The 72,089-nt window shown below is 49.1% G+C and overlaps 1 long non-coding RNA gene across 1 annotated transcript; it reads right to left on the bottom strand.

The window, feature by feature from the left end:
* Positions 1 to 44,992: 44,992 nt before the first annotated feature.
* On the bottom strand, positions 44,993 to 60,983 carry LOC141580232 (uncharacterized). Its single transcript, XR_012512382.1, has 3 exons — positions 60,878 to 60,983; positions 52,069 to 52,321; positions 44,993 to 47,644 (listed from the first exon to the last, which is right to left on the bottom strand). It is a non-coding gene; the product is annotated as an uncharacterized LOC141580232 (long non-coding RNA).
* Between the last annotated feature and the right edge of the window lie 11,106 nt (positions 60,984 to 72,089).

Raw genomic sequence — 72,089 nt, 5'->3', positions numbered from 1 at the left:
GAGCTCAGAGGAGCCATCCCAGGAAGGAGATTGATGCCACTGTCCCATAATCCCTTCTTCCTTCCCCCAGAGGTAAGAGATGTGGGTGCAACCTTGAGTTACGGAGTGACAGGCTGAGCAGTCCCCATCTGGTGCTGACAGGGAAACTGAGACCCAGAGAGAGAAAAGGAATTATTCAGATCATAGAGTGGCAAAATCAAAACTAAAATCTAGATTTTCTAATCTCAGATTTCTCCCAGGTCTTGAGCTATTTGGTTGACTCAGGTGGGAAACAGGATAGAGAGACCCTTGGGGGGAAAAAAAATGTTTTTCTCTTTCATTTGAATTCAGCCTTGTTGGACAAGGTTTTTCAAAAGATGCCTCTGGATAAGATGGTCTCAGCAAGGTGTTCAAAAATACGCTCATCTGCGAGTTGGGAATTTCTGAGGGCTTGGAGAGTTGGGGGAGATATTTCACCAATTTGCCCTCACCCTCCAACACAGCCACACATACCCACACATGGACACACACTTTCTGGCTAAGTTGGCAGGTGTGTCTGCTCTCATAGAACTTGAATTTCACCTTTGGGCATTGCTGTTGAACTTGGCTAGATAAACTTACTCAATTATACCTCAGGCTTCCACAAGATGAGCCATGGGAAATACCGGGTTTGGGGTCAGAAGACATGACCAGTTGGTTCAGCTCTGCCATATTCTTAGCTGGGTGAAGTCATTTCCTCTTCTCCAAGCTTCTTTTTTCTATCTGTAAAATGGGAATAATAATACTGATACTTTTTCATAGGCTAGAGATATAAAGAATGCATGATATTGCTGTAGAAATAAAAATAACAATTACTATGATTATTTAATGGTAGTCACATTAAATTACTATTGAATTATCAGGAGCATTTATTGAATGCTTTCCGTATGCCAACATTGAACTAAGCATCTTACATGCTTTGCCACATTTAATTCTCACAACAACATTATGAGGTACACAATATAAATCTCTTTGTTTTGCAAATATGGAAAATAAGTAACTTGCCCAAGGTCACAAAGCTAGAAAATGGTGGATTGAAGAATGAACCCACGTTATCCAACTCCAAAGTTTGTACTTAAAACCTCTGCAGTCAGAGAGATTACAGTAGAATCCTGATCTGGCAGGAGGGAGTTGCTTTCCTGTTCCACACCCATCTCCCAATCCACCTCACTCAGAAAAGCTAAATCCCGGGATGCCTGTGGGTCTTCATCTTTCACCTCCTTGAATATCCAAAGGAGGCTTCAATGAGTCAAGTGCTCTGCAGATACTATCCCAAGACAAGCTCAACAGCAAGAGGTCTGCAACCTCAGCCAACTTAACCTCTCACCTAGAGACTCAATTATCCTAAATAAAAAGTTGTGACAACTCTCCTGATTTGTCACTGAGTTTGGATGTTGCTGGGGGAACTGGAGAGAAGAATTTAACAAATAGAGTTGAATAATTATTCATTGAGTTCCTACCATGCCAGGCATTATTCTAGACACTAGAAATACACATATATTCCACAGCCTGCTGAGTATTACTCCCTGGATGTTCCTTCCTTAGTGTGTCCAAAACTGAATTCAATGACCCACCCCCCATCACCTTAGCCAGAATTCTGGGAATTATTAGGCTCTGCCTACCTCTCACACCACCCAGCACACATCTACGGAGTCCCTACTAATTCCCAAGTGGCCAATCACCAGGCCCTGGTCATTGTGAGCCACCACTTTCACCATCTTTAGATATTACATTCTACAAGCCATGGGGAATTCAGGCTTTAGGAAGACTGTCTTGGCAACCAAAATCATTCCAGGAGATCCATGAAATAATAAACATTGTAATCCAAATGCATCGGTCTTGACTGGCCCCTGAACACCAAGGCAGTCTCATTACTCTGAGAACTTGGAGCCTCCAGCTGACTGGTAACAGGAAATCCAGTCTTTCAGAGAATTGTCTTCAACTCTACTTCCTTGCACCTCTCCTACAAGCATATCTCTGAGAATCTCAAGGGCTGCCACTGTGTTTCCACAAACCAGTCCTTGACTCCCTTCATCCCGGTGAAAACCAACTAAACACCACAGCCTTGGGACTCAAGAGCCACTCTGGGTGGCTCAAGCAGAACTGGAACTCAGCTTTGCTGTCCTAAAGAGAGAACCATCTCTCTGTTAGGCTAAGCTAGAGAGGTCCCACCTGGGGTTTCAATATTCAATGATAAAGCTCTTTAATTCTTACATACAGCCCTTTCCTCCCAGGAAGCAGCTGCCAGGAAGAGATCTAAGCAGGGCTTGTCCTAGATCCACTGGCCTTAGAGAGGACAATGAGTGCTCAGACAAACATCTGTGCATGCACTAAGGCAAAGTTCTGAACAAATTGATCTGAAACAGACAAAGAGAACTCTTGTCCTATTGATTCTGTGCACTATAAAATATCCTGAGTCTATCAACTTCTCACTCCATCTCTACAACAAACATCGTACAAGTCCAAATCACCAACATCTTGTGTCTGTACTACAGTAACTGCCCCTAACTTCCTAAATCCATTCCAACCCTTCCAATCCACTCTCCACACAGCCACCAGGGTGATCTTTTTAAAATGCAAATCTGACCATGTGCCACCCTTGCCTAAAACCCTTCAATGAATTCCGTTGCACTTAAAACAAAATTTAAAATTTTATTGTCTTACTGTGTTCTCTCAAAAGCATAGTTCTGGCCATGTATTTACATCAGCTTGGTGCAGGAGATAGTTTCCAAGAGTCACAAGTAAAGTGGGGAATGGGGAAAGTTCACAGGGAGGGTAGAAAAGTTCTAGACGTATCCCTTATTGTCCCCATTGTGTAAGAGCAAATATGGCTCCTCTCTCTGTATACTGGTCTACTGATACGAAGAACCCAAGAGAACTTGGTGGGAATCTTTGTTGTAGGTTCAATGGAATTCTTACTATTTCCCCTAGTGAAAATGCCTCATCCCTTGGGACCAATACTTCTAATCCCACAGAGCCTTAAGATTCTAGGATAAGAAGCACAAGTTCCCCCAAGTTGATCCCTGGAAATGATGGTGAAAGGGCACAATCCCACTCTCACCCCTTGATCCCCAGATCCATATATTCTGGCCATTGTAACACAACACTACTCAATGGCTGTTAGTGTAACATATGCACTGTATCCTGGAAAATAGAATTCTAGCCTTACGGGCGCCATTCCTCAACCCGCCACATTAACTGAGTTTTTAAGGGATGATTACAACCTTCTATCAAGCCAGCAGCTTCCAAGTGATTTGGTATATAATAGGACCAGTGCATCCCAAAGTCATTTGTCCATTGTCATACCTCCTTTGCTGTAAAGCATGGAGTCTTGATCTAAGAAGATGCTGTGTAGAATCCCATGTCACTAATCACTCCATAAGCCCCTGGCTAGTGGTGCTGGCATAGGCACCATGGGCAAGGAAGACAAACCCACGTCCAGAGTTTGTCAGTCTCAGTAAGGACAAATTGCTGCTTCTTCGAGAGGCAGTTGCCACCAAATGGGTGGTCATTCATAGAGTCAGTACCGTGCTGAGGGTTTGATGTTGGGCCCTGCTGTTGACAAGTCATGCCTTTAGCAGCTGCACTGGCTAGATCTGCCTCGGTGAGAGGAAGCCCATGTTGCTGAGCCTATGCAGAGCCTCTATCCCTACCACCACACGTGGGACTGCTGAGGACAGAGGTTGGCTGCTACTCAATGGACAATTCTTGTCTTCTATCGGTTTGATGCCTTTTCTATGCTGGATGCTTTCTGGTGAGCATTAGTATCAGACACAAAAATACTAAAATTTTGTGTCCATTCCTATAGGGTCATCCATGTCCCTTAGCCCCAGACTCCTTAGCTCTAATTATTTCATCTTGCTTCTTCCAGGTCCCTGACCAATTAACCAAGCAATTCACCATTGCCCAAAACTTTAGGTTTATACCCACCTCAGACTACTCCTTTCTCCATAAAAAGTTAATGACCTAACTGTACTGCCTAAAGATCTCCTCTCAACACTGTCCTTCAGGGTCACCAATATATTGAACTGATCCATGTTTAAATCAACCCAGGATTTTTCCTCCTCCATTAGCTTGTCGTGGGAATCTCCTGACAAGGGGATATAATATGAGCTGAGAGGAAGGTGCTGGTTCAACAAAGATAGACGACATGGGAGAATCCCATGTCACTAATCACTCCATAAGCCCCTGGGTAGTGGTGCTGGCATAGGCATCATGGGCAGGGAAGACAAACCCACGTCCAGAGTTTTGTCAGTCTCAGTAAGAACAAATTGCTCCTTCTTCCAGAGGCAGATGCCACCAAATGCGTGGTCATTCTCCGTAGACATTCTCCGTAAGTGCACTTACTTGAGCCTTGGAACCTGTTCAGATCTGACTCAAATGTACGATTTCCTTTATACAATGGATTGCTAATGTGTCTAGCCAACCTTGTGACTCAGATATGATAATACCTAGCTCATGATGGGCAGCTCTGGCCATATATTCACTTAATGGTCCATGGTCAGGTGCTCAGCTTCTGCCAGGGCCCAGTGACACTCCAGGAGCTGATTTTCTAAGTGCTGAGTAGTTCTCTACTGAAGAAGGCGTAGCCTTGCTCTGTAACTAAGGATTTCCCCTGTGAGTCTCCTAATAAAGCTCGTCAGACTACAGATACCTCTAACACTATTGGTTTACCAGGTCATATGTCACAAGAAATAAGGAAATTTACACTATAGCCCAGGTTTCCTGCTGAGTCCTCTTTTGACCTAAGACTCATTCAAAACTGGAAGCCTCCTGGGCCACTTAATAAATGGATTAGAACACTATTCCAAAGTATAAGTATCCACTACCTCAAAACTCCAAATAGGCCTACCAAAGACTATGCCTCTTTCTTTGTGGTAGGAGAGTCAAGGAGCAATACCTCTAAATGCTTGATCAATGCTTGAAGCCCTGAATCTTTGTAGGTTTTATGTCCTCTTGACATGTATGTCTCTTACTAGGGCATCCAAGTACTTGCCACTTCCTGTTCTTTGGATTTGTTGAGAATGATGCCATCAGTATAGCGGACCAGCATGTTTTTGGAACATCAAGACAATCAAAGTCCTTTTAGATGATATTGTGACAAAGAGCAAGAAAATCAACATAGCCTTGAGGCAAGACAGTGAATATATATTACTGTCCTTCCCATGTGAATACAAACTGCTTCTAATCCTTTTTTCTGATGTGAATTGAAAAGATCAAATACCGTGTATCAAATGCTGGAGGCTATGTTGATCTGTTCTAGTAAAGATACCATATCCAGCATGGCAATCAGAGTTACCCCTTGTTTTGGTGGTCCACTGGTCATTATCCCTAACCAATCTGGATTTTTAGGGTCCCTACCAATAAATTGAATGGGAATGTGGTAGGGAAAACCAGCCCCTAAATTATTTAATTCTTTGGTGGCAATACTAATTTCTACAATGCCACCTAAGATATGGAATTGCTTTGGATTTAATATCTTGACCAAAGAGTTAAAGAACATTTTTAAAGACCTCAACTTGGGCTTCAGAACCAATATGAAGGTTCTGCCAACTGCTAAGTATATCCATTCTAATTACATATTCAGAAACCAGGAAAATGAACAAAGCATCAGCATGGGCATCCACTGGACCCATTGTAAGACAGAGTTAAACCAGGGTTCCCTTATCACCTGCCCTCAATATGCCCAATTCTAATATGGGGGCAATTGTGGCATTTGCATTCCCAGCTGACTCAATATCCAACAGCTGTCAAAAAATCTTATTGTTCCCCCTTTCCCTAATGTACAAGTACCCTGATAAATAGCTATAAGTCTCTTTGGAGAAGGACTGGGGAGATGTGGATTGTAAATACTGGAAGTGGCTTTGTCCTTCCTCAAGGGGACTTGGCCTCCTCTGCAATCAATGGACTGTGGGTCTGAAGAGGGACTCAGATCTGGAAAATGGCTAAAGATTCATTATTTTTAATTAGGGAAGCTGCCATAGGCCTTGATCTTTTTTGCTTGGTCTTTTTTTGATTATATAAGGCAAGCAATACCTTGTTGGCTGCTCTCATGTCCAGTTCCTAGGAACATGGTCTGTTAGCTATCAGCACAGATCCTTTGGATGAAGACCTCTAGCTGCCACTTGACTCAATTGCTTGATGTGGCAAACAAGTTAACCTTTTTGCTGGCACCTGGCCTCTGCCATTCCAAAATTCCATCATTCCCATTGTCATCGAGGAGCCCAGTTCCAGTCCAGCATCTCTTACCATCAACTCTGTCTGCAGAAGATAGCCATTACTGAGCTCAATAATATTGTATATCCCTAACTAGTGCATTTCTTATTGCTTTAGTGAGGGATGTATCCTCTGGACTTTCCCAGAAAACAGAGTCAGTGGATATCATAGTCTCATATCACATGTCTAAGTCTCCTGATTCCTTCTCAGTACTCTCCCAGCAATTCCACCACCCCTCCATCTAATTAACTGCAGATCCAAGCTTCATGGAGACACCTGGGCAGCACCTTAGCACTGACTCCAAGTGTCCTTGCCAGACATTAAATCCTGAATCCTAGGAGAGGATTCCTAGATCAATAAACACTCCCTGATCTGCACTTACATTCGACCCCCAACCCCACCCCAGTCTGAAACCTCCAGGAGCCACTTCTGCATGGATCCCCCTGGTTCCTCCTGGTACATGTTGGCAGCTCATTCAGCAATTTTGGTGAATGAGCTATTTCCTCCTGGAGCGGGGTCTGTATTTCCCTGCTCAAGCTATGCTGAGAACTGAACCCAGTTAGTTTTTCTGCTTCTAGGTGACTTTGAGACTCTCTCCATTAAGAATGGGAGAGTCACAAAATGGAAGGTGGCTGGGTCCCTGATTGCCACTTGGAAGAAAGCCACCACTTGTCAGAACATCTATTTTTGGAGACAAGAAATAAACTTTTATTCTGTTGAGATACCGAGATGTTAAGGGTTTATCTGTTACAGCAGCTGGACTTTCCTTAACTAATATAATGCTCTAGTTACCTCCAGGGCGCAGAATCCAGGACAAATGAAACCAAGGCTCCAGAAAGAGAAGGAAAATGTCCCCTCCAGCTAAAGTCTACTTCACACCTCCTCATTTTCTGCTCTAGGATTCATTTCCCCCCAGGATGACTGAAACTGGAAATGTTAGTCCCTTCTAAGAGAAGTCCTTCCCCCTACCCACATAGGCGCCATCAAACCCTAAAGCCTTCAAAAACAATAATCGGCATTAGCACATTTCCTGAAGTCTGAGGTTTTCTGCCTTAATTCTACATATGGGTCCTCGCCAGCACCACAGGTTGAGTTATCTAGGTTAACTGTGTTCAGCCCAGTTTCTTCCCGCTGACCACAGCCCAAACATTTCAAAAAGTCTCACCCCGGGAGAGAGATCCAAGATGGCTGATCACTAGCAGCTCAGGATTGTAGCTCCCAGTGAAAGCGCAAAGAAGGAGAGGACGCCACACCTTCACATTAATTCTTGTTGCGCACTCACCAGGAGATTCCCAGCGGAGGAGCCCCACGGGTCACCAGCGCGACTCTTGTGACCGGCGAGGCGGTTTTGCCGGCGCCTCGGAGCGTTGGTTCTTGGTGCAGAGTCAGAAAAGCACCATCAATCTTAACGCCGCTGATTTAGTCGGCACAGTGGGTTGCTCAGATTTCGGCGCTGAGAATCAATAAGTTGGACGTCCACTCAGAAACCCAATTACAAAGACGGTAATTATAAAGACCACATGGATAAATCTACAACGAAGGGAAGAAAACAGCCAAAAAAGGCTGAGAATACCCAAGATCAGAACGCCTCTCCCTCAGCAGGGAATCACAGTTCCTCATCAGCAACGAAACAAGGCTTGATGGAGAACGAGTGTGTTCCAATTACAGAAGCAGGCTTCAAAATGTGGATAATGAGAAACTTCTGTGAATTAAAAGAACTTGTTCTAACACAATCCAGAGAAACTAAGAACTTTGAAAAAAGGTTTGACGAAATGTTAACAAGAATACACAATTTAGAGAGGAATGTAAGTGAATTGATGGAGTTGAAAAACACAATACGAGAACTACGTGAAGTATGCACAAGTTTTAACAGCCGAATTGATCAAGTAGAAGAAAGGATATCAGAGGTCAAAGATCAACTCAGTGAAATAAAACAAGAAGACAAGATTAGAGAAAAAAGGATAAAAAGGAACGAGCAAAGTCTCCAAGAAATATGGGACTATGTGAAAAGACCTAATCTACGCTTGATAGGTGTACCTGAATGTGACGAAGAGAGTGAATCCAAGCTGGAAAATATGCTTCAGGATATTATTCAGGAAAATTTCCCCAACCTAGTAAGGCAAGATAATATTCAACTCCAGGTAATACAGAGAACACCACAAAGATATTCCTCAAGAAGAGCAACTCCAAGGCACATAATCGTCAGATTTACCCGGGTTGAAATGAAGGAGAAAATACTAAGGGCAGCCAAAGAGAAAGGTCAGGTTACCCACAAAGGGAAGCCTATCAGACTTGCAGCAGATCTCTCAGCAGAAGCCCTACAAGCCAGAAGAGAGTGGGGACCAATATTCAACATCCTTAAAGAAAAGAACTTTCAACCCAGAATTTCACATCCAGCCAAGCTAAGCTTCATAAGTGAAGGAAAAGTAAAGTTTTTTGTGAACAAGCAAGCACTCAGAGATTTCATCACCACCAGGCCTACTTTACAAGAGCTTCTGAAAGAACCACTACACATAGAAAGAAATAAACAGTATCAGCCTTTCTAAAAAATACCAAAAAGAGCATCAATATAATGAAGAATTTACATCAACTAATGGACAAAATAGCCAGCTAATATTAAATGGCAGTATTAAACTCACATATATCATTGTTAATTCTAAATTTAAATTGACTAAATACCCCAATCCAAAGACAGACAGACAATTTAGATAAAAAACTAAAACCCATCAGTATGCTGCATCCAGACCCATCTCACATTCAAGGATACACAAAGACTCAAAACAAGGGATGGAGAAAGATTTACCAACCAAACAGAGAGCTAAAATAAATAAACAAAAAGCAGAAGTTACAATTTTTGCCTCTGATAAAATAGTTGTTAAAGCAACAAAGATCAGAAGAAGCAAAGAAGGACATTATATAATGATAAAAGGATCAATGCAACAACAAGAAGAGCTAAAGATCCTAAATATATACGCACCCAATACAGGAATACCCAGACATACAAGACTTATAAAGAGACTTAGACTCCCACACAGTAATAGTCGGAGACTTCAACATTAATATTAGACAGATCAATGAGACAGAAAATTAACAACGATATCCAGGACTTGAACTCAGATCTGGAACAAGTAAACGTAATTAACATTTATAGAACTCTCCACTTTAAATATACAAAATATACACTCTTATCAGTACCACATCATATCAACTTAGAAGTTTAAATGAAATGTTGGTTGGCTCCTTGTTTGTTATTCTCTTCCCTCATTTTATTTTATGTCTCCATTATTAAGGACAATTATAGGGATACCCATATTTAGACTGCATTCTAGCCCGGGCAATAAAGCAATACCCCCATTCTCTCTCCCTCTTCCTCTGTCTCTTTCTTCCTCTTCTTTATTCTTTTTATTATTCTTTTTTCTTTCTCAAAAAAAAAAAAAAGTCTCACCCCTGCTGACCTTATTTACAAAAATGATTTTTGAATCAAAGAGAGGAAAAAGAAGAGAAAGACGGAAAGGAGAAAAAAAGAGGAAGAGAGGTAGGAGAACTGTTTGTAGAAGATGCTACTTTGCTATTTCTACCCTGCAAATCATCCACACTGGATACCTTAGGAGGCATTTGCTTTGTCAGATTTCCAGGCCAGGAAGTAGTAGGGTCTCTGAGAAGGGACTCTACACCTTGCATTTGGAGAGCAGATTCTGGACCTGACTCTGCCACTTGCTGGCCCTGAGTCTTGTCTACTGGAGATAATTCCTACTTCCCAGGCCACAGAAGCTAGAGGTGAGAATAAGAGTAAATAATAGCCCAAAACAGAAGGAAATGGATATTCCGCCACTGCTTTCGGTGCCACAGCCACTATCACTGCCACTGAACCACTATGGTACCATCCGATCATTCGTGCAGCAAACATGCATGGCATGTGCCAGGAATACAAGAATAACAAGGGAGTCATGGCCCCTGCTCTCCTAGAGCTTACATTCTAGTGGGAGAAACAAGTGTTCATCAGATAATCAAACAAATTAGTATGTAATTACAAACTGACATAAATATTCTGAAGGGAAGCAACACATTCTATGAGAGCAAATAAAGAGTAAGCTGGCTTAAATGCTTCTCCAAGGACGTAACATTTGATCCGACATCTGAAGCATGCGTAGGAGTTAACCAAGCAAAAAGGAGAGGGTGAGGGAAGAACATTCTGAGCAGATGGTAAAACAGGTGCCAAGGCTCTGCGATGGGGTAGAGGGACAGGAATGTGTCGGTGAAAGTAAAAGGCCAAAGGGGAGACTGCTGTGAAATGAGCCTGGAGCTCATTTCACATGAAGCAAGGCTGAATCCTGTGGTCTTAAGAACACATTAAAAGTGTCGATCTTCTTGGTAAGCGCAATGGGAGGTCTGGTGAAGAGATTTAGACAGGGGAAGGAATGTGACCAGATTGGTGTTTGGAAAGGATCACCGTGGCTGTGATATGGACAATGAATTGGAGAGAACAGAAATAGAAGCAAAAAGACAGTTAGGAGCCCTTCACAGTAATCCAGGAAAGAGATGATGGAGGCTTAGACCGTGGGTGTAAAATCAACAGGACGTGGGGGATGGGTGGATAATGGGCCGAGAGCAGCTGCTGCTGACATCTTGTGCCCTCTGTGTCTCATAAAATTTGCAAGGTTCCTTTGGTTTCGAACAATGGAATCTCATCTTACACAGAGGTTAGATTTTGAAGTCTGTGCCTAAGACAAGAATTGTATATAGTCTAAAGTACCCTCGAAAAACTCAAACCACTCATAAAGTACAGTATACATGGGTTTGTTTATACAGCCATGAACAGAAATTTTTAGGCACACTAAAGTTAGAGAGCCACTGAACTAGAATAAAGCAAGCAACAGAAGGAAAGCCCATATGCAAATGTCTGGGCATTCAAATCACTCTGCCTTTAAGACAACTATTCAAATCCCTCGCAATGAATGAGGGGATTTGGGGGAGGGGGAGGGGAAGGGAAGAGACGTACGTGTAGGAGGCAGGGGTAGGAATCTTTTTAATGGTCCCACTTTCCTGAATATTCATTCCATTCAATGTTACTATGAAGACTTTACAACTCTAACACACATTAGTACATTAGTTGGGCTGCTAATATAGTGTTGGATTCCTACCCCAGTATCTACTACAGCTTCTACCCTGAAGGTGAGTTCTTTCCCCAGAGCCCTGCCTCTATCCCACACCAGATATACCTACATGCTAAGATGAGCTCGAGATGAGCCAGGCCCTTGGATCACACAGGATAGGCTATGGCATGCTACCGTAACAAACAACCCCTTCATCTTAACAGCTTCAAACAGCAAATACGATTTCTCACTCATGCCCCTTGTGCATCATGGGTTGGTTGGTGTCTGCTCCATGTATCCTCACTCGAGATGGAGCAGACACCATCTCGAACACTGCCAGTCTCTAAGGCAGAGAGAAAAAGCTCTGAAGGGTTTCACGCAGCAATTAAATCCCCGTACATGGCACAAGTCACTTCCATTCACAACTCATTGGCCAGAATTAATCACTAGGCTTCACCCAACCACAAGAGGGCCAAGAAGTGCAACCCTTCCATGTGTTCAGCAGGTGCATCGCCAGAAATATTTGACAGACAACACTAATGACTTCCACATGCTCTAGATGTACAATGACAAGAGAGAGAAGAGACAAGCTCTAATTATTAAATCTGCGTTTGGTTCTGGGGCCCTGGATAACCATGTGGCTGAATAAATGGGCCCCACTCATGCCCCAGGGGCAGAGTCTGTGCCCAGAAATAGGCTCCAGACAGCATTTGGATTGATATCTTGGAAATTAAAGTGATGTCCCACAGAGGCAGCTGACAGCCTGTGGCTTGGCTTCACTACCTCTTTACCCCCTGCCCAGGTTCTACAGGGACCAAACACAGAATGAGGAGTATTCAGGCTGGAGCTCACTCTGTCACCAGAAATCTCTGACAGCTCCTGGAAGTGCTTGGGCTAGGGACAATACTACATAGATGAATCCCCTGCCCTCACGGAGCTCCCAGTGACATGCTGTTACATGCTGTGGTAGTTTCCAGCAGTCTTTAACTACTCCCTCTCATCCCTAGACACAAATGACGCTCCTCCCGTCAGCAGGTGGAGCTTATTTCCCCTCCCCTTGAATTTGGCAAGCCTGTTACTTGCCTTGACCAAGAGAGTGTGACAGAAGTGAGGTTCTAAAGCTTATAAGCCTGGACCCTTAGAGAAGTGGCCACTTCCACTCTCTCCCTCATGGAGCCCAGCCACCATAGCATAAGGAAGCCCAAGCTAGACCAGGGAATGAGTAAAGGCCATGTGGACAGACGTCCTGGAGGATGAGCAGCCATCCTGGACATTCTGGCTACAGTGGGGCTCCCAGATGAGGGCAGACACATGAGTGACCTAAGCTACAGTGGGTGGTGCAGAACTGCCCGGCTGAGGCCAGTCAACCCATAAAATCATGAAAAAAAAAAAAAGGCTCATTATTTTAAATAACTACATTTAGGGATGGTTTGTTACACGGCTACAGATAACTGAAAAATACAAAATAGCAAATATATACGCATGGTTCTGAGAAAGCCCAGAGAAAAAAAATCTAAGAATGCTTTAAAGGATGTTTTCTACACCACATTTTCTCACTCATAAGTGGGAGATGAGCAACGAGAACACATGAACATGAAGGGGAACATCACACACTGGGGCCTGTCAGGGGATGGGGGACTAGGGGAGGGATAGCATTAGGAGAAATATCTAATGTAGATGATGGGGTGATGGGTGCAGCAAACCACCATGGCACATGTATACCTATGTATACAAACCTGCACATTCTGCACATGTACCCCAGAACTTAAAGTATAATAAAATAAATAAATAACTGAACTAAAAATAGAACGTGTTTTCTCTGGAAATAGACTTTGAAATACCACTGCATGAGGTTCATTGCAGCCGGAGGGGTGCTCTGGAGAGATCTGCCTGTCAAGAAGGAGGAAGCTAGGATTGGCCCAGTAATATGGTTGTAACTTAGACCTCAGCTATAAGAAGCTCTAAAAGCAGGAAGGAAATTCAAGGTTGTCCCAAACTGAGGGAAAGGAGGCAGATACTTGAATCCTTCTTAGCCAGCATTAGTTGTGGGCTGGTCCCCAGTGGGGGCATAACCCTAACGAAGGCAGCTGTCTGGCTGCAGGCGGTCCCCAGGGAGGGAAATGGCTGAGAGTCCTCTGCAGCCTATTATGCCCTCAGCAGCCCAGGAGAGAGGCACCATCCCTGAAGAGGAGAGATGGAGGAGAACACAGGTCTCTGCAGGAGGAGCCCCAGTGACCCTGGAACTGAGATATGAAGGTGCCCAGTGAAGCAAGGAAGGGGAGAGAGTTTCCAGGCGTGGAAGCTGCAAACGCAAAGCACCAACACAGCAACAGTCACGGCAAGTACATAGAAAACGGAGTAAGAGATGACGCAGCACTGAGCCAAGAAATGGGGGCTTTGTCCCGAGGCCATAAGGCGCCCCCGACGAGTTCTAAGCAAGGCCGAGATGTGGTGAGATATCTGTTTGGAAAGATCCCTGTAACAGCAACGTGGAGATCAGAGGTGGCAAGCCTGTCAATGACGCAAGAGAGAAATGCAGTTAAACTCCCGGCTCCTGCTGGTATTCACTGGCTGCGTCCCACAGCGACTTCTTCCCTCAGCAGCCAGGTTATGGTGCAGCTTAACCCAGGTTATTGGTCTGGTTACTGGAAGGGGAGGGGGGAGACCACGCTGGGGCAGGAATTGAGGGAGGCTGCATGACACAGGGCATCTTGTAAGGTAGAGGCCCTTGCATCATCCTCAAGCCCGGGTGTATTAGGGTTCTCTAGAGGGACAGAACTAATAGGAGACAGACAGATAGATAGATAGATAGATAGATAGATAGATAGATAGATAGATAGGAGACTTTTTAAAGTATTAACTTACATGATCACAAGGTCCCACAATAGACTGACCTCATGCTGAGCAGCAAGAAGAAACAGTCCAAGTCCCAAAACTGAACTCGGAGTCCAATGTTCTAGGGCAGGAAGCATCCAGCATGGGAGAAAGATGTAGGCTGGGAGGCTGGGCCAGTCTTTCCTTTTCATGTTTTCTGCCTGCTTTCTATTCACTGGCAGCTGATTAGATGGTGCCCACCCAATTAAGGGAGGTTCTGTGTTTCCCCGCCCACTGACTCAAATGTTCATCTCCTTTGGCAACACTCACAGATACACCCAGGATCATTACCTTCTATCCTTCAATCAAGTTGACACTCAGTATTGACCATCACAAGTCCACCCCTTGTCAACTAGAACCCATGCACATCTCCTGAGACCATACACAATCTTCAAATAATGATAAGTATAAAGTCATAATTACGCCTAGCATAATACAACTACCCTTCATACAACCAGAAACACACCAGTCCCCAAATACTATTACATAAAGTTAACAATACTTAAATGCTGATATGAAGTCAATAAATCTTATGTCACATGATAAAGGAAAAAGGAAATAAAATGAAGATATTTTCTTAGCACAAGCGTATTCGTGCACAAACATGTTTTAACAAAAGAAGGAGGAAATATTCATGACAATTGTAGTCCTCATTTCTGCAGCTGGTCATGTGGTCGTAGCTGGTATTGAGGACTCCCTTCTTCTACTACCCATTCTGTATTCCCTTTGCCTTCAGCAAGCAACTCAGCAGGTCGTGTTTGCTTTTTCCTGGTAGTGTGATCCAAACCTTCATTCCTGAAGGGTGTAGGCCGTTTGTAGTCCTGCCTGGATTGGGCTGCTATAATTTCCCGTTGACCTTAATCACAGGGCATGGTAATACTAAGATGCAGTAATAGATCTCCTGTATTCCACGTATGCTCTTCCTTACCTCTGCTGTGGAGTAGTAAACTGATTTCATCTTGATAGTCTGGATCAGTCACCCCAGCCAACACTGTAATTCCCCTCTGAGCCTGTTGACTTCAAGGTAGGAGTGTCCAGGGGGCAATCTTAACTTCCAGTTTAATGGGATCGTTGTGTCTCCTGGTGGCAGTGTTCCTCCCTCTGGAACTAGGACCGCTAAGCCAGCAGAACATAATGTCACAGAACAGGAAGCAAAAATCTTGCTAGTGGATCACTAGGGGTGATGCTGAGTGGTGCCACTTCCACTTCACCCCTTGATTCCTGGACCCATGAATCCTGGCTATGGGAGAAACAGTACCATATATTGGACACTGATTCAGAGCATACATGGCCTTCTGGAGGACTTTGCCACACCCTGCAAAGTATTGTCACCTAGTTGGCATTGTAATTGTGACTCCAAAAGGCCATTCCACCGTTCTGTCGATCCAGATGCTTCAGGATGATGAGGAACACGGTAAGACCAGTGAATGCCATGAGCATGAGCCCACTGCCACACTTCTTTAGCTGTGATGTGAGTGCCTTGGTCAGAGGCAATGCTGTATGGAAATCCATCATGGTGGATGAGGCATTCCATGAGTCCATGGATGGTAGTCTTGACAAAAGCATTGCGTGCAGGATAGGCAAACCTATATCTGGAGTGTCTATGCCAGTGAGGACAAACCTCTGCCCTTTCCGTGATGGAATAGGTCCCATATAATCAACCTGCCATCAGGTAACTGGCTGATCACCCCAAGGAGTGGTGCCACATCGAGGGCTCAATGTTGGTTTCTGCTGCTGGCAAATTGGGCACTCAGCCATGGCTGTAGCCAGGTCAGCCTTGGTGAGTGGATGTCCATATTGATGAGCCCACGAGAACCTCCTTCCCTGCCACCATGGCCACTTTGTTCATGGGCCCATTGGGTGATGACAGGGGTGGCTGGGCAAAGAGGCTGAGTAGTGTCCACAGAATGGGTCATCCTATCCACTTGATTATCAAAATCCCCCTCCTCTGAGGTTACCCATTAGTGAGCACTCACGTGGGATACATATATTTTCATAGTTTTTCACCACTCAGAGAGGTCCATCCACATACTTCTTCCCCAAATTTCTTTGTCACCAATTTTCCGAGCATGCTTATTCCAAGTCTCTGACCATCCAGCCAAACAATTGTCTACAGTCTCCATGAATCAGCATATAATTGCCCATTTGGCCTTTTCTCCTTCCATGCAAACCACACAACAGGTACGTGCTTGAAATTCTGCCTACTGGAAGACTTCCCTTCACCGCTGTCCTTCAGGGATGTCCTAGAAAGGAGCTATAGTGCTGCAGCCGTCCACTTTCAGGTGGCACCTGCATATTGTGCAAAACCATCTGTGAACCAGCCCTAGTCTCCCTTCCTCTGTCAAGTGATCATAGGGAACTCCCCATGAGGCCATCAGTGCAGGCTAGGGAAGAGAAGACAGGAGTGGAGGCCGTGGGCCTTTGAGCCACTTTCTCATGTAACTTACTTGTCTTTGGGACCGGCTCAGCCTGATCATGTATAACCACTTCCACTTGATGACGGAATGCTGCTGCGCATGACCAACTTCATGGCTACATGGGTCAGAAAGCACCCAGTTCACAATAGGCAGTTAGAAAGAATATCTCAACAGGCCCCACACCACTGGACCCCTAGAAATTTTACTGAGGTAGAAGATCCCTGAATTTTAGTCGGATTTATTTCCCATCCTGTGGCATACAAATGTCTCACCAATAAGTCCAGTGTGTTTGCTATGTATTGCTCACTGGATCCAATCAACATAATGTCATCAGTGTAATGGACCAGTGTGTTATCTTGCAGAAGCAGAAAACAATCAAGGCCTCTCTGAATAAGATTATGACAAAAAGCCAGAGAGTTGGTATACCCCTGAGGTAGGACAATGAAGGTGTATTGCTGGCCTTGCCAGCTGAAGGCAATTTGCTTCTGGTGGGCCTTACAGACAGGAATGGAGAAAAAGGCGTTTGTCAAATCAATGGCTGCATACCAGGTACCAGGAGATGTGTTAACTTGCTCAAGCAATGAAACCACATCTGGTACAGCAGCTGCAATTGAAGTCACCACTTGGTTAAGCTTATGATAATCCACCGTCATTCTCCAAGATCTGTCTGTCTTTGGCATAGGTCAAATGGAAGAATTGAATGGGGATGTGTTGGGAATCCCCACCCCTGTGTCTTTCAAGTCCTTGATGGTGGCACTAATCTCTGCAATCCCTCCAAGGGTGCAATATGGTTTTTTATTTACCTTTTTTTTAGGTGGAAGCTGCTCTAATGGCTTCCATTTGGCCTTTCCCACCATAAGAGTCCTCATCCTACCAGTCAGGAAGCCAACGTGGGGACTCTACCAGCTGCTAAGAATGTCTACGCCAATTATGCATCCTGGCGCTGGGAAAATGACCCCAGGATGAGTGTGGGGACCCACTGGACCCACTGTAAGTGGACCTGAGCTAAAACTCCATTATTACCTGACCTCCATAAGCCCCTACTTTAACTGGAGGACCACAGTGATGTTTTTGGGTCCCCTGGAATCGATGTCAGCTCAGAGCCAGTGTCCTGTAGTCCCTGAAATGGCTGATTGTTTCCCTTTCCGCAATGCACAGTTACCCTGGTAAGAGGCAGGAGTTGTTCTTGGGGAGGGATGGGAGAAAGATTCACTGCATTAATTGTCGGTAATGCAGTGGAGTCCTTCCTCAAGAGGACCCGGCATCCCCTTTATTTAAGAGCTTCTGGGTCTGCCTCCCCTTTATTTCAGGGTTTCAAGTCTGGAAATTGATTGAGAGGCCATGATTCTGTTTTTATAATTCAAATTAGTCTTTTGTCCATTCAATCTAGAAGTTTTCTGCTTGTATAAATTATGTAGAAATGCGATAGGCTTCTTATCAATTTCACTTATAGGAACACCATCATAAATTAGCCAATGCCTGAGCTCTACATAAGTTAGACCACTCTGATTGTTGCTTTGCCTCTGCTGCCCATTGTGGTAGCTACGGCCACCTTGCCTTTGATGGCTGAGCACTGCCACTTGGCCCCTGCCACCTCAGGATCCAATTATTCATATTGAATTTAAATTTTTTAGTTAAGTGACTGTGGTTTCTACTGTTAGATCTGACATATAGATAAGAGTAATTACAGGGCTCTTCAAAGATGCAGGTGCTGCCCTCACAAATCTATTTCACAAGGCATTGGTCAAGGGTATGTCTTCTGGACTCTCCCAGCTGGGATGAATAAGTTTAAGGTGACTAATCCACTCCACCATCCTAATCTCTCTAAGCCTCTGGATTCTTCCTCTACATTAAACCAAGAAAGATCAAGCATTTCCAACTCATTTACAGTGGGCCATCTTTTAATCCATATTTCAGTTAACCAAGCAAAGAAACTATTACAACCCTTTTTAACTCCTCAAGCTGCAACATTAAATGCAGAGTCCCTACTTAGTGGTCCCAGATTAATAAATTCAGCCTGATCCAACTCTATGTTTCTTCCACCATTATCACATACCCTTATCATCCATTCCCATGCCTGTTCTCCAGATTGCTGTTTACATAAATTAGAGAACTCAAACAGTTCTTTTTGAGTGTAGTGCATTTCCTAATGGGTCACACTCTCAACCTCACCTCCAGGGGCCTGCCAGGACTTTAGTTATAGGTCTAGAAGCAAACAGGGGTGTTGGGGGTGGCTCCTGAGGAGAATCAACATTATTTTGCCTGGCAACTGCCTCAGGGGAGGCCATCCCTGTTGCCTCAGGCAGTGCAGGGTTTATCTTCTCAGGCAAAGGTGGAAAGGTTGACGGCAGCCTGGGTCGGGGAGGGGATGTGGCCACTACTGGAGATGGTGAAGCTGTTCCTTCTGGCAAAAAAAGTTCATCAGAGTTTACAAACTCCGTGTCTCCAGCTTCATCAGGGTCCCCTCACACATCCTCCTTCCAAGTTGCAGGGTCCCATTCTCTTCCAATCAATGCCCTCACTTTAACAGTAGACACCTGGAGAGGCTGTGCATGCATCTTTCACTGCAGGTGAGCCACTCACATGATAAGAGCTTATGTCTGTTTTTCCAAAATTTCAACTCTTTCTTTACAGGAGATAAGACCGTCACTCAGGGCAACCTTAGCAGATTTGAGGCTCAGTATCTACTTTTGAAGCCAGGAGACAGAATTCCTGAGTTCACTACTTTCTTTCATAACTTTGTCAACTGAACTTAGGAGCAACCAACCAGCTTCATTATGCTCTTTGGTTCTGCACATATGGTGAAAGGTATTATGTATAGAGTCACCGAGCTCCTTGCCTCTCACAAGCAGCAAATCAGGAGTGTCAAATGCATTATTTTACATAACTCTCTAAACAGTTCACACCAAGGACTATCAGTGTTCTCCATACTATTAGAAGTAGAGTCCTTAGCATTGGGGGTTGAATCATATTAACCAGCCAACTCCAGAAACCCCAAAACCAGTGAAAGACTCCATCCTTAATATTTTGTTCCTCTAGAACTACTTCTGATACCAAAATCTGCATGAGTCAGGGTTCTCTAGAGGGACAGAACAAATAGGAGATATATATATATATATGGATATATCTAGAGAGAGAGAGAGAAGTTTGTTAAGTGTTAGCTTACATGATCACAAGGTCCCACAATAATCTGTCTGCAAGCTGAGGAGCAAGGAGAACCAGTCTGAGTCCCAAAACTGAAGAACTTGGAGTCCGGTGTTCTAGGGCAGGAAGCATCCAGTATGGGAGAAAGACATAGGCTAGGAGGCTAGGCTAGTCTCTCCTTGTCACATTTTTCTGCCTGCTTTATATTTGCTGGCAGCTGGTTAGATGGTGCCCACCCAATTAAAGGTGGATCTGCCTTTCCCACTGACTCAAATGTTAATCTTCTTTGGCAACACCCTCACAGGCACACCCAGGATCAATACACGCTGTATCCTTCAATCCAGTCAAGTTGACACTCAGTATTAACCATCACATCAGGGAAGCTCAAGCCTTTCACAGGAAGGCAAAGGACACTCCGTGGCCTCAGAGGGCTCAGGGTGACCTAAAGTTTCAAGGCATTCGAGGGAATCCATCCAGATGTCCCTGTCCTAAGTGTCAGAGCCCCCAGTCAAGCCCTGATCAATCAAACAGAGCTGACTTGCTATGTCAAGAATTCAATTTGCTTTGGAAATCTGCTGCCCTTACAATTTATTCCTGGGCCAAACCTCAGTTTTTTCTGCCTTCCAGCTTTGGGAGACAGTCTCTTTAACTGATGGTAAGGAGGCCCTCCGGCTTTCACACTTCACCTTAAATTGGTGATTAATCACTCTCAGCATTTCATTGTCTTTCCAATGCCTTGCTTGCCCCCAGCAACAATCATTTAATTCCATAGACTTTATCATTATCACTCCTCTGAACCTCTCCAATGTCTGAGAGATTACACCCATTAGTACTTTCCCTTTCACCAGTAACCCATCCCACTTCCCCATCAGGGAAAGTTTAACAATTGCACCGCTAGAGCATGTCAGGGGCTATCAGTACCTCCACCCACCACCAGTGATGGGGTTCTTATTACCAACTGGCCGGTGGATGATCCAGCTCCAAAATCCCATTTTAGAGTCTGTTTCCTAGGAACCACTTCTAGCACCAACTGTAGTAGTAGGTCAGGTTCTCTAGAAATAGATCAAAGATGGAGATTTGCATGCAGAGGACTTATTGGAGAGTGATTTCGGGCACGACACGAGCTAAGAGGAAAGGAAGCCAGGCGAGCCAGAGAGAGAAGTTGAACTTTGGTGTATTGCTAACAGAGGTAAATGTGGGCTGACTGAGGGCTGGTGGGAAGTGCTAGAGCAACTATGCCCCTTTACAGATGTCCCAAAATGAAGCAAGAGTTATCAGTTAGTTATTGAATTTGAACTACCTCCAGGGAGGTGTTGCAACCTTTGGGAAGCGGTGTAACTCTTGAGAGGTGGCATAACACTTGGGAGAGGCAGTTCCATTTGGCCAAAGGCAGTTCTTGGGAAGAGACTCACAATGTTGTTGGCCGCAGGTGCTTTCATTGACTGGAAGAACACAGTACCTTGATGAGTCCCTTTGCAGGAAAGCTGGGGAGACATAGCATGGTATTCACTGTGTCCAAATTAGGGACGTAAAGATGGAGAGCGGTGGTCAGTATTGTCGCTGAGGTCAAGTAAGCAACCACTGGACTTGACCATGAAGAAGTCACTGGATATTGGAAAGTGAGTTCATTCAGAGGAGCGATGGGGAAGAAGCCCATGCAGGAGGATAAGAGCGAGCCGAAGATAGGAAGGAAAGATGACTCTTTTGACCCTGCTAATGGCTGGCTTCCTACATGGCCCTAATACCTAGGAACTGTTATCTTTTAGGAATGCACAGCTTTGAATGTAGCTCGCATTAGCTCTATACAATCATATGTGCAGACCCGTGTACACTCACAGGTACATGTTGAGCTGTCCCAAGGCAAGGATTCCAGCCAGAAGCTTGTAAGCAGATCTCTATCCTCATTAACCAATAATGACCTCTGCAGATCAGACTTCTATACACCACCTATCCCTGTACACCCAGAAGGTCAACATTTCCCAGCTGGAGTCTTGGCTTTGTCTTCAAGGCTGATAAGGAGAGCCTAAGGTACCAGCAACATTAGCAAGTTAACGTTCAGTGACTACTACCTTTGTCTCAAGCACCTGCATGGTGCTTTACAAGCATGAGCTCACTTCGTCCTCCTAAAACCCTGTGAGGTGGACACTTCCCCTATTCCATTTTACTGATGAAGAAGCAGAGGCTCCAAGAAGTTAGAAAACTTGCCCGTCGTTTGCACAACTGATTGGTGGCAAAACTGGGATTGAGATTCCAATAAGGTTGATGGCAGACACCAGCAATACATTGAGAAATGAGCAGGTTCATTCATTCATTCAGCAAATATATATGGAGAGCCTACTATGGGCCAAAGCTGTTCCGGGCACTTGGAAAACATCGGGGAGCTATACCCGCAGATATTCCCATCCCTCATGGGGCTTCTTTTCTAGAGGGAGAGATAGGCAAACAATACATTTTATTTATTTATTTTTGAGGCAGTCTCACTGCTGCCCAAGATGGAGTGCAATGGCATGATCTCAGCTCACTGCAACCTCCACCTCCCAGGTTCAAGCAACTCTCCCGCCTCAGGAGCACGTCCCCATGCCTGGCTAATTTTTTGTATTTTTAGTAGAGACGGAATTTCACCATGTTGGTCAAGTTGATCTTGAACTCCTGACTTCAAGTGATCAGCCCGCCTCGGGCTCCCAAAGGGTTGGGATTACAGGCAGGAGCCACTACATCCAGTTGACAAATTATGCATTTTACATATTAACATTTACTCATTTATGTATAGTAAAAGGTAGAGTGGCTGCTGTGGTGTGGCACCAGTTTTCCACTTCTGAGCAGATGCACTCACCCCCAGCTGCTGGGAGCACTGGTGGCCAAAGCCCTTTAGCTGAGTCCCTCCCCAGAATTGCCCTCAGAGCAGACATCTGCTTCCCCCAAGGTTACTCCCCTCCCCTGGGGGCAGCCCACACCCAATATTAGGTAGATGAGGGGCTATAAGGACCCCAGCCCCCTCACCTTAATGCAGAGCGACTCTGAAAGTCACCTTAGCTCACAGCTCCCCATGGGGTCAGCTGAGGCCTCTGCTGTGGCAACATCACAATTCAACTTTTCCCTCTGCCTGGTTTTGCTTCCTCCACTCCCTAAAGGTCTTGATGTAAGAGCCTTCACCAGCAAACTTCCTGCAAACCGAAGTCTCTATTAGACTGTTTCCCGGTGCAACCAACTTGTGATAGAAGGTATATGTCCTGCTGAAAAAGAGAAAAAAAAAAAACCAGCAGAGTAAGTGGGATTGGGAGGGCGGGGGCTGAAGGGGCAGCAGGTTGCAGGATTCAATCGGATATTTAAGGTGATCTCACTAAGAAGTGACATTGGAGCAGGCTTGAAGGAGGAGGAAGACGGTTGTTCAAACAGAGATCTGGTAGAAAAAAAGCATTCCAGGCAGGGAAACAGCAAAGACTGTAAGGCAGGGGTGCAGCCAGGAGGCCATTGTGGCTGGAGGGGAGTGCAGGAGGGAAAATGGGAGAGGAGAAGACAGGAGCAGGTGGGGTTAAAGGAGCAGATCACATAGGGACACACATGCCCCTGTAAGGTCCTCAACTATTTCTTCAAGAGGAGCAGAGAAGGACATGGTCTGGCTGCCACATAGGGGGGAAGAGCAGAAACAGGAAAGCCTGTCTGGGGGTTGCTACGGTAAACCAGGTCTGAGTCGGGTTGGTCGAGGTGGTGGCAGTGGGGGTGGTGAGAAGTGATCAGATTAGGAATATGTATTTAAAATACAGCCAGCATGATCTGCTGATGGACTAGCAGTAGGAAGTGAGAAAAAGAGAGGAGTCAAGAATGACTCCAGGGTTTTTTTGTCCTGAGCAATGGAAGCAAGGACTTGCCAAGAGCTGAGACGGGGGAGGACTGCAGGAGAAGCAGGTTTGGGGGAGACCAGGAGCTCTGCTTTGGAGTGTTAAGTTTGAGATTTACAGAGTGGCATCCAAAGGACTGAGCCAGCCTGAGCTCTGTGACGAGGTACAATCCCACTGGGGCTCAGGGACCCAGTGGAAGTGGGTGACACTGGGGGCTAAACAACACAGAGACCTGAGTCTGTGATCTCATCACCTGACATTCCAAGATCCACTCCAAGCTCCTCTGGTAGCCTAATTCTGTGAGCAAAAGACAAAGACAGACAGACAGAAAAGTCTCCGTTTGACCGTGGAGAAGGGTCCAGCTCTGTGCATGTTTGGGACTGAGCTGAGAGTATGCTTGCAGGTGAGAGCAGAGAGTCTGTGCAAGTCGAGTGTGATCCTGCACATGGACATGTTGATTGTGAGCGTGTGTGTGTGTGTGTGCGCGCGTGCGTGCGCACGCGGCAGTGCAAGTCCAGGGACTGGGCTCACCTGGAGGGTACAAGTGTGTATGAGACTGATGCAGTGGCCCTGACTGCCAGGCATGCTCCAGTGTGAGTGAGGAAATGATGCCAGCCCAAGGTATGAACACATAATAGACTCCCAAGGCAGTGGAATGTGTAGAATAAGCAAAGGGCTGCTTCAGCATTTGGAACAGAGCACTCAGGTCACCTACCCGGCGGGGGCAGCATCTCCCCCCTTAGCCACCCTGAGCCACATGGGTCCCCTTGGAGCCCTGCACAAACGGTCCCAGGACATGGAGGTCCCTGCAGCTCCCCTATTCCCTGCCCTCCCTTTCCCCTGGGCTGCTTTCGGCTGGGCTGGGAAAAGTGCCGACACAGCTCTGGGGAGGGAGGGGAGTTAACTCTCCACTTGCCATTAAACATAATCAGGGAGCAATCTGCGTGGAGCCCGCTGCTCTGGCCGATAAGTGATTCCCCAGAACAACAGATAAAAGCCTGGCACTAAAGTGCAGCCAGAAACGATGTGTAATTGGGATGAAAGAATCCTTAAATCTGCACACTGCTTTTAACTTGGGAGGCTTAAATTACAATTAATAGTTCCCTTGAAGAAGGCAGTAGGGGAATACAGGAATTCCAAGGCCTTGAGCTCAGAGTCCTGAGCTCCATTCTGAGCTCTCTCGTGCTGGGGGAGGGCAGGGGGTGCTGAGGAGTAAGGAGGAAGAAAAAGCTGGGGGTGGGAGGGGATCCTTTTCAAGGTCTTGGGCACCCTGATGGGCTGCATTCCTTAGGAGTTCCAAAGCGACCAGTTCCCAAATAAGCTCATCTGTACGCCTGGACCTTTGCCCCATTCCCCTCATGGCATCCCTGGGATGTCGCCGACAGTGAAAAATCATCAGCACCATTCTGCAGGTGGGGAAACTAAGGAGACACACCTGCCCTGGAACCTGGAAGTGCGGCAAGTCCACCTGTGGTTCCCTAACTAGGAGGAGCCTGAGACCTCATCCCTCCTTATGATTCACGAGGGTACAGAGGCCCTGAGACAGGAGGGTGTCTGCCATCATCACAAAGGGCAGCAGTGTGCAGTTAGATAGTCAGTGCTAGAACCCACACCTCTTGACTCCAGTGGCCGTTCCTTCCTCTGCACCCCATGCCAATGAGCTTGGAATTCTCTAAGGAGAGCACCGTTCTCTGGCACCTGCCATGCAGCCCCTCCCTTCCCCTACCTGCTCCTGGCGGCTTGGGACGGAGACCTCATGGCATTTACCTGGGGAAAGGTTTGTAACCCTCTCCCTCCCTGGGCCTGGGCCTGGGCCTGGGCCTGCCCCCTCCATCTTTGCTTGGTCCCGTCTGGGCCAACCCCCTTCTCTCCCAGCATTCAGACTTGCCAGCTCTCTCTCTCTCTGCCTCTCCACATGGGCCTCAGTGCCTGTGGAGCTTCCTGCTTTCTGTTCCAGGGTCACACTTAGGCTCCTCCTCTAGGGTCCCGCCCTGAAGGCAAAGCTGTGGGCAGCAGGACTGTGGACAATCAGAAGAATGAGGGGTTCGGCCCTCAGATGACACCAGGAGACAGTCAGAGGAGGCCCTGAGAGCAGCCCGGCGTTCCCAGTGCTGGCTGGGTGGCTGCCCCTGCTGCTCAGGCCGGAGCCAGGCTCCTGTGCTGGCGGGAATTCCAAAGCTCCCCACACATGAGCTCACGGATGGCCGCCTGCCCAGCCTCGCAGTTCATGGCTTTGGAATGCGTTCTCTGAGCTGGCCTGCTTCAGTCCCCGCCATCTCGCCACAGCAAGTGCTGCTGCCTGCTCTTGGCCCTTCAAAGCCAGGCAAATCCCATCAAGAGTTTTTTTCTAAAACTGCCGGATGGTGCAAGAACATACATGCACATGCGGACACAGCATCCTGTGTACATGGGTGCGTGCGTGTGACCTGTCTGTAGCATGACTGGGCATACATGTGCATATGTGTATGTCGTGTGTGTGTATTCTGTGCATGAGTAGTTTTAAAAGAACGCAGTGGGATCCGCTTGGGGCCTTGTGTAGCTGAACCTTATTTATAGCTCTCCTCTGTCTGGTTCGTTTCCTCTAACTTCCCTGCAGAATGATATGAATGAAAATGACACTATTGACTATCTTGGTAACCATAAAAGACCTTATAGAAATAAGATTTTTATAGTTTGTGGACTGGGAGAATCAAAAGACTAAGAGTTATGGACTCGGAGGATAGGAGAGAACCAAGCTGAGCCGGTCGGAAAGGTCCCCGCGGTGGATCGTCTGTAGGTTTTTTAAACAAACTCATATAAATAAAGTGATTGTCTTGAAAGAGTTATGAGAGCCCTGAAACTGGTGGGCAATATCTCCGTGGCCTCTGCAAAGGCAGGAAGGCAGCGGGCGAGCTGTCTGCCTGAGAGGAAACCCTCGCTTTGTCTGAGTTCCGGCTCCCGGCCTCCCAAGGGAGGCTACGGAGGCAGCAGCAGAACCAGCGCTGCCTTTTGTTCTTCAGAGCCATAGAATTTGGCAGCTCTGGGAGAGGAGCCCCAGGGCTAACCCCGCAACTAGCTAATGGGAATGTGAAAACCCAGCGTGGAGAGCCAGGCCCTGAGGCTGAGCCTGCAGATTCCGGGGCCACCGCTTCTCCATGTTTGAATGGAAAGGACCCTCCCACCCCATGAAGAGTGAGCATTTGAACCCTGCACAGGGACCTGCCCAGACCCTTCGTGGGAACCCACAACAGCAACCCTGCTTAGAGAGCTCCTGCCAGGTCCACAGATTTCTACCAGCTCCCACTTCGTATTTGTGCTTTCAGAGATGAGGCAGAGCTCGCCCTGCCCTCAAGGAGCTCCCTGTCTGGTTTGGAGGGTGGAGAAGGGAAGAGTGGGCAGGAAGACATTCCTGCAACAGACTGATATGTGGAAACCAGGGCACACTCTCCCACTCAGGCATACAGGTTCGCAGGTACACAGGTGGGCGGGTATAGACACAGAGCAGTATTGAAACTTAGTGATGAAACTTCTGATGCTGTTCATCCCAACAAGCTCCGTGCTGGGCTCTGGGCGCATAAAGCTGAGTCAGACTCAGTCCCAACCCTATAGTGGTTGCCCTCACCCAGAGGGCAGGGGGACAGATCCTCACTATGTAGTAAGTTAAGGGCTGAATTGCACAGTTCCCCAGGGAGCACGGGTTACCTCGGCCTGGTGGAGTAAAGTTCCTCAAAAGAGGAGACGTTTCTGTGGAGCCTGGAAGGACAGGTCAGAGCTTACCAGACAGAGAAGGAAGAGAGGGCCTGCCAGGCAGGGAAAATGGCAAACATAAAAGCCTGGAGGGGGAAATGTACAAGGCGTATTTGGGAAACCGCTCGGGTGTCCAAAAGCTTTGCCGGCTGGCAAAAGGAGGGTATCATTTGAAAGGAGTATTAGAAGCAGCTCTTGAGTCAGGGAGGAGGGACCATCTGGTCCAGGGGTCCAGGCAGTGGCAGTGGCAGTGACACTGTCAGAGACAGAAAGTCAAGGAAAGATGGGAAATGCTCCTCCCTAGCTTTCTCTCTAAAAACTTCTTACCCTTGCTATTCCTGCCTTTACAGACAAAGAGGACAGCACCCTTAGCAGCTGACCAGCCATCAGCCCAGCTCTCCCGGTGCCTCTCCTTCACTCTCCCCTCTTATTGCAATATCTCCACCCTCCAGCCCCACCCTAGCCCACTGGGGCAACACCAGGTCCATAACCTCTTCTACCTTGAAAGGAACAATTGTAAAAACGAGAGAGAGCCATCTGGTTGGGCTGCTTATCAGAAATAACTGCCAGGTCTGAGAGGTCATTCTGTCTCTGTCTCCTCTCCCCAGGGACCTGGGGACATGGCGTGAGGGCCAAGGAGTGCCCATGGCACCTGTCAATGCACCGACTCCCTGTCTGCAGGCATCGATTTCTCTCCTTCCTGACCTTTCACAAGAGGCACTCTGAATTCCATGCCAGGTCATTACAGAGCCAGTGGCGGAGAGTCTGGGAGACCCAGCCCCACTGGCTGCCGCCCCTTCAGATGCATATGGGAGAGCAGCCTGGCCATCACCCACCGGCCTGGCCCATGCTGTCAGTCCGCCAGAGCCAGAGCATGTCTGAATCGAGGAAAGCTGACTGGGGCTCGATTCACACTGACTGGAGCCGCAAGGCGAGTTTATGGTTCTTGATTACACCCAGCAGGGAGGCCTTCTTAGTGATGAGAGAGAAAATATTCAACAACCTGTCTTTGCAATGTGCTGATCTCTTGGAGAGAGAGAGAGAGAGAGAGAGAGAGAGAGAGAGAGAGAGAGAGAGAGAGCGCAGAAAGCAGAAAAAGTGGGGGAGGGGTTTGAAAGAGAGTGATTTATGAGTGGAAATAAGGGATTTTTTTAAATCCAGGGCTCCCCCAAACTACCTCAACATTGCCTCTTTCTCATCCTTGGGTTTTGCTTTGGTATAACTTTGGGGCACAGTGATTGCATCCCTGTGGGCTTCTGCAAGCTGGTGCAAAGCTTAAAAGGATGCAGGCCCCAAAGGCATTGCGGTCCATCCAGCCTTCACTCAGCATGGCCTCACAGCTGGGAGAGGGTCTGGACAGCACTGCCTGCAGAGGCTCGGGGCAGACCCTTCTCTCCTTCGCAGCCCTTTGCTCATTCTGCTTTATACTCAGACTGCATCTGCTTGTGCTCGGCGCCCAAACACGGTGCCTGGCTCATGCTGGGTGTTAATAAACGAACAAATGCGTGAATGGGTATGCATCTACTCTCCTTTCCCGGGCTGTGCCTCCCAAAGCCCCCATCCGGTAGCCTATACAAAGTCAGCCCTGATGATGTGTCGGAATGAATCAGTGAGTAAACAACACAGTCCACACCCTGTAGAGCCTGGGTGCTCTCCCTGCACTGCTTCACCCTGTATGTTGTTTCTGCTGAAGCTCACTCTGGTTTTAAATGACACACCCTAGGCCCCCAAAAAATGGGATTTTAAGGGAAAAAAGGGGCTTTCTGAAGACAACACTTTTCAGTTGCTTCTTAATAATTCATAGAAACCAGAGTTTTAAACTATTGGATCTGAAAACACCTCCCAGCGGACGGTCACTGAGCATGTGGTGGGGGGAGAGAAAGAGGAGCCCCAGGTTTCTGCATGAACCCCAATCTCCTCCTTCCCAAGGCAACAGAAAGGAGTCTAGGGGCTGGCCATATTCCCTTTTCTCCGCTCCCTCACCTCCTCTCTCTGTCCCCTCAGCTTTCCCGGGGCTCTCCTCTGGCCCAACTAAGTCTCCTGACACTTCCCTTTCTGCCTCCCTACTTGAGGGATGGGGAAGGCATCTCAGAAGAAAGAAGGCACCCTTATCTTCATAGAAACAACAGGATTCCAGCCTCCAGGATGTATCCCGGGTTCCTGTCCCCGAGGCAGGAGGGAGCCAGTGAGTGGGGGGAGGTGATACCAGACTTGCCACCTGCCATCCCAGCAGAAATGAGAGGAGTCCAGCCCAGATCAGACCCCCACGGGAACCTTGCAAAAGCATCAAAGCCTGCAAGCTCAGTGTCTCTGCCCCAGAGAGAGGCCTTGGCACCTGCTCCCCACTGAGGCAGGCTGAGTCAGCCAGCTGGGGGGCTCTCCGAGCTGCCAGGGGGGGCAGCTCCGCCCCCCTGAACCCCAGAACTGCTGAGAACCCAGCCAGCTCGCCTTGACTCTGGCTCTGTAAAGTTTGGTACCCACCAAAAGGCGGGGGGCGGGGAGGGGGGCAGTGTCACGGGGACGGTGCCCGAGCTCCAAAACTTTACACTGAAAGTTAATCCACTGAAGCGGAGCCCAAAATAAGCGCACTGCCTAATGTGCCGGGAACTGGCGGTCGCAAGGCCAGGCTGCTAGCGGATGCCGGCGCATCTCCGCCCGCCCGGAGCCTGCATTTAGCGCCAGCGAGGGAGTCTGGGCTGGAGCGCTGCTTTCACACCGACTCGAGCCGCGAGTTTATGGATCTTGATTGCACCCAGCAGGGAATCCTTTTTAGTGATGAGAGAAAAAATATTCAACAACCTGTCTTTGCATTGGGTGTGTTGGACACACTTCCCTGCTTCGGAATCAGACATATGTGAGTTGTGGGAGTAGAACTGCTGTCAGCAGGCCAGAACGCGCCTCGCCTCTCCTCTCCTCTCCTCTCCTCTCCTCTCCTCTCCTCTTCTCTCTCTCCTCTTCTCTCTCTCCTCTTCTCTCTCTCCTCTTCTCTCTCTCCTCTCCTCTCTTCTCTTCTCTTCTCTTCACTCCTCTCTCCTCTCCTCCCGTCGTCCCCGTGCAGGGGGGTAAGGGAGTTTGTGTGTGGCCGGCCCCAGCTGCTCAGGGAGAAGACAGGCAGCCCCCACAACTCCGGGAGGCCCCCGCCTGGGCCCTGGGCCCTCCGCCTGCTCCGCCGCCCCAGCCACCGCCTCCCTCCTCGGCCTGCGCTGCGCGGCTGGGCCGTCCTCCGGGAGCCGGCTCCCGCGTGGGGCCCGCTGACAGCGCGCCCAGTAGAATATTGTATTAGTTGGTTGTGAGCTGTGTTCTCGTCAGGGTATCTGAGTTTCACAGAACAGACGGGGTGAGAGTTTTTGTGCTATATCCAGATTGGCTTAAAATAATGTCGTTTTGGAGCTTATTAAACCACAGAAACTACACCAAAGTCATCCAGGCTGCTGCCAGCAAACTCTCTGAGTTGGGGTTGGGGTAAGAGCCGAGTTCAGCCTGGGGGTCAGGCCCCTCGCTTCCGGAGCTGAAGCCAGGGGGAGAGAGGAATTGGCCACCCTCTGCTGGGCTCTGACTGTGGGCTCTGACCTTGGAAGGAGGTAGAGGGGTCTGCGGCAAGGCTGGGTCCTGCCCTGAGCTCAGAACTCCCTCTGGGTCGTCCGAGAGCTCAGGGACCACTTGCCCTGGCTTCGGGTTGCGGCCTGCAGGCACTGGGCAGCTGGGGTCGAGGCACTGCCCTGAGGGGAGTATATGGGGGGAGAGGCTGGGCACTGTCAGCAGCCAGGGGGAAAAGCTGAGACGTGGCAGGTCCAGACCCTATCTGGGGAGGCCCAGGTCCAGGGAGGGGAGATGGTGGGGGGAGCGGGATTGCCGTTTTTTTCCCCCAGGATTGCAAGGAAGAGGCAGAGCCTGGAATTGCCAGGTAGTAAAGACTTATGGGCATCCCTCCCCTTTTCCCCATCCCCAGTCCCAAAAGAATAGCTGTGTCCCCTGCCTGTGGAGTGGAGAGGCCTCCTAGAAGACATGCTATGGCAGCCCTGTTCCCAGTCATGCTGCACAGATCTGAGCATCATAACGAGCTGCCATGGAGGGCCGTCACTACCTTAAACTTGGCAACAAGCCCATGAAGTATGTGTTACAATGATCCCTAACTGCCAGGTGAGGAAACTAAGACTCAGAGAGGTAGAGTGATTTGCCCGAGAACACACAGCTACAAAGGGATCACTTTGGAATGTGAAGCGCAGCTAACCACAGAATGAGAGCTCTAACCACTGAACCACAGAGCTTCTTCGGAATGTCAGTCTTAAGAATAAATGATGAGGCTGGGCGTGGTGGCTCGTATCTGAAATCCCAGAACTTTGGGAGGCCAAGGCGGGTGGATCACTTGAGGTCAGGAGTTGAAAACCATCTCTAGGAAAATACAAAAATTAGCAAGGTGTGATGGCACGCGCCTGTATTCCCAGCTATTTGTGAGGCTGAGGCAGGGGGATCACTTGAGCCCAGGAAGCGGAGGTTGTACCAAGATGAGATTGTGCCACTGCACTCTAGCCTGGGTGATAGGGTGAGACTTCATCAAAAAAATGAAAAGGAATGAATGACATATGGCTTTTCTGCTCCTGCTGTCTCCTGTTTGAATCTTTTAGAAACAGAGGAGTCTAAGGAAAATAAAAAGGACTCCAAAGGAAACCAATCCCTGGCCCACATTCCCTGATGTGTCCACTGCCATACCTCTGACCTCCTGCCTCCCTAGCCTCTGGTGTCCAGCAGGAAAGAATCAGGGCTGATCCAGTCTCTCCAAGGCCATGTGATACTCTGGCCTAGGGAAAGCTGCCCTGGTCCCTTTTCCTGGGTTCCTCGGGGTAGCTGAGCCTCAGCCATCAGGGTCACAGACTTCCCTGCTGCCTTGAGGGACCTACGGGACTAGCAGGAGCTGCTCTCCCTCCTTCGACTCCTACCCACCCAGGTATCAAAAAATCTAGGGATCCTTCTCAGCAACTCCCTTCCCCTACTCCACCGTGTCCAGTCTGTCCCCAAACACTGACTGAGGTTTCTCTTTTTTTTTTTTTTTTTTGAGACGGAGTCTCACCCAGGCTGGATTGCGGTGGTGTCATCTTGGCTCACTGCAACCTCTACCTCTGGGGTTCAAGCAATTCTCCTGCCTCAGCCTCCCAAGTAGCTGGGACTACAGGCACGTGCCTCCACGCCGGCTAATTTTTGTATTTTTAGTAGAGACCAGGCTGGTCTCGAACTCCTGACCTCAGGTGAGATCCACTCGCCTCAGCCTCCCAAAGTTCTGAGATTATAGGCGTGAGCTACCGCACCCGGCACTTCTACCTCTTAATAGCATCTCCCCAGTTCCACCTCCTGACCCAGCCCAGGCTTTATCACCTTTTGCCTGGGGGGTTGGGCATTACTCAGCTCATCAGCTGCTCAGCCTCCAGTCTCTCCTGCTCCAGTCCACACTGCACCAGAGTGAGCCTTCCAGGATGACCATGCCACTCTCCTGTGTGAAACCCTTATCCACGGCTCCTGCCCCCCATGCTATAGGATAAAGGTGCCATGACTTAGTCTGGCTGACAAAATCCCTTTACACATCACCCCTGCTCACTTGTCTGCCTCCTCCCCCCATACCTCACAAACCCACCATCCAGTATGAATGGCCCCCCAAACCCAAGCTTCTTTGACACTTCCCTGCTTTGGCTCAGTTAGGACTTCCTGCCTGATACTTGAACTTTGTGGGATCAACTTCACATCTCCCCAAAACAGACCTGCTGGGGACAAGGAGCATGACACCCAGAGAGAGCATCAAAGTAGTAGTCCAGAAGCCCCGTGCAGGAGGCAGGGTCCAGGACCACGCCCGCCAAGGCTGGGGGCCGCAATGCCCCTCAGTGGTCAAGACTTGGGCCTGGGCCCAAATCCTAGCTCCTATATTGGGGCTCATCATGAAACCACTCTGTGTCTCAGTGTCCTCACCTTTAAAATGGGGTAATAATAGTATCTACCTCCTAAATTGGTTGCAAGGTTTAAAATAGTTAATATATGTAAAGGGCCTGGAACAGGCTTGTCATACAGTGTTATATAAACGTTAGTTGCTTCTATTATTATCACCTTGCACAGTCCATCCAAGCCCTGCTTCCTTTGACCTGGACCCTTTGATCTCCAATGACCGAAGAATTCTCTCTCTTGTGCACACATCCTCACACATATGTGCCGATGTATACATACACGCACGCCCATGCATACAAGCACGCACGTGTGCCTCGCCAGCCTCCCCACCCTCAGAAACCTTGCACGTCGTGGTCCTTCTCAGTCAGTTTCAGAGTCCTGGTTTCTAACTCTCTACCCATCTGCCACATCAGAGTTCAAAGTCAAAAGCTTCTCAAGAACCCCACCCAGGTTCCTCCTGCCACCCAGAGGATTAGATACACAAATCCCCAGCTAGTCCTGGCCCCTGCGACACTGCTCAGTAGGTGGGGTGCTGGTGTCTGGTGGGGAGGGGCGGATGCTGGTGCAGTGTAACCAGCAGGCCTGTGGACACATGGAGTTGGTCCCCAGGAAGAGGGGGAGTTCCTTCCAAAATGATTCCAGCTCAGGAATGACGCCTCCTTTTTCAGCTCCTGCTCCAGTGGATCCCAAACTCACACCCCCCAACCACCCATAGCAGACCCAGGAACAGGAGGTCCCACCCGAACTAGAGGTTTTTGTTTCCTGGGAGTTTGCTGTAGTCTGGCCTGCGAAGTGCCAAGGACATGTTAGACCTTCAGTCGTGGGCAGGAGGCAGGACTTCCCTCAGGGTCTCACAGAAGCTTCTAGACAGGGCCCTTGCACATCAGAAGGCTTTGTAACACCCAGCTCAGACTAGCACTTTCATACACCCAAGCGTCTAATTGGGGGAAAGGGGTGGGAGTTGGAGTAAAGCAGAATGGAATTCAAATCCATCACCTCCCCACTGTGTGATTTCAGGGACATCACTTGACCTCTCTGAGCCTACTTCCTCTTGGAGACAAAAATGTATACTTAGGGCTATTGCAGAGAATGACAGGGAAAATGGATGAGAATGTGCTGGTGAATCTGAAGTATCAGACAAATGAAAGGTTGTTTGTTACGTCACCTTGAGAGCTGCGCTTGCTCTGTCTCCAGATTCACTTTCAGCCCAGTTCTGGGCCTCCAGGGGCCGTCCCTAGGAAGTGTGTCACCCAGGCTTTCCCACCCTCTGGCTTCCAGTCCAGGCCAGCTAATATGTGGCACCAGCAAGGAATCAAGGGCGGGAAAAGAGAGAGGTTGGAAACGTGTCTCCACCTCCTCTCTGGCTCACTGCATTCTAGGGCCCCAGCTCTGTCCAGTGGCCCCTCCTCTGTCCTTCCTTCCCTTGCCCCTTCAGGCCTAAGAGTGGCCACAGCTTCCTTCCCCCTGTCGCTAATGTCCAGATGCTTCAGCATCTTGTATTCTTTCTCTTAGCCCTGCCTCTCCCTCTCAGATCGGAGCCTCTTCGGTGAAGCCTTTTCAGGTGTGCCGACTGCCCCAAGCTGACCCAGTGCAGACGCTAACCGGCCCTACAAGCATCTTCCATGCTCACCCAGCTGGCCTATGTCTTGAGCCCTATGCCCTGGGCTCCCAGCTCTGCCACCCCAGCTTTCTGAGTCTCCATGGATCGAGATCACTGGGGGAAGTTGGAGAAGACAGGCAGGCAGGACAGAACTGGAATGAGTCTAAGATGACCGCCCCACTGGCCCCTGCAGCAGAGAGAGCCTCATCCTGTGCCCTCTCTCTGCCAGCGCCCCCTCCCGGCAGAATGGGCAGCCTATCTGGGTAAAGACCTGCCCCGACCCTACAGCCAAGGGCAGCCCCTCAGAGATTCATGCCAGGAGTGGCCTTTGTTCCCCACACCTGGAGCTCAGAGCTTGCTTTGCTTGCGGTGGAAGCTCTGGTTTAATTAAGGATCTTAGGAGAGAATTCTCTCTTGTTATTTTCTGAATAAATTAAGGAAGTAACTTTGATGCAATATCATTTTCATCTAATCAGGAACATTCTGAAATTACCATATTGTTTTCCATTAGAAACCCCATCAGCCCCCAAATCAGATAACCAGGCTGGAGGCTGCCAGGGCCCCTGTGTCCTGGGGCGGGTGCGTGCTGTGCTGTGAGGACACAAAGGGACTCTCTGCTCCTGCCATGATCCCTTGTTAAGTTTAGGATATTGCTCGTGACCTTAGCAGGGCCCTTGGGCCTTGGCCAGGGCTGGGGAGGGGTCCCCCAGGCAAAGGGCAAAGGAGGGGCCCGGGAGGCCTGCAGAGCAGATTGGGATGGATCAGAACCTTCCCTTCTGGGAGCTTCTTGACAGTTCATCTGGGAAGGAGGAGAGGTCAGCCTGCTTATCCTGAGCCCCCAGTCCCACCCCCGCCTAGGCAGCCTCACAGGGAACAGAGGAAGGGGCTCTTCAGGTCCAAGACCACAGCCAGGGACAAAGGAAGGCGACCCGAGATCCAAGATCTGAGGAAAGGCTGAAGGCTGCCCATGTAAGGTGCAGCCAGAGGCTGCTGAGAATGCGCAAAATCATCTACAAAGTGCATTTCCAATCTCTGAAGCTCCCTGAAGCCTTGAGCTGAGGGGTGTCAAGACTGCAACAAGGTGGGGACCATGGAGGGGAAAACGAGAGCATCCCAGGACCAGAGTGCCCTCAGAGAAACGTCACTGCCACTCTCCAAGGTCTCCTCCCGGAGGGCACCCTCCAGCCCTCATAGCAGGGGTGGGCACTGTGGCCAGCTGGAGCGGGAGTCTGGGGCAGGCCCCGGCCGAGGCCATCTGGGGCTGTGCGTCACACACATGTGTCTGTCTACACACTGAGACAGACCCAAGTGCATGCCTAAGAAAAGTCAGTGATTTTTTTTTTTTTTTTTTTTTGATAGGTTCTCACTCTGTCCCCCAGGCTGGAGTACAGAGGCGCAGTCTCGGCTCACTGCAACCTCCACCTCCCAGGCTTAAGCGATCATCTAGCCTCAGCCTCTTGAGTAGCTGGGACCACAGGCACACACCACAGGCCTGGTTAATTTCTTGTATTTTTTGTAGAGACAGAGTCTCACTATGTTGCTCAGCCTGGTCTCGAACTTTTGAACTCAAGCAGTCTGCCCACCTCAGCCTCCCATAGTGCTGGGATTACAGGTGTGAGCCACTGCCTGGCTGACAGTCACCTTTTAGAAGTGCCTGGTGATAGAGTCAGAATCTCTGTCTATTGGTCCATTTGTCCCAATTCTACTTCTCGGTCTCTGTAGCTTTCTTTCACTCGATTCTATCTCCCATTCTCTTCCTCTTCCTCCCCCTCTCTCTCTTCCTCCCCCTCTTTCTCCTCCGTCCCCTCCCTGCCCCTCTTCATCCATCCACTTCCTGCCATGCTTCAGCCTCTTAAGAAGCCAAGACCTTAACCAGAACCCAGCAGGCACAACCTCCACCCACTCACATGGGTTCCACCTGGCTCTGCTCCTCCCTGGTGCCAAAGCAGGGGCATAAGCTGCCAGAGAGGGGTTCGAGACTCTCCGAAACACTCCCATCACTGTCCCAGAACCAAGAGGACACAACCAGGCCACCAGGTGTTGTCATCCAGCCAAAGCAGAGTTGCCATCCAGAATGGCAAGGAGGAGGAGGGTGGCTGCCACATGGTGGAGAGAAGTGTGTGAGTGTGAGGGCAGACGCGGGAGTGAAGGTGGGGAAGGGTCCAGGCGTCATATCATCCCAGATCAGAGGGGTGGCCAGTCTGAGGGTCTTGCCAAGCCCCAGATAGACTGGGTATCCTTTGGAAGGGATGAGCTAACTGTTCTCCTGGTCTCTGGGCCCCAGAGCTCAGCAGAAGGCCAGGCACACAGAAAGCCCAGGAAACAATTGCTAAACAAAAAATGACTCAGAGAATGATAGGCAAGATACAGCCAGAGGTCCCTTATAAGCACACGGGGGAAAGGGAGCTCTGAACAGCAGCTCACATCCACAAGGCAGGGAAAGCCACCACCAGGTAATGTTCTGGAGAGTGGGGGTTATGGCCTTCAGCCTGGGGCAAATGCTATCTGCCCCTCTTCCCTGCTGGGTTTGGGACTCTGAGCCCACAGACAAGGAGCATGGCCAGAAAAGGCCACAGCTCACAGGTGGATCTGCTCACTCATTATGCAAACCTGTCTTGAGAGTGTGCTCTGTGCAAAGCTCTGGGGTAAGGCCCCCCTTGTCTTCCCCTGCTTGCCAGTGTGGGATGGGCGTGGATGGAGGCAATGGAAGCCAGTGCGTGCAGGGGTGGCATGGGTACGCTTGTAGACAAGCGGGATGAGGATAGGTGAGCATGTGTGGGGAGGGCCTGAGTGTGCTTTCAGGCAAAAACGGGCAGCGGGGAGGGGCCCCTAGCCAGGAGGCTGGAGCGCACTCAGCAGATAGTCAAGGATGGGAATATTTTCTCCGAGAGCCCTCCCGCAGGACACCTTTCCCCTAGAAGCTGTGAGCGTCCTGTTTCCAGGACTCCACCAAGCCCATGTCAACCCCTTGACTTTAACAGCCCACCTTACCACATGTGAATCTCTGGGTTCATCCAGAATCGGAAGTTACCAAGAGGTGTTTTAAGGTATTTGGCTTGGTAAACACTCCCCACAGTCTCCTCCGGCTTTGCTGCCCGTGATTTCCGAGTTAACGTTTGCGAGCACAACACTGAGCATAAGGTGGCATTCTTCTGGCCACACTGCTGGACCTACTTCTTCCTGATTGTCACCTCCTGTCCCAAGATGAGACAGGGCTCCAGGTTCCCTTGGTTATTTGAGAGTACTACTTCCCTTGTTTCTGAACCACAGGTCCATGGCAAAATTCCAGTCCTAAATTGCTCTCCCTGGCCCCAGCTCTACTTCCCTGCTGCTCCCCTAAATGCACCAGCCCCCAGGGACCCAGCGGTGGAGGGGTAAGAAGATCCCCCTTGGGGCCCCAGGGGTCACTATAGGCTACTTACAGAAGAAGTACTGAGTAGCACTAGGCTACCCAGTTCCCTGCCTCAGCCTGGCTGGGACCCAGCCAGCGCGTTGGGACGCCCCTGCCATGGCTGGCTGAAGCTTGTTGTCTAACCCGGCCTGGGGGCACCTGGGAGCGGGTGGAGGGTGGCCTGGCAGGGCTCAGAGAGCAGGCACACCCTGGGTGAGGTCATGCCTGCCTCACACCTCTGGTATTCCCGCTGATCCCTATCTCCTCCCACAGCCCTCTGGTTCCTGGGGCGGAGATGCAGGCAAGAGACTACTGATACTGCAGTCTGGCCCCGGCCAAGACAGAGGCTGCAGCTGAGCCTCTACCTGCCCGTCCTCTGCTCCCATCGCCACCCCCACCCCCACCCCACCTCCTGCCTCTGCACCGGTGGACAGACAAGCCTGGCTGCCCCATAGGAGAGACCCCTGCCCCCAGTACTGACTCCTCCTGGGAAGGACCCTTCCACCCATTCCTCCCTGAGGAAGCCGGGCAAGGCAGAGGGGTCCCAGAAGGCAGTTTTCCAGAGGGCTTCCCCTTTACCCTCTCGGCCTTTACCCTCTCGGCCTCCTCACCTCTACCTCAACCGAACCTTCATCATTTTGGTAACCATTATTAGTAGGGATCCATATGGCTTATCATGCAAAGTTTTGAGAATGGAAGGATGATCATCAGAAACCGACTGTCATAGGCAAACTAGATACCTGGGTGCCCTAATTACTGAGCCCTCTCTAAGTGCTGGCCCCCCAAGAAGGCATGCGGGCATTTTGATGAGCTCAGGTTCTGGGAGGGCCTGCCTCTTTGGCCTGGGGCTCTCAGGAACCAGAGAAGTATCCAGCCCTGGATCCTCTTACTGAACAGAATGAGGGGTGGGGAGAGGCTCTGCAGGGACCAGACAGAACAGCATAAATGTCAGCAGGAGAGCTGTGGATGTTCCTTGTCCCCTTTACTGGTCCCATCCCTGGATTGGCCCAAGAGCCAGGAAAATCAAGACCTTAAGACAACGACAGGGCAGGCTCTTGAGGGATATGATCTTCCCAGGTGACTGAGCAGTCCTGTCCCCTTCCACCCCACCTCCACTCCCCCACACCCCCACCTCCACTCCCTTTTCCTCCTGTCGGCCTCCTTCCTATGCTACAGTCATACCAGTGGTTCTCAAAGTGGAGGCCCCAGGTTGGCCGCATCAGCATCACCTGGGAACTCGTTAGAAAAGCACATTCTTAGACGCCAGACCTACTAAATCAGACCTACTGAATCAGAAATTCTGCAACAGAATCACCCCAGAGGGTTTGTTAAAACACGTTCTGTTGCCTGCTCATGTGGAGAAGCACCACTCTACTCTTCTCCAGCTTAACGGATGTACAGATCACCTGGGGATCCTATTCAAATACAGATTGTGGGATGAAAATGCAGATTATGACTCAGGAGGTCTGGCACAGGGCTGGGCATTCTGCATTTCTCTGAAGCTTCCAGGTGGGCCGATGCTGTGAGTCCTCAGGCCACACTTAGAATACTCAGGCCTGAGTACACCCCTGGTCCTCAACCCCAGTGGTACTTTACAATCACCTGGGGAGCCTTTAAAAAATGCCAGTACCTGGGCTGTGGCTCCAGAGGTCCCGATGTAATTGATCTGAGGGGAGACGGGAGCACTGGTAGATTTTACAACCTCCCCAGGTGATTCCAATACACAGCCCATGTTCTCAGTCTAGCATGATAAGTGGATATGCTTGGCACCCCTACACCCCACGCACCCACTCACCCTCTGGAATCCCCTTTCTCCCTTCCGTCCTCCTTATCCCCTTCCACATCCCCTTCCCCACATCTGCAGAAACTTTGGCACGCGTAAGCACAAGCACATGGAGATACAGAGAGGTATACAGGCAGCTGTCAACACAGACACACACAAATGCAAACAGGTGGAGAGTAGGCACGTAGGCATGAGTGTGTGCACCCATTGTAAACGTGCTGTGAACACTCCTAGATTTATACAGCTAGATGGACACATGCAGGTGTACACACAAAACATGCAGGAGTACGTGCCAGCCACAAAGGAGCCAAAGAGTTCCTCCATCTGTCTCTAGTGGGATGACTCTTGGTCTCATCCCGCCGTGGCCTCAGCAGTCCTGTCTTTCCCTCAAGAGACAGGTCAGCCCTCAGCAAACCGGAAGTCTGGGCTTGGGTCTCTTTTCTCATTTAGCACCATGGAGGTACCCTAGGCTGGGTGCGGTCCTCCCCTGGAGGCGTTAGTTTCCTGTGGCAGCCAACTCAGCCTCGAGATATCCCAGGGGCCTCGGAGCCAGGCCTGTCCCCTAGTGTCCAGGTCAGCCATGGAGGGGCACGACCGCCCCGAGGCTGCCCCTTTCTGGGGACTGTGGGTGTCATCAGGCCCTCAGTTCCTCACCGTGCTGCTGTGTTGAGGCCTCCTTTGAGTTTAAAATCCGGCACCCCCACCCCGCCTGCAGGCTGGGGCCCTCCACGATCGGGCCTGATTGATGACTCAGGGGGACGGCGGCTGCTGCAGGCCTATTTTATGATGTCATTAGGCAGCTTCGGCAGCGGGAAGGAATCCCTCCTGACATCATAAAGGACTTGATATTTCGCTAATGTTATCTTGGCGGCATGTCGCCCTGACATTTTCTCTTTGCAGCGCTCCCCCCAGGACCGGGAGTTGTCTAACTACAGCCTGGAAAAAATGCAAAACAGACAAATGCACCCTCGGGGGACAGCAGGAGAAAGCTAATAGACCAGTCCCCAGCTCCCCACCCACAGAGGTGGTTTAGGTGGGAAGCATGATGTGTTTGTCAAAGGAGACCCAGGGCTGCCTTCCCACTGCCAGCTCTCGCTTACTCCGCAGCAGGTTGAGTCAGTGCTGAGGTTCCAGAACCCGCCCTGCTACCCAGAGGCTATGTGACTTCAGCAAAGCCCTTGCCCTCTCTGGGCCTCAGTGACCCCATCCATGCTCCCACTGGGGGTTTGGACCTGACAATTTCAAAGAATGTCGGTTGATGTTGAAGGTCTTGAAGCTGCCAGGGAGGGTGACGGTGCCACAGAGGAGAGGAGGGACCCCATCCGAGGCTCTGAACTGAAACCCTGCACAGCTGTCGGGGGAGGCTACGGTTTACAATCCATCCCCTTCCCCAGGAATGGGTTTGGAAGACAGACAGAGGAGGGAGGTATGTCCCTAGCCTGAAGCCATCGTCTTCCAAAGAACAAGAGCAATGACTGATTCTGAGGCAAAATGGAGATGGCACTGGGGTAAATTTGTTGCCCTGGGCCTGGCAAGCAAAAGCCAGCACAAAGTAACCATTCTCTCGTTGCCAGGGCTGCCAGGATGGCGCAGGGCTTAGCAAGGGAGAAAATCCTACAGCCCCAGGTATCTCCTAGATTCACCACCAAAAGCAGCTCCGGAAAAATCAAAATCCTCTTCCACCTAGGCAGAAATCACCCACCCCAGCCTGACCCCAGAATCCCTGACAGATGGGCCTCCAGCTCACCACCTCCAGAGATGGGGGGTGCTCACCCCTTCCCCCAGGCAGCCCAGCCATCTGCCTCCAAGTGGCATCCCCCTAGGGTTCCCAACTCTGCCTCCCCCTCGTTTCCCTCCACCCCAGGACAGCCCTGCAAAAATATGCACAAACACCTCCCCCACCCCACCCCCCAGCGTGCAGGAGGAGAAGCGAAGGTTTGTGCTCTGTTTTCAGAGAGTGGAATATTTGTCCTCCAAAAGAGCGTAACTGGCCATTTTACCCTGGGATCTATGGTTAGAACCGTAACCATTCTTTTGTAATCCCATGTATCTCATTTTATGCATTTAAAAACACTATTTGGGTCTGGCTGGGTGACTCACACCTGTAATCCCAGCGCTTTGGGAGGCCGAGGCGGGAGGATCACTTGAGGCCAAGAGTTCAAGACCGGTGTGGCAACATGGCAAGACCCCATCTCTACCAAAAAAAAAAAAAAAATTGTTTAAATTAGCTGAAAGCGATGGCACACACCTGTAGCCTTAGGTACATACTTGGAAAGCTGAGGTGGAAGGATCACTTGAGCCTAAGAGTTGGAGGCTACAGTGAGCTATAATCATGTCACTGCATTCCAGCCTGAGCAACAGAGTGAGACCCTATCTCTAAAAAAAATAAATAAATAATAAAAACGCCACTTTAGAAGACTGCTAAAGAAGTTCATCGCATTTAAAACAAAAAGCAAAGAACTTTGTTCTAAAATTCAGACAAAGCCATATTTAGCCATGAATGTGTCCAGATTGGAGGATCATTCTGGACTGGGTTCATCTCTCGCTCTGGAGAAACCCTTGTGCCCATCTTGGAAGAAACTACTTTTAAGATAAAGGTAGATCACAAAACATTGTTTTAAAAAAAGGAAAGGAAAGAAAAATAAAAGTATTAGGTTAGTGCAAAAGTAATTGCTATTTTGCCAAAGTTAATGGCAAGACCGCAATTATTTTTGCAACAACCAAATAGATTAGACCATCTTCCCAGCCAAACCCCCCAGCCCCTGTCTTCTCTAAGGCCTGTTCTGAGGCCTGATCTGCACCATTAGAGGTGCCTACCTGGGCCACCCAATTCCTAGACTCCTGGCCTGAGCTGAACAGACCACATAGTGGACATCAATGGCACCTGTAAGGGCCGGGCACCATTGTAAGCACTAGAGGGTCAGGCAAAGATGCAGCAGACCCAATCCTGGCTTCGGGAGGTTCTCACAGGTAAGTAGACACGTTCCAGCCACACCTCCCTGCCTGCCCCTCCCCAGCCAATGCACAAGAGCCTCCTACATGCTCAGCTCTGCCCGCGATGCCCCCTGGCCTCCAGTGCCCGGCCCATGGTCTTCTGGTAGCTAATCCTTCCTCAAATTTCCAGCCCCGGCTAAACTACTTACCGTAGTCTGAGTTTATTCTGGGTTCTGGTGCCCTTACCTCCATGAAGAGGCCTGGCTGAGTGTGAGTCTCCTAGAAGGCCCGCCTTAGCCTTGGGTAAGCTTGCAGCCATGGGGCAGGGAACTCACACAGAAAGGCTGCCAGGGAGCAGGAGCCCCAACACCTGTCGGGCCCATGAGAACACACCGTTGACTCTCCCACTGAGTCAGGCCCCAGCGCATGGTACTTCCTCCTGAGCTGGTTGCCCGAAGTAGAAGAACTATGGGGTTTCCTCCCAAGGGCCCCCACTGCCTCCCTAATGAAGTAATACCGATAAAATGCCTTTTCAGAATTGCAGAACATTGACCTCTGATTGCCCAAGTTGGTAGATAGCTGCTGCTATGTTTTGCACCCTCCAAAAATGATGAGCAATTCATTCATTCAACAAACATTTATTAAACACCCATTACTTGCCAGGCGCTGCTCCAGATGGTGAAAACAAAGACAAAACATCCCTGCTCTCAAGGAGCTCCCATTCTCTCGGGGACGGACCAGCAACCTAGAACATCAGTAAGCAAAAAGATATACTAGATGGTGACAAGTGCCACAGATGAAAATAAATCAGAAAGAGCAGAGTCTTCCTTACAGAGAAAGTGACACTTGGGTAAAGACCTGAAGGGGATGATGGTGGGAGGCAGGAGGCTGTCTGGGGGAAAAGCATTCTGGCAAAGGGCACAGTGTGTGCAAAGGCCCTGAGGCAGGAGAGTGTCTGACCTGTTCAGAAACAGCCAGGAAGGCAGTGGGGCTGGAGGGAAGTGCAATGGGATGGGAGCCCTGGGGTGAGAGACGATTGACCATGTGAGGCCTTGAGCCTGCTGTGATGACCTTGGTTTTTACTCCCAATGAGATAGGCGTCATTGCAGGATCTGAGCAGACGAGTGATGTGCTATGACTTAAATGTTAATTAACAGGATCACTGTGGTTGCCTTGTAGAGAGCAGACCACTGGGTGTGGACCCCTACTATGGCAGTGGATGTGGAAGGCGTGGTTGGATTCCAGTGGGATTCTGAAGGTGGAATGATAGACACGAGGCACTGCTTCTGGCTCTGTGCACCATTTTCTTTTTTCTTTTTTTTTTTTTTCTAAGATGGAGTCTCGCTGTGTCACCCTGGCTGGAGTGCAGTGGCACGATCTCAGCTCACTGCAACCTCCGCCTCCTAGGTTCAAGCAATTATCCTGCCTCAGCCTACTGAGTAGCTGGGATTACAGGTGCACACCACTACACCCTGCTAATTTTTGTATTTTTAGTAGAGACGAGGTTTTGCCTGTAATCCCTGCACTTTGGGAGTCCAAGGCTGGCAGATCACCTGAGGTCAGGGGTTTGAGACCAGCCTAACATTTTTTTTTAAGATGGCATCTCAGGACCAGGGGCAATGGTTCACGCCTATAATCCCAGCACTTTGGGAGGCTGAGGCGGGCAGATCACCTGAGGTCGGGAGTTCGAGACCAGCTTGACCAACATGAAGAAACCCCGTCTTTACTAAAAATACAAAAAATTAGCTGATTGTGATGGCACATACCTATAATCGCAGCTACTCGAGAGGCTGAGGCAGGAGAATCGCTTGAACCCAGGAGGTGGAGGTTGTGGTAAGCCAAGATCATGCTACTGCACTCCAGCCTAGATGACAAGACCAAAACTCTGTCTCAAAAATAAATAAACAAATAAAAGATGGAGGTCACCTAGGCTGGAATGCAGTGGTGCAATTTTGGTTCACTACAACCTCCACCTCCCATGTTCAAGCAATTCTCACACTTTAGCCTTCTGAGTAGCTGGGACTACAGGCGCCCACCACCATGACTGGCTAATTTTTTAATTTTTAGTAGAGATGAGGTTTCACCATGTTGGCCAGGCTGGTCTCAAACTCCTGATCTCAAATCATCTGCCTGCCTTGGCCTCCCATAGTGTGGGGATGATAGGGGTGAGCCACCATGCCTGGCCCCTGTGTGCCCTTTGCTATCAGCCTCACGATCACCCCATGAAGTCGGGTCATTCTTCCTATTACACAGATAAGGACACTGAGTTTCAGAAAGAACCCATAAGTGAGAAATTCAATCCAGGCTTATCAAGGCAGAACCCAGATACCTCCACTCTACTGCACCACCTGCCTGGTCAGGATTCCACACACCCCAATAGATGGGATCAACGTCAAGATACTTACCAGCTGAGAACTTCATGCTAATTTGAAATTGTCCCCAAATTGTCATCTTCACATGTTTTCTCTTTAAAGCTCAAATGACACATTGATGTTGTGTTTTTATTTTTATTTCTATAGTTTCCATTTTTAATCAATATTTTTATTTTAAATTGCATCCAAAATCACCAGTGAAGGGAGAGAATTGCAAGGAGAAGGGAGGATCGGGAAGGCATAATCATTGCAAGATGTGAGCTGGGGTACCTTGTTTCTTACCAGAATCATCCTTCAGCACTGCAATGGGCCAGGCGCTGGGCTAGGGAACGGTGGGGCAGGCCAGGATGAATCTGCCCGAGTCCCTGCCCAGAAGGTCCTCTCAGTAGATGAGAAGAAAGGAGACATTTCCAGGAAGCACGTGAGAGGAGCCATACCCAGGGTGCAGCTGCCTGGGAATGATCTGGGTGACTAAGCAAGGGAGACCAGCCAGGGAAGGCAGGACTCAGGACGAAGACAAGTCACCCTAAATCAAATCCCAGGAAAGGTCCCATGATGACAGAAGGGATCGTCGAGGAGCTGAAGCAGAAGTGCTCTGAAGCCCAAGCTGGCAGGTCTTCCAGCAGGCAGTGGGGCTGCCTTTCACTAGCACTGTAGGAGCGGCGGGAGGGAGCTCCTCAAAAGGGAAGGAGAAAAGGTCATGGGTTCTCACTCGGAGCTACTGCTAGGGGCTGTTGATTAAAATGCAGTGGGGCATGCAATGGCTTTAATTTACAGAGCCCCCGGAGCCTAGGTGGCTCTGGAGCTGGGTCCACATGGGGGTGGGAATGGGGACCCAGCTCCAGAGCTTGAAGTGTGGCTTCTGAGACATCATTTGTCACTCCCACAGCAGCCCAAGACACCGTCTCTACAAGGGAGTTGCAAACAGAGAAGGAAGAAGAGAAGGAAAGCAAGTGGGAGAGAAAAAAAGGGACAAGGGGCTAGGCGCAGTGGTTCACACCCGTAATCCCAGCACTTTGGGAGGCCGAGGCGGGCTGATCACAAGGTCAGGAGTTCGAGACCAGCCTGGCCAACATAGTGAAACCCCATCTCTACTAAAAAGGCAAAAAATTAGCATGGCGTGGTGGCGTGCGCCTGTAATTCCAGCCGCTAGGGAAGCTGAGGCAGGAGAATCACTTGAACCCAGGAGGTGGAGGTTGCAGTGAGCCGAGATCATATCACTGCACTCCAGCCCAGGTGACAGTGCAAAACTCCATCAAAAAATAAAAAAGGACAAGGATGAGGAATGGAAGGAAGAAAGAAAAAAGGAAAGAAGATGAGATCAGGAAAGAGTGAGGGGAGGGATAAACAAGACCAAAGGGCAAAGTGCATCCTACTTCAGGGACACCAGGGCCTGGCCCTGTCAGAGGCAGCACCCCGGGAAACCCTGAGCAAAGCTTCCCTTCAAGCAGAGCAATGGAACATGAGAGTCCAGGAGGCCTCAGCCACAGCGCAAAGACAGAGGTGATGACCTGGAGCCACTGCAGACACAGGGAAGGTTCCATCCCGAGACAGCCATGCCTGCATCCTGAAGTAGATACCAATACCCTCACCGGTAGATGGACACACTGCAAAATACAGGCACAGCTACAGAGACACTCACGGGCATTTACACACAGGTACAAGATAGAGGCACTACGTGCTGATAGATGTAGACGACACTTGCGCAGATGCTAACAGAAAGCATGGACTCATGCCCGCAGATACTGACGGAAGTCATCAGACACACACCAGTATGGACCTACCTATGTGGACAGTGTATAGACGTGCAGATACAGGTGGAAATGCACAGACACACACGGATACTGACAGATGCATGCATGCAAGAAGTTTGCTTATACACAGATGTGTAGGCTCACACTGACACAGACACACCTTGATACCAGATGTGCACAACTGCACGGATGCACCTGCTTTTGCACTGATAGACAGGCACACTTTTTTTAAATATCTATTTTACTGCACTTTAGGTTCTGGGGCACATGTGCAGATCATGCAGGATTGTTGCATAAGTACACACATGGCAATGTGGTTTGCTGCCTCCATCCCCCTGTCACCTATATCTGGCATTTCTCCCCCTGTTATCCTTCCCCCACCTCCCTACCCCCCACTGTCCCTTCCCAACAGACCCCAGTGTGTGATGCTCCCCTCCCTGTGTCCATGTGTTCTCATTATTCAACACCCACCTGTGAGTAAGAACATGCGGTGTTTGATTTTCCGTTCTTGTGTCAGTTTGCTGAGAATGATGGTTTCCAGGTTCATCCATGTCCCTACAAAGGACACGAGCTCATGGTTTGTTATGGCTGCATAGTATTCCCTGGTGTATATGTGAAACATTTTCCCTGTCCAGTCTATCATCGATGGGCATTTGGGTTGGTTCCAGGTCCTTGCTATTGTAAACAGGGCCGCAGTGAACATACGTGGACATGCACACATTTATAAGAACACTGCAACCAGACGTCCCCTTAGACACACGCACACACACAAAGACATGCTTGGAGACACCAGCCGGCATGCTCAGGCAAGCCAGCAACCAGGCAGACACATGCTGGGCTCTGTTTTGAGCTTAGGCCCTGGGTCTCAGCTTCCCTGAGTGGCTGTCCTCTCAAGCCAGGCCCCCTCCTGCCCCACTCCTGCCAACTGCCTAGCTTTGGCGAGTTCCCTGGTCAGGCCCACCAGGCCCCCCTGCCAACCCTTGGTCTGATCTGCCCACCAACCCTTGGTCTGCCCGTTGGCCCTATCCCAGGCCCCAGGCTCCAGGATAGCAATTGCTCCATTCTACCAGGTGCTGACTCAGCCAAATTTCACACCCAGGAGTGGAGCCAGGCCAGCAGGGCTTGTTGCAGCCCGCATGGGGCATCAGCATGGGGGTGACGTGAGGGAGCCAGGATCCTGTAGTGGCAGAGAGAAGAGCAGCCCCAGCTACCCTGTAGGCCTGCCTGGTAAGGCTGCCAGCTTCTTCTCCAGGTCACCCACCCTCTCCAGGCCTCAGGCTCCTCACCTGTGAAATGGGACAATATGCCTGCCCTACTGACATGTCAATTAAATGGACATGTCAGTCCCAGATGACATTTGTCTCCCAGATGACAAAGAAATCGTGCCTAAGTTTCCCTTGCCTAATCTTTAGAATAACCCTAAAACATAGGTTTTCTTTTCCCTGCTTTACACTAGGAAGCTGAGCTAAGGAAAGATAAGTAACTTAATGAAGGGAGCAGACAGGACTGGAACCCAGGTTCCTGCTCCAAATTCTGTATCTCTCATAGCCGCGGTCCAAACACTTGCCTGTGGCAAATGTCACTAAGAGCTCACAGTCTCTTTTTTGGTGAATCCAGACTTAGCCTCTGAATCCTTTTCAGCAAAGCACTCCAAGGAGCCTTTCATAACTGGCCAGAGTTGGCATGTGGAGTTGGCATGTGGAACTGGCATGTGGACTGAACCCTACTGCATCCTGTCCCTACATCGTATTCATCTAATTCAGAGGGTTGGTGGCATGATTAAATGAGATCAAGGGCAGAAAGAACGCTGTAAGATTACAAGTGATGTGCCTACTGGAAAAATTGTAGTACAGTTTCATTTTTATCTTTTTTTTTTTTTCCCTGAGACAGAGTTTCGCTCATTCACCCAGGCTGGAGTTCAGTGGCACAATCTCGGCTCACTGAAACCTCCGCCTCCTGGGTTCAAGCCATTCTCCTGCCTCAGCCTCCTGAGTAGGTGGGATTACAGGCACCCACCACGACGGCTGGCTAATTTTTGTATTTTTAGTAGAGATGAGGTTTTGCCATGTTAGCCAGGCTGGTCTTGAACTCCTGACCTCAGGTGATCCGCCCGCCTCGGCCTCCCAAAGTGCTGGGATTACAGGCGTGAGCCACCGCGCCAGACCTGTAGTACAGTTTTCAAAGGCGATTTACATCCAAGTCCTTCCAAGTTTCCCTATGCTGGGGTGGATGGTAGGGACAAGACAGTCACTGTCACTGCTCCATTTGACAGAGAAAGAGACTGAGAGGCTCAGGCAAGTGAGTCCAGGGTCACATGGTTAAGTCAGAGGTAAGACTGAGGCCCACGCACTGACTTCGGTTGCAGTGCTCTTGGCAGTCAGGGGCCCAGCCAGACAGGACGCCACAGTATGTGGGCATTTGGGAGCCAGCCTGGGGAGGGAGCAGGAAGGTCCTGTCTTCTCCCAGGAGAAAGGGATAGACCCTACAACTAATTGGTTCAGAGTGCTTCTTTTGACCCTAATTAGCTATTTGTCATGTCTCCATTTGCATACCAGAAAAGATGCAAATTTGCATATTTGTAAATGAGGCCGGGCCTGGATGTGGGTTCTGGAAGAGCTTGGCAGTTGCTGGCAGGCAGGGAGGCAGCTGGCTCTTGCCACTGAAGCATGGGCCGCCGGGGAAAGAGGAGATTTGGAAGACAGCTCCTTGGCTCAGGCCTGCAAGGTGCTCTCAGAGGGGGTCAGACAAGATGGCCCGCCTCGCTCCCTCCCCCAGGGCTGAGGGGTGGGCAGGGAGAATGGGTGAGCCTAATGCTGCTATTTTGATTAGATGAAACAAGGAGGGGGGGAATATAAAGTAATTTCAGGACGCTCTGTGCTGGGAAACCTTCTGTTCACGTCCTTGGATAGAATCTGTAACACTTGCAAAGGGGGAAACGTCCCCCTCCACCTTCCTGGAGAGGAAAAGGTTTGGGAGGAAATGGAGGTCAGGAGAACACACCCTAACACACACACATACACAAACACACACACACATGCACACACTCCTCTCTCTCTCCTCCAGACTCCCATTTTATACACACCTACCATTCACTTAATATACATCCACGCTCACACACACACGTCTGGGTCCCCCAGAAACACCCTTATTTACACGCGACACCCCCAGCCCCGCAAAGGTACACACGCGACGCTAACTGGAGAGGCACGTTCGCACATGCGAGCATTCCCAGACTTCCCGCGACATACACATTCACGCCCTTACACATACAGACACACACTCAGACACTTGAACATAGATGTAGGCACACAGACTCACTTAAGCTGTGCGTAAATATTTACATACACACACACAAGACGTGCTCACGCAAGCACATCCTCGCTAAGACCACATTTCCTGGCAAATTCTGGTAATTCTGACCCCTCTGCCAGAGTTCTGGGTGCCTCTTTGGGAAGAGACGAAAGAAGCTAGGGACCTGGCCTTCCTAGAAAGGGAGTAGAGTATCCCCAAGGACTTGGACACCAAATAGGATCGTTTCTTTCCCTGGGAAGCCAGTGACTAGCAAATGCTCCGGTGCCTTCTGGGCTTCCACCTAGAGCTTGGAGCAGGGTCTGGGTGGGCCTCGACAAACGGGAGCGGAGGTGGGGAGAAGCAGTGACAGAGGTATCCATGGGTCCTGGGCCACGAACTGGGCAGGCAAGCATCATTGCCTGAGAATTTCCATGTTGACCTCAGAGGCCAGTGCAGAATGGGGTGGCATGAGCTGCTGTACCTTCAGCCCTGAGAGCCCCAAGACGCCAAGCTCAAAGAAGCCCCAGACTCCCGAAGCTTCCCAGGATCTCGGGCCCAGGGGCTGGACACTGGAGCTTAGAAGCACAGGGTCAGGACCAAGCTCCCCCACCACTGTTCCCATTCCCCAGCACCTCCTCCCCAGTGCCTGCATCTCAAAAGGCAAGCTAAATGGCTCTGTATTTGTAAATTAAATATAGCTGCACTTCGGCTTTCCAAAGAGCTGGGAAGGAGAGAAGGAGAAAGAAAAAGAGAGAGAGGAAGAGAAGAAAAGCTGCCGCCCTCAGGAAAGTCTGGCTGGTACAGATTGCCTGAGTCATGAATATTCATCTGGCGAATGAGGAGAGCGGGAGTTTGCATAACAGCTCCACCCACCCAACTGAAAGAAATGTCACCGCCTTTGCCAATAAAGTGCCAAAGGAAGCCGGTGGAGGCTGCCAGCCAGACGGTGCCAAACTGCTGACTTCCACTCTAAGGCGTGGAGAAAGCACATTGTTTCCGGCCCAAGGAGCCGCCACTTGGGGCTGGGGGAATGAAGCTGGCTTCTGGGAGAGAACCAGGAAGAAAAGTTTCACTTGCCACCCACAGGAAGCCTGGTGGGCAGAGCGCCTAGGCCGCAGCCCTCCCGAGGGGCCCTCCGAAGTCAGGCTCAAAGCTGCCTCTCCCAGGACACCCACCTAGCCAGCCACCAAGGGCCCAGGTTCCAGGCTGGCTCTAGCTGCGAGCCCCATGCTCAGGACTGCCTTAAAGAAACCTCAAGAGGATCCTCATGAGTCCCAGGTATTCACTAGAGACCAGCACGCAAGGGGACAAACCGGATGTCACTTTGGGGCCTGGAAGTTTACCTTGGCCCCATTTTGCAGAAGGGATCACCAACTGCAAGGTCATACACACCTCCAAGGCCCAATCCTTACTATCTCTTATTCCAAGAGGTCTTCCTGGATCCCCTGTCACCAAGACAGAGTTGGTATCTGTGTCCTCTGGACACCCCAGTCCTGATAGCTTCCTTTGATCCTAGCCTTTTCTGGCCCATGACTGCTTCCTCCCCTGGCCTGTGGGCTTAAAGAGTCGGCTCTTCCTAATTGATTGGCCTCAGTGCCCCAGCCCAGCATGAGATTCAGAGAAAGCATCTTGAGCAATTGGTTGAGCAACGTCGATTCTTCCATGCATCCCCATCCCCATGCCTGTACCTGGCTCTGGATCTGTCCTTTCTTGGAATGGTGCTTGTCAAGTCCCTCGTAGGAGAGGCATTCCATCCCGGCAGCTCAGTCTGGGCCCATTGAGATCAGGACTGGAGCTGAGCAGCTGGCCTCCCGTCCTCGGCACCCTACTCCTCATGAAGAGTGCAGACAGGCTCCAGCTCCCGTGGAACCCCATCCTCGTGGCGGCACCCATTAGGTGCTGTTATAAATGTGCCCGCAGCTGGCTCCCTCCAATAATTACCTAAATGAATGGGAGAAGCAGAGCTGAAGAAAGGACATTCTCTTAGTACCGAAAAGCAATTAGGGCTGTGGGCGTCTCCAGCTGCTGCTCCTGTTATGTAAAGTTTGGGATGTGTATTTGGGACTTAACGAGAATATTCGTGTGTTCACATCTTACCTTCAAAGACTGCTCATTTCAAGCATCCCAAGTCCTCCTGGGTGCCGTACACAGCAATACAAGCTGGGCCCCAGGCTCCAAGGGAGGAGTACCACTGCTAGGCAGCCAGGGCGCCCCTCTCCCAGGACTCATGGAACCCAGAAAGCTATGACGACCCCTAGAACCTGGTTTCCTTCTGCAGGATTCCTGCTAAGTCCACGTTCTTCTTGAGGCCTCTGGGAACTCCAACTCCTTAACCACCTCCTTCATGTGTTAAACACGTGCAACTGCTTTCAAAGTTCTTCCTTGAACTGAGCCAAAACTTGCCTCTTTGTAAGATCCCTACATTTGCCCAAACAATTCTATATGTCTGGGACCACACAGAACGCGTTGCTCCTTCTGCCCCAGGTCAGCCACTAGTCCTGCAGGAGGTAAATTGACATGGAGCTGAAAAAGCTTCTGTTGTTGAATAAGCTTGAAAAAATTCCACATTAAACAAGTTTCTTCGCTGCAGGACTTCTCAGAGCCTTTACTGTGCTCACGTGTGCTGAGCTGTGGGTGCTGCATTTCATGAACACATCTGCTCATGGAACCCTTTTCTGGGAAACAAACTCAAGAAACTAAGATTCCAAGGAGCATGCTTTTGAAAGCACTGCTTCGGCAGGTTAAAAACAAACATCTCATTCTTTGGCCTGAGCTCCTTCAAGCATCTCTACTAGACAGGCATGATGCCCAGGCCTCCCCCAACCCTGCTTATTTTCTGTGGGTGAGCTCTGCCATGTGTCTGCCTCCCTCCACTGCTCCAAAGAAGCTCTGGCCACTGAGAATCCAAAAGAGCCTTTCTCTGGCCGGGTGCAGTGGCTCACGCCTGTAATCCCAGAACTTTGGGAGGCCGAGGCGGGTGAATCACGAGGTCAGGAGTTCGAAACCAGCCTGACCAAAATGGTAAAAACTCGTCTCTACTAAAAATACAAAAAATTAGCCAAGCATGGTGGCAGGTGCCTGTAATCCCCGCTACTCAGGAGGGAGAATCACTTGAACCTGGGAGGTGGAGGTTGCAGTGAATGGAGACCACATCACTACACTCCAGCCTGGGCAACAGAGCAAGACTCTGTCTCAAAAAAAAGAGCCTTTATCTCCCCCATCCAGAACCCCATGCTCCCACTGATGCAATCAAAATACCGTTGGAGGCCCAGCAGCCGAATCACACTGGGCGTATTCCTTAAAAGTCTTCCCAAAAACCCACTACTGAGCCACAACTCCTTGTTCTGCTCTCGGGCCCTGCAGTTGGAACCCACAGGCAGACTCCTCCATCCTCAGTGTTCCAGACAATGGAGTGCCTGTGATGCCTCCTTCGGACAGTCAGACGGTGGGCCGTGGTGAGTTCTCAAATATCTGTACACCAACTGGTGGTTCATACACAGTTGGGCTTTTTCACAGCATCGCCAAAAGCACAAGCTTGTTCTATTGCTTGATCAACTCACTAGAACTCGCTGAGACTCACTGGCAGACTGCTCCATACATCCAGGCTCCGGCCTGGAAGGCTCCCCCAGACTGAGGCTACAGTCCATGCCTGCACGGATGGGAGGCCCTGGCTCCACCGGGCCTCTGCTCTCCTGCTCCTTCCATCGCCCCTTCCACGCGTGCCTTCTCATCATCCTCCAACTAGGGGTTCAAGCCCAGACATGGAAAATAAGTTCATCTCAGCAGCCAACTCCAAGACCCTGGCGTAGTGGCTCCCTGAGCTGGTTATTGGGAGGCAGATTTTATGGCTTCATCTGGGCTCAGCAGAATGACTAGTGATGCCTGCCAGGGGTGGGGAGAGAGCAGGGAGGCACATGAGCCAGTTATTGACATCTCAAATCAAGGCTCAGTCCCTTTTCCTTAAATCCACTCCCCTAAGCTAAAATCCGCTTCTCACAACACACTCCCTCACTTCCCGCACATGACAATGCATAGCCTCATTCCTCCACCAAAACCGCTCTGTCCAAGGTCATCAACAGGCTCCTATTTGTCAAGTCCTATGCCCTTTCCCCAGCCTCCATGCCTTTGCATCATTAGATATGGTTGACCTTTCTGTGGAAATTCGCCCCCGCACCCATGGAATCCTGAGACACTCCATGGGCCTGTAGCTCCCCAACTTCCTGACCACGCATCCTGTTTCTTTGCCCAGCTGGTCACCGTGGCTGTGTTCCAGGCTCGGTTTCCAGCCCTCTCCTGCTCCTGCCGAGGCACTCTCCCCCTCTGAGATCTCATCCCCAGCTCTGTCCTTGGGGAAAGGCCCACCCTAACCCTCCCCTTCTCAGAGGCAGCCATACTGCTTGCCAGCCACCTCAGACCAAAGCTCTGAAAACCCAGGGCCTCTTTCTTCCTCCAGCATAACTCTTGCTCTGGGTTTGCCATGATGCATAAGCCTTCCGAGCACCAAGGAGCAAATTCTTGGCTTATGTCTTGACTCCTTATCCACATCCACTGAATCACCATGTGCTGATTCCTCCTACTTAGAATCTACCTTATTTCCAAAATGCTACAATAAATAGAATTATTATTTCTTCTGATTTAAAAACTTGATATATCTTTATTTTATATGTGTGTGTGTGTGTGTGTGTATATATATATATATATATATATATATATATATATATATATATACTTTTTTAAACGAACCAAATACTTAAAAGTACAAAAAGGAAAGTAAAAATCATACCTCCCAGATATAATCACTCGAAGCATTTTGGTGAACAGCCTTCTAGACATATCTCTATGCATATATACACATAGAGATCTATGTATGTAATTTTATAGACGAGGAATTGTATTATACATACTGTTCTCGCTGACACCTGCTTTTCTCTCTCAACAATATGTCCTAGACATCTTTCTATGTCAATAAATAGAGCTCTGCAAAATTATTTTAATTACTTCATAGTATTCCATTATATGTATGTATCATACTTTATTTAACCGGGTCTCTACTGATGATCATTTGGGATGTTGTGAGAATTTTGTTCTCGTAAACAATGTTGTGATAAATATTCTTGTGCATATTCTCTTTGCTCATTTTTGCAACCATTGCCTTAGAATAAAATCCAATAAATGAGGTGGCTGCAATTAAGGGTATGCTATTTTTAGTTTTGTCACTTGGTCCTTCAGAAAGCTTACAATGACATAATTCTCACCAATAGTGCTCACATATCAATCCAGACCCTCGCCAACCCTATGTTTTGTCAACCTTAATGTTTGGCCAGATCAACAGAAGGCAAATGATGTTTGTTTCTATTGGCATTGCTGAGATTCTAGGGAGAAAAAAAAGAAATGTCTTTGTTTTTTCAGACATTTGTAGTTATTTTCTTTGTGAATTGCCTGTTCATGTCCTTTGCCCATTTTTCTAATGAGATATTTATCTTTTCCTTAATGATTTGTAAGAACTCTTTGTACATTAGAAATAAGATCAGACTTGGCTGGGCATGGTGGCTCATGCCTGTAATCCCAGCACTTTGGGAGGCCAAGGCAGGCAGATTGCAAGGTCAGGAGATTGGGACCATCCTGCCTAACACAGTGAAATCCCGTCTCTACTAAAAATACAAAAAATTAGCCTGGTGTGGTGGCACACACCTGTAGTCCCAATAACTTGGGAGGCTGAAGCAGGAAAATCGCTTGAACGCAGGAGGTGGAGGTTGCAGTGAGCCGAGATCATGCCATTGCACTACAGCTTGGGCAGCAGAGCGAGACTCCATCTCAAAAAAAAAAAAAAAAAAAGATTAAGCTTTTGTCTATCATATATATATATACATATATCCCCTCTTTTAAATTTTTTATAATGTTCTTTAAGGTATTTAAATGTTTAATTTTCATATAGTCAAATTATCAGTCTTTTATGATTTCTAAATATCATGCTTAGAAGAACCTTCCCCTTCTTAAGATGATCAAAATATTCACTTATATTTATGCCACATGGTCTTCATGGCTTGAGCTTATTAGATCAAGTCAGGGAGTTCTCACCCCAATAAGGAATATTGCGATGGCTGGCCCGTTATCCCAACACCATTTATAAAATAGCCCATATTTCCCCAACTCAATTAAAATGCTGTTTTATTACATAAAAATACCTTGGCCGAGGCAGGTGGATCACGAGGTCAAGAGATCAAGACCATCCTCACCATGATGAAACCTCATCTCTACTAAAAATACAAGGTATGGTGGCACGCACCTGTAGTCCCAGCTACTCGGGAGGCTGAGGCGGAAGAATCGCTTGAACCCAGGAGGCAGAGGTTGCAATGAGCTGAGATTGCGCCACTGCACTCCAGCTTGGCGACAGAGCAAGACTCCATCTCAAAAAAAAAAAAAAAACCTTAAGGCTGGTGCAATGGCTCATGCCTATAATCTCAGTACATTGGGAGGCCAAGGTGGCAGATCACTTGAGCCCAGGAGTTTGAGACCAATCTAGGCAACGTGGTAAAACCCCATCTGACAAAAAAAAAAAAAAAAATACAAAAAAGTAGCTGGGCATGGTAGCATGCACCTGTAGTCCCAGCTAATCAGGAGGCTGAGGTGGGAGGATCACTTGAGCCTGGGAAGTCAAAGCTGCAGTGAGCCAAGATCAAGCCACTGAACGCCAGCCTGGACAACAAAGCGAGACTCTGTTCCTAAAACAAACAAAAAAAACCCTTAAATATTTGGGTCCATTTCTAGACTCTTTTCTGTCCCAATGATCTGTCTATTCTTACACAAGAATTTTAATTATATTGTGCCTTTATAAAACATTTTAATGCCTGATAGAGTAAATATTCATCATTTTTCTTTTTTGGTATTTTCCTTATTTCATTTGGTATTCTTCCAGATTAGCTTCATAATTACCTTGTCAAAAAAAAATTTAATCCTGTTGATATCTTGATTAGATTATCTTGATTTCACACCTTTGTTTAGGAGAATTGACATCCTTAAAGTATTAAGTCTTTCTACCCAAGAACTAGGTATGTACCATATTTATTCAAACTCAGAGGAATTTTCTTCATGTAATTCCAAACATTTTTTGTAAAGTTTATTTCCGGGTACTTTGCGTTTTTGTTTGTGTTTTACAGTATGGATGGGGGCTTTTATTTTACCTTCTAGATAGTCATTTTATAAATAGAAAAGCTGATAGTTGTGTAGATCGCTTTGTTACTGGCCATTTTACTGAACTCTATTTTTTCTGATTGTTTTGCAGAATATTGTCTTGAGTTTTCCAGATAAATAATCATCTTATCTGTAAACTATGATTATTTGCTCCTCTCTCTCAACATTTATACTTTCTGTTTCATCTTCTTATCTAATTGCAACACCAAGCACTTTAGGAAAAGTATTTTCTAAACACTGATAACGACAGTTATCCTGATTTGATTTCCTTTAATGACAAAACATCTAGAATTTCACCAACCCTAATGTCTCTTGTTCCATTCTCTCTACCTGTGTAGCCGCTATCTTATCTAGCCCATCCTAATTTGTCATCTGTGTTACCATAAATGTGGTGAATAAGGATACACGGTTTGAAGTCAGACAACCTGTGTTCAAGTCCTGACTCCGCCATTTGCTAATTATATGGTCTAGTCAAGCTACTCAAGACTTTGAAAACTCAGCTTAAAACAAAAAAAGGGTGGTGGGGCAGGGGAGGCTCTTTTAAGGATTAAGTGAGATAATACATGAATTATGTGTAGCATCCATAAATGATAATTTTTAAAGCCTCAGCCCCCAATTTCTCTTTTTAATCCAATATATACATATATACAGATATATATATATATATATATATATATATATATATATATATATCCCACTCTTACGTTGATCTTCCCAAAATATCACTGTGTTCACATCACTTATCCCTTCCCTTCTTCTGCTCACAAATCTGAAGCTACTCTCCATTGCCTACAAAAATCAAGCCCAAATTCTTAACCTTGCATCTGAGTCCTTCCATTATTCAACCCCAAGCTTCCTTCCAGTCTCATTTCCTGTAGGCCCCAGCCACCCTCACCCTACAACGCACCTCTACCCACCCTTTCCTCCCTCCTACAGGGTCTCCTCATTCATGGCTGCCTAATACCAACTCAGATCTCAGCTCCCTACTCAGACCCCTCCATCAGCCCCTGTATCAGCTTTTACGTTGCAAGTAATACAGAAATGAAATCCAAACTGGCTTCATAAAATGGATTTATTAGTTCATGTAATACTCCAGATGCAACAGACATCAGGCACAGTTTGACTGGAAATGGGACTCCATTTTTCTGTGATTTTCCAGGTTCTTCCCACCTCCATATGTTGGCGACATTCTCGGGTTAGTGCTCCTAGTCACCAGATGCCTGCCAGAAACAGGGCCACCTGTTTCCTCATTCACATCCAGAAAGGGAGATTAGATGTGTTTCCCCAGCCATCTCACAAAAACCCTGAGTGTTTGTCTGATGGGGCCAATCTGAATAAATCCAGGTGACTCAGGGGAATATACGTATGACTGGTTTGGAACCATCCAGTGTGCCAAGGTCAGAGAAGGGGGCAATATCTGAACTGGCTAAGCCAATCAGGACCCATCCTCAGAGCCACACACACTGATGCAGACAGACGTGGTGTCGACAACCTCACTTGCACTACAACCTCTTCCACTTCACTTCCCTGGGACGCAGGCTTCCTTTAAGGTCCAGGTCAAGCCCCAGACCTCTGGCAACGTGCCCTCCCATTGGGCTCCTGGAGCTCTTACTCTGCCTGACGCACAGTAACCACTGCCAGATATAATTATTTAAATAGTCATTTGTCTCATCTTTCCAATTAGTAATCACAGATGTGATTGAAGCCTACAAAACACTTTACACAAGCCAGCCCTTTTGGCCTTCACCACAGTCCTGTGAGACTCAGAGGGGATAAGGGACTTGCCCTATGTCACACAGCCAGAAATGACATTGTCCCAGAGGCCTCTGCAGCAATTTCACAGACACACACACACACACCACCACCACCACCACCACCACCACCACCACAATCCCTCCTCTAACCCGCAGCTTTGGTCTGACCTGAAGACGCAGAAACCCCCCCTGGAACCGCCTCCCTTTTCCACTTCACCTCAATTTCTAGAGCTCTTAGCCTTCCTCCAAAAAGTACAGGGAAAGTTTTCTTGCCAGACAGCAGTTTCTAAGATTTGTGTGACAAGGCCAGGAAAAATTCAAATGACTCTGGGTGATTTAATCTGCTTGGGGCTGGGGTGGTAAATCAGGGCAGCCCAGGCTGCCACAGCTGCCCCAGAAACCCGTGAGCCGAGCTGCTGATAGGAGTTTCTCTGCAGATCTGCAGGTGAGGGCCTGGAAGCATGAACTGTGGCCGGGGGAGTTCCCCTCCACTGCACTCGGCATACATTTGGAAGGTCCTATGGCCCACAGCCTCTCTCGACCTACATGTTCCACCAGGAACCACCCTTCCCAAGGCTGCAGCCCCAATTCCTTCCTCTCCCACCCCACACCCCACTGTGAAAGCTGTTTCCCAAGTCCACACTGGACGTTTTGGGGGAAGGAGACCAGCATGGGCCAAGCACACATTGAAACTGCGTCCTCAGTGCCAGGCCCTCGTGTACCCATTACCTCATATCGTCTGCACAACAACTTAATGAGGGAGGCATGCCCATCCCCAGTGTACAGGTGATTTAATTGAGGCTCAGAATGATTATATTTCTTGCCCAGGGTCATTACATAGCTAGTAGGAGGCAAAGCCAAGATTCAAATTTAGTCTCATGAGACTCCAAAAGCCCCATCCTTTTGACTCTATCCCACTGCGAAGGCCAAAAAGAGTAGGGAGGTGGCAGCTTCACTTGGGACCACGTTGTTTGAGAAAAGAGCAGAGCAGGCCCTGGAGGAAGGGAACTTGTTATCGTGAGCAGATAAAGCAACCATTTTCCCACAGAGAGGAAACGTCAAAGCAAAAGGTAGTCACACTTATTAGGTGCGCACTGTGTGCTAAGCAATGTGTGTATATCTGGGTGCCATGTGCCAGGGGCTCTACGTCCATCATCCAAGCCATAATTCTATATGCAATAAACATTTACCAACCAGCTTTTTGAAAGAAAAAGGGAGTCCTGATTTGTAGCATTTGCCAATTTCTGTCATGTAAATACTCCCACAATGGTCAATTTCAAGCTACCAATGGGATGCCAATGCATGCAGAATTGGGAAGAGATGCCCTTGTTTGGTTCTGTTAGCCAGTAGGAACCCATTCCAGCACTCTACTGTCTATAAAAGAGGTGTTGTTAGGCTGGGTGCAGTGGCTTACGCCTGTAATCTCAGCACTTTGGGAGGCTGAGGTGGGCAGATCACTTGAGGTCAGGAGTTGGAGACCAGCCTGGCTAACATGATGAAACCCATCTCTACTAAAAATACAAAAAAAATAGCCGAGTGTGGTGGTGCATACCTGTAGTCCTAGCTGGGGCTGAGGCAGGAGAATCACTTGAACCCGGAGGCAGAGGTTGCAGTGAGCCAAGATGGCACCATTGCACTCCAGCCTGGGCAACAGAGCAAGACTCCATCTGAAAAAACAAACCAAAAAAGGTTTTGTAAAACTCACAACAAATAAGGTCATACAAAACGGTGCTCAGGCTGAAATCCACGCCTTTATCATTTTCTAGAGTCCACATTTGCTCCACAGCTCCATGGTCCCAGAAATAAAGAGGATGCAGGGAACCACAATCCCTGATCTCTGATCTCTCTAGGAAGGTAGACTCCAGGGAAGTCCTGAAGGGCAGAAGAAGGCCAATGGGTAAAAGTTCAGCAGCTCAGTATTCAGTGTAGGAAAGAACTTTTTGAACGCCCCTCTAGACCAACAGCTACAGAAAGGCAATATCCAGGCATGGGTGGCACATAGCAAACGCTCAGTAAAGAATGAATGAATGAATGAGCCATGACCCGCTGTTCCATTGGTACCTCAGACTCACCAGATCTGAAACTCAGCTCATCCTCGTTCCCAAAAAGTCCCTCTCTCCTCCAGTGTGTCCCGTCTCAGTGAATATCACCAAGCCAGAACCTGCGAGTCCTTGTCTCTTCACTCGTCCTTACTCCCCATATCCAGTCAATCAACAAGTCCTATGTATTCCCCTTCCCAAATACCTCGTGAACAGGTGCTGTCCTCAGCGTCCTCACTCTGCCATGCTGGCTGGGACCATCACCACCTCCTGCTGAGCTTCCCAACCGGTCTTGTCAGCATGCATCATTGGCCTGTATCTTCTCCCAGCCCCTGTCAAATCCGTGATCAGCAAAGCTGCCAAACTGATCTTACAAAATTCTCCCTCTGAGCATGTCACTCCCAAGGCTTCAACGAGTCCCCATTACCCAAAGGATGGAATCAAAGTCCCTTAGTCCTCCCGAGGTCTGGCCCCATCTCCCTCTCCTAACGGATGACGCACCTCCCCCCACACCCCACATTGGTCTTTTTTTTTTTTTTTTTTTAAGACAGGGTCTCACTCTGTCACCCAGGCTGGCATGCCGTAGTGGCATCTCAGCTCACTGCAACCTCTGCCTCCCAGGTTCGAGTGATCCTCCTGCCTCAGTCTCCCAAGTAGCTGAGATTACAGGTGTTATCACCACACCCAGCTAAATTTTGCATTTTGACAAAATACATGTTGGCCAGTCTTGATCTCAGGTGATCCACCCATCTCAGCCTCCCAAAATGCTGAGATTACAGATGTGAGCCACTGCACCTGGCCACATTGATCTTTATTCTTCAACATCAACCTGCTTAACGTTCACTGCACGGTGCCTCATCCATGCCTTTGTTCACACTGTGCCTCCTTCCTGGAATGCCCTCTTCTCCTTCTTCTGTCTTTTGCTTTCCTTTGCCTGATAACTCCTACTCATCCTTTAGAATGTAAAGGAAGATAGTTTAAGTAGATGATTCCTGGAGACGCTTTTAGTCCTAAAGTTTCATGATTCTAATGCCACGTCTTGGTATTCAAGGCCCTCTGGATACCAGAGTCACCTTCTTTCTCCTTAGGACCCGCAAACGTCCTTAGGGATCCTGTTGTCCAATTCCGCCATTTTACAAACAGAAAATTGGACACCAGAGAGGAAAGAGGACTAGCCCAAGATCAAACAGCAAATCAATTGCAGAGCCAGGACAAGAACCAGGCACCTTCCTCCCAGCTCAGGGCTTTCTTTGCACTGTGTCTTCCAACCTGATCCTCCTCTGCCAACATAGATATTCTCACCACAACCCTCACCACCCCACTCAGACTCACCTCCTCTTGCCTGAGCCATACTCACACCTTTCCTGCCTTTGCCCAGGATACTGGAAGCCTGTTCCCTCGATGCCACTCAACTTCCAGGGCCCTCTAACTCCAAGAAGCCTACCTTCATTATCAGGCCAAATCCCTCCACGCCCACTCTTACACACCCTTCCCCAAACCATCCATATTTGCCGGAGCCCAGCAACCAGGGCTTGGTTCACTCACATGCGGTCGGTGTCTTGTTCAGTTTCACCAGGCAGGATGTCCACGCCTCAAGGCTGGCTGGTATCTCTTCATTTTCTTTCTTCTCCTCCCTTCACATCCCCCAACTCAATACACAACTGCCCAGGGTAGCAAAGTATAGCCCAAAAAAGCATGCATCAGAGGTCAGCCAGATTGAGGCTCAAATCCCATCTCCGTGTGCCCTGAGCGGTTGACCTTAAGTCATCTGCACCTTGACCTTCCTTATCTATAAAATAGGTCCTACCACCCAGGGTTGCTATGAGGACTGAATGAGCTCACCCATATTACAGGCCCAGCCCTTGGTGGGCCCTATTAAGTGAGAGCTCCCTTCCCCATTGCCCTTCTCACTGAAGCCCAAGACACTTGGAGAAATTGACTCCTCTGGGCTGGGAGAGGGGCAGCCTCATGAATACTTTCTCTCACTCTCATCCTCATCAGGCTATGAGCAGCCCGCATGCAGAAACGTGGGGTGTTTCCAACCCCCTTTCCTACCCCCAACAATCTGCTTTAACCTTCCCATCACAAACGCCTTATTTCACCATCACTCGTTTTATTTTTCCTTTCACGCGAAAAAAAAAATTACAAAAACAGACTTAAGAGGAAAAAAAGTATTTAATGAGTAAAACTGCGTGTAGCTCTGTTTCTTTCTCAGGAAAAAGTGGCTGTGATTCTGGCATAAGAGAGGGAAGCTCAACAGCTTCACTTCACTGCAGCTGCCAGGAGAAGCGCTTTTCAGAGTGGAACAGAATCTCCAAATTAAACAGCGCGTCTTCCAGCCAGGAGCTTCCTGTGCCGAATTCAGCTTGGCAGGTGACATCCCAGCTCAAGGGGAGATCCAGCCCCAATGTGAGCAGCTGCAAGGCTCCCTCCTCCTGCCCCACCTCCGGCATAAGAAAACCAGTCTGACCAGGCCCTGCCAAGCCACTGACCACGAGGAAAGGGCTCTAAGAAAGGAAGGAGACAGCTGGAAAAGGAGTGGGTACACCTGGCCAGTGGGAACTAGGGAACCAGGAGTTCTTGTTCTAGAACATTCAGAGACCAGCACTTCCTTCTCCCTTGACTGAGGGTAACTGAACATAAAGGACAAACCCAAAACAGATCTCAAACAAAAACCCAGAGAATCTGCAGTGTCTTTCCCACCTTCAGAGGTGCCATTTTGGAAGCTGCTCTGGATGGAATCCAAGGGTCAAACTCCAAAAGGACTCTGCCTCCCCGAAGGACTTGGAAAGACAGGAAGAGAACTGGAAAAATGAAAAATAGCACATGATTTTCAAATATGTACAGTAGAAACTGCCCAGGGCAGAGAGTAAACTGAGGCTAGAGAGAGGTCCCCCTCCCTTGTCCCAAACCCCACACCTCTATTAACGTAGCCGACTGACTCACACTGAACTTACCAGCACTTGAGCTTCTAAATCTTTCTCATGAGCTACCATCCCTTCCACAGTTTTTCCTGTAGTTAAGATGGGCCTCAGCATTTTTCCCTGTGATATTTCCTCATGCTAAATTCACCTTGCCACACCAACCCATTGCCAAACTGTTGAGATCTTTCTAAACCCTGATTCTGCTGAGATTTTCTCTGGCCCTTGGAGCTTTCTACCAGCTCCAACTTCAAGAGGTCTGCACCCTGCATGTCTTCTTCTAGGTCCTTGGTGTAGACGGGTCAAAAGCAGGGTAGCCAACACCATGGAAGTATGTAGGCCTTCTGTGGATGGACCCGGTTCTGCTTATGTGAACATTTCATGGCTGTAGTTAGGCCCAGTGGGAACCCCCTTTGTGCCCTCTCAAACATCCTTCATGTCCTCAAGAGGGAGAGAGACTCTACCCCACATCTTAGGAGGCAGTGTGAGATGGCAGAAAGGGTCAGACAGACCCAGGTTTGCATGCCAGCTCCACCCACCTCGGGCAAGTCACTTCCTGGCTTAGCCACCTGCCACCAAATCCTGATGCCTCTGAACTGACTACTGCCTCCTGAATCCCTGATGCCAGGATCCTCCCCCGCCCAAGTGGCACCCCAAGGCCCCTCTTCCTAGACTGTCCAGCCAGCTGCTGCCCATGTGGGTGTCCTCCAGCACTGACCACCAGCCTTTGCCCTTCTCCTGATGCCTCCAAGCCCCAGGCTCAGTCTGTGCTGCGGGGTGAGGGAATTTCCTAAGCATGAGGCCCATGTGTGCCCAAGGGAAAAGGAAAGGGTGGACCCAGGAGGCTGCCAGGGATAGGGCTCAGGTCTATGGCTACCAGGTGTGTAGCCCATCAAGGGAAAGATTCCTAGAGATTCCCAGGGAAGCCCTTCATGGTTCTGTTTGCAAATCTTTGACAATACCCAAGCAGGATGCCCCGAACCTGAAGCCTCTATCAGAGAATTGCCCCTAGGGCCTCAAAAGACACAGTTACCCACATCATCAAACACAGTCACCCACATCATTAAAAATGCAGTCCTGGCCAGCACAGTGGCCCATTCCTGTAATCCCAGCACTTTGGGAAGACAAGGTGGGTGGATCACTTGAGCTCATCAGGAGCTCAAGACCAGATTGGGCAAAGTGACGAAACCTCATCTCTACCAAAAATACCAACCAATTAGCCAGGTGTGGTGACTCACATCTGTAATCCCAGGTACTTGGGAGGCTGAGGTGGGAGAATGGCTTGAGCCCAAGGAGGTGGAAGTTGCAGTGAGCCAAGATTGTACCACTGCACTCCGGCCTGGGTAACAGAGTGAGAGTCCGTCTCAAAAAAAAAAATTCCATCTTTGACTATGACACATCTACAAACACTCACTTTATAAGCACATTCACACAGAACACTTAAAAAGCCCACTCATGCCCTCATGACACAGGGAAGCCCATCCATCCACTCAGTAAATATCGATTAAGCGCCTCGTAGCTGCCAGGCGCCTGGAAGACATCAGTGGACAAACGGAACAGAGGGTTCCGCTTTTTGTGAGGACTTGCATTCTAACAGAGATACCAACAATTTAAAAACCTTAGGCTAGTACATAAAAAATAAATGAGGCCAGGTGTGGTGGCTCATGGCTATAATCCTAGCAGTTTGGGAGGCCAAGGCAGGTGGATCACCTGAGGTCAGAAGTTCGAGACCAGCCTGGCCAACATGGTGAAACCTGTCTCTACTAAAATACAAAACTTAGCCAGGCATGGTGGTGCATGCCTGTAATCCCAGCTACTCGGAAGGCTGAGGTAGGAGAATTGCTTAAACCTGGGAGGTGGAGGTTGCTGTGAGCCAAGATCGCACCACTGCACTCCAGCCTGGGCAACAGAGTGAGACTCACTCTCAAAAAATAAAAATAAATGACAGTTAGTAAATCACTTAATATACTGGAAGGTAATATAAAAAAAAGAAAAATGAGAACAACATAAGAACTGCAGTGCTGTGGGGAGGGGGCAAGCAGCAATTTTAAGTAGAGTGGTCAGTACTGATCAAGAGTGACACTTAAGGGGATTCTTGAAGGGAGTGATTACATTATTCATTTCTTCATTCAGTGAATGTTCTCAGACATCCGCTACACCACCGTGTGCCAAGGACTGATCTAATAGTGGGGATACAGCCATCAACAAAACAGGTAAAACTCCTACTCTCATTGGGTTTACATTCTAGCTTTTGGGAGAGAAATCATAAACAAAGAAGTAACTACTGGTGGGGCGTGGTGGCTCACGCCTATAACCTCAGCACTTTGGGAGGCCCAGGTGGGCGAATCACGAGGTCAGGAGTTCCAGACCAGCCTGGCCAACATGGTGAAACCCCATCTCTACTTAAAATATTTAAAAAGTTTATATTTTTTTATATAACAGGCAGGCATGGTGGTGGGTGCCTGTAATTCCAGCTACCTGGGAGGCTGAGGTAGGAGAATCGATTGAACCCGGGAGGTGGAGGTCATGGTGAGCCGGTTCATGCCACTGCACTCAAGCCTGGGCAACAGAGCAAGAATCCGTCTCAAAAAAAAAAAAAAAAAAGAACTATTAATACACAGTGTGTCCAGCTGAGGAGTAAGAAAGGGGAGCCTCCCATGCCCACCCTCACAAACCCTCCCACTAGGCAAACACACACTCGCAGATCACCTCCCAAGCTCACTGCCATACACACTCACACCAGACTCTACACAAACTCACAATACAAACAGAGGCACACGGCACCCTCACTGCTGTAAGTACACTCACCTGAACACACAAATATGCCCACATGCAGACAAAAACACATGCACAAACATACCTACAACACACCTACACATGAACATGCACACACAGGTACCCAGCATAAACACACAAATGCTCATCAAACACACACGCACACCCCATGCCTGGCTCATTCAAGCCTTGGAGAAACACACCCTCAAGGTCACACAGAGAAACTAGACAGTCAGAACTGGTAGAACCCCGGGGAACCAGGCTGGAGCCCAGAGAAGAGCGACAGCTTGCCCACAGCATGGCAGTGGTGCTGTGGGCACCAGTCCCGTTCCCAGTCCGGTCCCAAGGCCAGCACGGTGCAGCACACACTCCCCCGTCCATACACTGTCAACCTCAGCATTCATCAAAGGCATGCACACTTGCAAAACACTCACAGATACACACACACACGCCTGCACACAGGGACACACACACAGGCACACACATGCATGCAAGAGCACACACCTCATTCCTCTCTCCCACGTAACAAGGTGGGTTGAGGTCTAGAGAGTTTCTTGCAATTTCAGCATCCCTTGTCCGCTTCACCATCTTCCACCCACCTCACACTTCACAGCCGTTCCAGCCACTGACAAAGTCTCCTCCTACCTTTACCTGTGGCCAAGAGCCATTTGTGCGTGCAGATGTGTCGTGCGTGACTGCATCCATGTGTGCTGCAGAAATGGGTAGACGTGTTTGTGTGTAAGTATTCAAGTTTGCTGTGTGTGAACACCTTTACGTGTATATGCAACTGCGTGTGCACCCGCGTGCATGTTCTCAGGAAGAAAGAGATTTATAATCTAAATTCTGCTTCTCTAGGGGATGAAAGAAAGCAAAGCAAAGTTGAGGTTTAAATCACACCACCGTGGGCAGGAGAGGCTCCTCTGCCCTACTTGATTATCTGCTGGTGTGCAGCGGGACCGGCTGGCAGGCAGGAGGCGGCGGGCAGCCCATCAGCAGGGAGTCATTTGTTGTCTCCAGGCCCCTGGGACTTGCTGTGGCTGCTCCAGGAGTGGGAGACCAGAGCATGGCGACAGTGACAAGCATATGCCTGTCCCAGGTGCTGGGGGCTGGAGCAGGAAGGGAGCTAGCATTCGGCTCTGGCCTCCTCGTGCTTAAGGAAAGCAAGGGAGGAGAGGCAGGAAGCTCCCGGCCAGAGAAAAGCCCAGGCACTTCCTGGCCTGGAAGGAGGGAGAGGGTCCAGGCAAGAGGTGGCACGGGTCGCACACTGCCAGCCTCTTCACTGGCCAGGAGGGCATCCACAGGACACCAGGCACTCTGAGCCTTGAGTAGCCTGACCCTGCCTCTGACTCTCCTGGAGAGCAGCCTCTTCCCCACAACACTCCCGTCTCTCTCCCTCTTTGTTTCTGTGGGTTTGCTCTTTGTCTCTCCCTCTCTCTCTGTCTCTGTGATTCTTTCACCTTTCTGTGTCTGATTGTCTGGCCTTACCTCTCTGTCCATTTCACTCTCTTCTTTTCAAGTTCCTTTATCAGCCACACCTCAGCGCTTCCCTCTCCCGACCCTGTCACCTGTGGCCTTGCTTCTGCGACACCACATACCTCCCAAGTAATTTATCCCATGGAGCCTCTCACCATCCCTTTGAGACAGTCTAGCAGGGTTGAGATTAGAAATCCCATTTTGCAGATGAGGAAACTGAGAGCCCAAAGTTTACCCAGGGCCACAGAGCTGACACAGGATTAAAAATAATCCAGGCGGTGGCTCACACCTGTAACTCCAACACTTTGGGAGGCTGAGATGGGCAGATCATTTGAGGCCAGGAGTTTGAGATCAGCCTGGCCAAAACGGTGAAACTCCATCTCGACTAAAAATACAAAAATTAGCCCGGCTTGGTGGTGGGTGCCTATCATCCCAGCTACTCAGGAGGCTGAGGCAGGAGAATCACTTGAACCTAAGAGGCAGAGGTTGCAGCGAGCCAAGATGGCGTCACTGCACCCCAGCCTGGGTGACAAGAGCGAGACTCCATCTCACAAATAAATAAATAAATAGGAATAAAAACCCAGGTCTTTCCACGGCACAACTAGCTCCCCGTAACTCCATATCACCTGGAAGCAGGAGCAGTTCTCCCCAGTACTCCACACCTGAAGAGATTTAAGAACCCAGTGGAAGCCGGGCGCGGTGGCTCAAGCCTGTAATCCCAGCACTTCGGGAGGCCGAGGCCGGTGGATCACGAGGTCAAGAGATCGAGACCATCCTGGTCAACATGGTGAAACCCCGTCTCTACTAAAAATCCAAAAAAATTAGCTGGGCATGGTGGCGTGTGCCTGTAATCCCAGCTGCTCAGGAAGCTGAGGCAGGAGAATTGCCTGAACCCAGGAGGCAGAGGTTGCGGTGAGCCGAGATCGCGCCATTGCCCTCCAGCCTGGGTAACAGGAGCGAAACTCCGTCTCAAAAAAAAAAAAAAAAAAAAAAAAAAAGAACCCAGTGGCACAAGTCAGTGCGTCCCACGCCAGCCCAACCACTAAAACTGCCATCCGTCAACTAAAGGTCCCGGCAAACAATAAGGGCTGAGATGTGAAGCATGGGGACCCTCTTTCTCTGAGTGTCCTGCCAAAGATGCTCTGCATCAGCCCCCTCACTCCCCAGGTCTGAAGTGCGTGTACCTCCCACAGTCCCCAGGCCCACCTGGGATGAATGGACTTCCTGCCTCTTGAGTTGGTGCCTCTTGAGGCCTCCATCTTCCCATCTGCACAATGAGGTAATAGGTCTTGCTCACACCGCTGAGTTGGGTCCCTGCTCCAACACTCGAGGCAGCTCCTTTCCCTCTGCAGGGATCCCCCTGATCCCTAACAGGCCTTAGACTTTGGCCACCAAGAGCCCTCGGACACCTCTGGAGGACTGCCGTGGTTCCCTGGGCCCGAACTCGCTTTGACCACAAAGGCAGCTAGGCGGCAACTGGGAAGCCATGGGCCCAGAGGCAGAGACCCATGTGCAGCAACATCCAAGCACCTCCAGAAGCCTCCACCACTGCCTCCAGCCCTCATCCCAGCGCTGTCGGCACCAACGACCCGCCAGGGCCTGCCCATTTTCCTTTCTTTTCATTGCCGGCTCTGCGCACAGTTACAGAACCAGGTCTCCGCAGAGTAATTTACTGGCAGAATCTCTCCCAGAATCCAGCTTGAAACCAAGCTGTAAAAACAGCTTCGAGTGTAAATAATTCATGCAGACAATATGACTTTTTTATGTAAATTCGGTGCATTAACCCTCTATTATAATGATGGACGACAGATAGGGGCGACGTTGCCTTGGTAAGAGCTAATGGATGGCCGCCATAAATTCACTGCACATTTTATTGTGTTGCTGGAAATTGTGCCTTCAGGCAATGCTGTTTACTTTTATGTAAAACTCTAGGTTCCCTAAATATTACAAATATTTTACATCCAGCTCCTCAGCATTTGGGCTCTGCCCACAAATCAAGCTTTCTCCATGTGAGTTGTAATTAAAGGTTTGTTGTTTTTTTTTTCCTGGGACAATTATCTCCAACTATAAAGAGAAATATTTTTCCCCTTTAGATGTTTCGTCATTGACTTATTAACAAATCCTTTGAAGAAGGAGCTTGGAAGTGACTTGCGATGATACTTGGCGGGAGGTGGGGCCACAGGAGAAGGGGCTCTGTGGGTGCAAGGGCTTGGTGGCTGGCTTTCATGTCTGGCTGCCACTCCGCTTTATTTACACATATGATATTCTGGGTCTTCCTCCCCCCTCTTCCTTTCTATAATTCATGACCACTTTAGCAGGGTAATTCCTCTCACCACCTTTGCAAGAGATTGGTCCCTTGCAAGCCCCCTCCCTGGCCCAGCCTCCTCCAGGGATGCAGACATTGGGGCCTCAGGCCCCTCGAGGGAAAGAAGTAGTGTCCTCACACCTGGCTCCCATACACAGGCCGATTCACCCCTCCCTTGCCCCGTGCCCTGAGCTCCTTGGACAGAGCTCACATGGCCCAGACCTCCTTGGACGGAAACTCCGGGTTTCCTGCATTGATCCTCCTTCTATCCAAAACATTGGAAATGCTCTTTCGCCTCAGCCCCTACCCAGACACAGGTCATGAAGATGCCACTGAGTCTTGCCAGAGGTCTGGGGAAAGGACAGCTGAGAACCCCAGCAGCTTATTAATGAAGGAAGGCAACAGCTGGAGCAGCAGCCCTCTTTAAAAATAATCCTCACACTTGTTTATTATTGTCATTAATATTAATAGCCATGCTATTAATATTCATATAGCTGCATTAATATCACCCAGGAGCACCTGGGATCTCCAGGCACTCCTAATGGCATGGGACTCTGCCTCCAAGGCCCCCACCTCTCTGCCTGCCCCTCTCCACGGGGACAACACCGTCCTGTGCAGGTTCCAAACCGCTCTCCCATCTCCTCTCTATCTTCCGTGGTTGGTGCTCGCCTTTGGAAGCCCAGAGCCACGTGGACTTGGAGTTATTTCTAAGTCCCAGGGGCTCTGCTGTGAGGACGGGACTGCGAACCAGGGATCCTGGACATTTCCTGCCTCCCCAAGGGGCACAGGAAGGTTTCTGACAAAGGTGGCTTAAGAAAGAAAGATGGTTCATTTCCCCCTCAAGGGCTCAATTTCCTGTGGAGTCGAAAAAAAGACACATTGGTTAAAAACAAAGATGAGATATCATTTTTCACCGATTAGATTGGCAAAGATAATTACAATAATAATGGCAACAGCAGTGGCCAGCTCACTGCCTACGTGAGAGCACTATGCTTAACCCTGCATGCTCGCTCTCCCTTAGCAACAACCTCGTGGTGAGCCCTTTAAAGGATGGAACATGTGTAAAACCTCGGCAGGAAGCAATTTACAATAGGTGACAAAATGCAAAGTCTGCTTACCCTCTGACCCAGCAATTTCATTTTTAGGAATTTGCCGTGTGTTCCTAATTGAAAATACTGTTCCCTCTGAGTGAAACCTTCTTGCTGTTCCCCTCCCACGCTCACCAGTGCTTTTTCCTCTTCGTCCCGACTC

The sequence above is a fragment of the Saimiri boliviensis genome, chromosome 11, assembly GCF_048565385.1.
Source record: "Saimiri boliviensis isolate mSaiBol1 chromosome 11, mSaiBol1.pri, whole genome shotgun sequence".
In the NCBI taxonomy this organism is placed as follows: domain Eukaryota; kingdom Metazoa; phylum Chordata; class Mammalia; order Primates; family Cebidae; genus Saimiri; species Saimiri boliviensis.
Note: the sequence above shows the minus strand (reverse complement) of the source record. Positions and strands in the feature narration are given on the sequence as shown.